We start from the raw sequence: 72089 nt of genomic DNA, 5'->3' as shown, positions 1-72089 counted from the left end.
ATGTAGTTCACTCACGTTTACTGAATACGTTCTGTCATTTACAGTGCCACGTAGTTCACTCACGTTTACTGGACAAGTTCTGTCAGTCACAGTGCCACGTAGTTCAATCGCGTTTACTGGACAAGTTCTGTCAGTCACAGTGTGATGTAGTTCACTCACGTTTACTGGACAAGTTCTGTCAGTCACAGTGCCACGTAGTTCACTCACGTTTAGTGGACAAGTTCTGTCAGTCACAGTGTGATGTAGTTCACTCACGTTTACTGATGAAGTTCTGTCAGTCACAGTGCCTTGTAGTTCAGTCACGTTTACTGAACAAGTTCTGTCAGTCACAGTGTGATGTAGTTCACTCACGTTTACTGGACAAGTTCTGTCAGTCACAGTGTGATGTAGTTCAGTCACGTTTACTGAACAAGTTCTGTCAGTCACAGTGTGATGTAGTTCACTCACGTTTACTGGACAAGTTCTGTCAGTCACAGTGCCACGTAGTTCACTCACGTTTACTGGACAAGTTCTGTCAGTCACAGCGCCACGTAGTTCAGTCACGTTTACTTAACAAGTTCTGTCAGTCACAGTGCCACGTAGTTCACTCACGTTTACTGGACAAGTTCTGTCAGTCACAGTGCCACGTAGTTCACTCACGTTTACTGGACAAGTTCTGTCAGTCACAGTGCCACGTAGTTCACTCACGTTTACTGGACAAGTTCTGTCAGTCACAGTGTGATGTAGTTCAGTCACGTTTACTGGACAAGTTCTGTCAGTCACAGTGTGGTGTAGTTCACTCACGTTTACTGGACAAGTTCTGTCAGTCACAGTGTGATGTAGTTCACTCACGTTTACTGAACACGTTCTGTCAGTCACAGTGCCACGTAGTTCACTCACGTTTACTGGACAAGTTCTGTCAGTCACAGTGTGATGTAGTTCACTCACGTTTACTGAATACGTTCTGTCATTTACAGTGCCACGTAGTTCACTCACGTTTACTGGACAAGTTCTGTCAGTCACAGTGCCACGTAGTTCAATCGCGTTTACTGGACAAGTTCTGTCAGTCACAGTGTGATGTAGTTCACTCACGTTTACTGGACAAGTTCTGTCAGTCACAGTGCCACGTAGTTCACTCACGTTTAGTGGACAAGTTCTGTCAGTCACAGTGTGATGTAGTTCACTCACGTTTACTGATGAAGTTCTGTCAGTCACAGTGCCTTGTAGTTCAGTCACGTTTACTGAACAAGTTCTGTCAGTCACAGTGCCACGTAGTTCACTCACGTTTACTGAACAAGTTCTGTCAGTCACAGTGCCACGTAGTTCACTCACGTTTACTGAACAAGTTCTGTCAGTCACAGTGTGATGTAGTTCACTCACGTTTACTGGACAAGTTCTGTCAGTCACAGTGCCACGTGGTTCACTCACGTTTACTGGACAAGTTCTGTCAGTCACAGTGCCACATAGTTCAGTCACGTTTACTGGACAAGTTCTGTCAGTCACAGCGCCACGTAGTTCAGTCACGTTTACTTAACAAGTTCTGTCAGTCACAGTGTGATGTAGTTCACTCACGTTTACTGAACAAGTTCTGTCAGTCACAGTGTGATGTAGTTCACTCATGTTTACTGGACAAGTTCTGTCAGTCACAGTGCCACGTAGTTCACTCACGTTTACTGAACAAGTTCTGTCAGTCACAGTGCCACGTAGTTCAGTCACGTTTACTGGATAAGTTCTGTCAGTCACAGTGTGATGTAGTTCAGTCACGTTTACTAAACAAGTTCTGTCAGTCACAGTGCCACGTAGCTCAATCACGTTTACTGGACAAGTTCTGTCAGTCACAGTGCCACGTAGTTCACTGACGTTTACTGAACAAGTTCTGTCAGTCACAGTGCCACGTAGTTCAATCACGTTTACTGAACAAGTTCTGTCAGTCACAGTGTGATGTAGTTCAGTCACGTTTACTAGACAAGTTCTGTCAGTCACAGTGCCACGTAGTTCAGTCACGTTTACTGAACAATTTCTGTCAGTCACAGTGTGATGTAGTTCACTCACATTTACTGGACAAGTTCTGTCAGTCACAATGCCACGTGGTTCACTCACGTTTACTGGACAAGTTCTTTCAGTCACAGTGTGATGTAGTTCACTCACGCTTACTGGACAAGTTCTGTCAGTCACAGTGCCACGTAGTTCAATCACGTTTACTGGACAAGTTCTGTCAGTCACAGTGTGATGTAGTTCACTCACATTTACTGAACAAGTTCTGTCAGTCACAGTGTGATGTAGTTCAGTCACGTTTACTGAACAAGTTCTGTCAGTCACAGTGTGATGTAGTTCAGTCACGTTTACTGGACAAGTTCTGTCAGTCACAGTGCCACGTAGTTCACTCACGTTTACTGGACAAGTTCTGTCAGTCACAGTGCCACGTAGTTCACTCACGTTTACTGGACAAGTTCTGTCAGTCACAGCGCCACGTAGTTCAGTCACGTTTACTTAACAAGTTCTGTCAGTCACAGTGCCACGTAGTTCACTCACGTTTACTGGACAAGTTCTGTCAGTCACAGTGCCACGTAGTTCACTCACGTTTACTGGACAAGTTCTGTCAGTCACAGTGCCACGTAGTTCACTCACGTTTACTGGACAAGTTCTGTCAGTCACAGTGTGATGTAGTTCAGTCACGTTTACTGGACAAGTTCTGTCAGTCACAGTGTGGTGTAGTTCACTCACGTTTACTGGACAAGTTCTGTCAGTCACAGTGTGATGTAGTTCACTCACGTTTACTGAACACGTTCTGTCAGTCACAGTGCCACGTAGTTCACTCACGTTTACTGGACAAGTTCTGTCAGTCACAGTGTGATGTAGTTCACTCACGTTTACTGAATACGTTCTGTCATTTACAGTGCCACGTAGTTCACTCACGTTTACTGGACAAGTTCTGTCAGTCACAGTGCCACGTAGTTCAATCGCGTTTACTGGACAAGTTCTGTCAGTCACAGTGTGATGTAGTTCACTCACGTTTACTGGACAAGTTCTGTCAGTCACAGTGCCACGTAGTTCACTCACGTTTAGTGGACAAGTTCTGTCAGTCACAGTGTGATGTAGTTCACTCACGTTTACTGATGAAGTTCTGTCAGTCACAGTGCCTTGTAGTTCAGTCACGTTTACTGAACAAGTTCTGTCAGTCACAGTGCCACGTAGTTCACTCACGTTTACTGAACAAGTTCTGTCAGTCACAGTGCCACGTAGTTCACTCACGTTTACTGAACAAGTTCTGTCAGTCACAGTGTGATGTAGTTCACTCACGTTTACTGGACAAGTTCTGTCAGTCACAGTGTGATGTAGTTCAGTCACGTTTACTGAACAAGTTCTGTCAGTCACAGTGTGATGTAGTTCAGTCACGTTTACTGGACAAGTTCTGTCAGTCACAGTGCCACGTAGTTCACTCACGTTTACTGGACAAGTTCTGTCAGTCACAGTGCCACGTAGTTCACTCACGTTTACTGGACAAGTTCTGTCAGTCACAGCGCCACGTAGTTCAGTCACGTTTACTTAACAAGTTCTGTCAGTCACAGTGCCACGTAGTTCACTCACGTTTACTGGACAAGTTCTGTCAGTCACAGTGCCACGTAGTTCACTCACGTTTACTGGACAAGTTCTGTCAGTCACAGTGCCACGTAGTTCACTCACGTTTACTGGACAAGTTCTGTCAGTCACAGTGTGATGTAGTTCAGTCACGTTTACTGGACAAGTTCTGTCAGTCACAGTGTGGTGTAGTTCACTCACGTTTACTGGACAAGTTCTGTCAGTCACAGTGTGATGTAGTTCACTCACGTTTACTGAACACGTTCTGTCAGTCACAGTGCCACGTAGTTCACTCACGTTTACTGGACAAGTTCTGTCAGTCACAGTGTGATGTAGTTCACTCACGTTTACTGAATACGTTCTGTCATTTACAGTGCCACGTAGTTCACTCATGTTTACTGGACAAGTTCTGTCAGTCACAGTGCCACGTAGTTCAATCGCGTTTACTGGACAAGTTCTGTCAGTCACAGTGTGATGTAGTTCACTCACGTTTACTGGACAAGTTCTGTCAGTCACAGTGCCACGTAGTTCACTCACGTTTAGTGGACAAGTTCTGTCAGTCACAGTGTGATGTAGTTCACTCACGTTTACTGATGAAGTTCTGTCAGTCACAGTGCCTTGTAGTTCAGTCACGTTTACTGAACAAGTTCTGTCAGTCACAGTGCCACGTAGTTCACTCACGTTTACTGAACAAGTTCTGTCAGTCACAGTGCCACGTAGTTCACGCACGTTTACTGAACAAGTTCTGTCAGTCACAGTGTGATGTAGTTCACTCACGTTTACTGGACAAGTTCTGTCAGTCACAGTGCCACGTGGTTCACTCACGTTTACTGGACAAGTTCTGTCAGTCACAGTGCCACATAGTTCAGTCACGTTTACTGGACAAGTTCTGTCAGTCACAGCGCCACGTAGTTCAGTCACGTTTACTTAACAAGTTCTGTCAGTCACAGTGTGATGTAGTTCACTCACGTTTACTGAACAAGTTCTGTCAGTCACAGTGTGATGTAGTTCACTCACGTTTACTGGACAAGTTCTGTCAGTCACAGTGTGATGTAGTTCACTCACGTTTACTGAACAACTTCTGTCAATCACAGTGTGATGTAGTTCACTCACGTTTACTGGACAAGTTCTGTCAGTCACAGTGTGATGTAGTTCACTCATGTTTACTGGACAAGTTCTGTCAGTCACAGTGCCACGTAGTTCACTCACGTTTACTGAACAAGTTCTGTCAGTCACAGTGCCACGTAGTTCAGTCACGTTTACTGGATAAGTTCTGTCAGTCACAGTGTGATGTAGTTCAGTCACGTTTACTAAACAAGTTCTGTCAGTCACAGTGCCACGTAGCTCAATCACGTTTACTGGACAAGTTCTGTCAGTCACAGTGCCACGTAGTTCACTGACGTTTACTGAACAAGTTCTGTCAGTCACAGTGCCACGTAGTTCAATCACGTTTACTGAACAAGTTCTGTCAGTCACAGTGTGATGTAGTTCAGTCACGTTTACTAGACAAGTTCTGTCAGTCACAGTGCCACGTAGTTCAGTCACGTTTACTGAACAATTTCTGTCAGTCACAGTGTGATGTAGTTCACTCACATTTACTGGACAAGTTCTGTCAGTCACAATGCCACGTGGTTCACTCACGTTTACTGGACAAGTTCTTTCAGTCACAGTGTGATGTAGTTCACTCACGCTTACTGGACAAGTTCTGTCAGTCACAGTGCCACGTAGTTCAATCACGTTTACTGGACAAGTTCTGTCAGTCACAGTGTGATGTAGTTCACTCACATTTATTGAACAAGTTCTGTCAGTCACAGTGTGATGTAGTTCAGTCACGTTTACTGAACAAGTTCTGTCAGTCACAGTGTGATGTAGTTCAGTCACGTTTACTGGACAAGTTCTGTCAGTCACAGTGCCACGTAGTTCACTCACGTTTACTGGACAAGTTCTGTCAGTCACAGTGCCACGTAGTTCACTCACGTTTACTGGACAAGTTCTGTCAGTCACAGCGCCACGTAGTTCAGTCACGTTTACTTAACAAGTTCTGTCAGTCACAGTGCCACGTAGTTCACTCACGTTTACTGGACAAGTTCTGTCAGTCACAGTGCCACGTAGTTCACTCACGTTTACTGGACAAGTTCTGTCAGTCACAGTGCCACGTAGTTCACTCACGTTTACTGGACAAGTTCTGTCAGTCACAGTGTGATGTAGTTCAGTCACGTTTACTGGACAAGTTCTGTCAGTCACAGTGTGGTGTAGTTCACTCACGTTTACTGGACAAGTTCTGTCAGTCACAGTGTGATGTAGTTCACTCACGTTTACTGAACACGTTCTGTCAGTCACAGTGCCACGTAGTTCACTCATGTTTACTGGACAAGTTCTGTCAGTCACAGTGTGATGTAGTTCACTCACGTTTACTGAATACGTTCTGTCATTTACAGTGCCACGTAGTTCACTCACGTTTACTGGACAAGTTCTGTCAGTCACAGTGCCACGTAGTTCAATCGCGTTTACTGGACAAGTTCTGTCAGTCACAGTGTGATGTAGTTCACTCACGTTTACTGAATACGTTCTGTCATTTACAGTGCCACGTAGTTCACTCACGTTTACTGGACAAGTTCTGTCAGTCACAGTGCCACGTAGTTCAATCGCGTTTACTGGACAAGTTCTGTCAGTCACAGTGTGATGTAGTTCACTCACGTTTACTGATGAAGTTCTGTCAGTCACAGTGCCTTGTAGTTCAGTCACGTTTACTGAACAAGTTCTGTCAGTCACAGTGCCACGTAGTTCACTCACGTTTACTGAACAAGTTCTGTCAGTCACAGTGCCACGTAGTTCACTCACGTTTACTGAACAAGTTCTGTCAGTCACAGTGTGATGTAGTTCACTCACGTTTACTGGACAAGTTCTGTCAGTCACAGTGTGATGTAGTTCAGTCACGTTTACTGAACAAGTTCTGTCAGTCACAGTGTGATGTAGTTCAGTCACGTTTACTGGACAAGTTCTGTCAGTCACAGTGCCACGTAGTTCACTCACGTTTACTGGACAAGTTCTGTCAGTCACAGTGCCACGTAGTTCACTCACGTTTACTGGACAAGTTCTGTCAGTCACAGCGCCACGTAGTTCAGTCACGTTTACTTAACAAGTTCTGTCAGTCACAGTGCCACGTAGTTCACTCACGTTTACTGGACAAGTTCTGTCAGTCACAGTGCCACGTAGTTCACTCACGTTTACTGGACAAGTTCTGTCAGTCACAGTGCCACGTAGTTCACTCACGTTTACTGGACAAGTTCTGTCAGTCACAGTGTGATGTAGTTCAGTCACGTTTACTGGACAAGTTCTGTCAGTCACAGTGTGGTGTAGTTCACTCACGTTTACTGGACAAGTTCTGTCAGTCACAGTGTGATGTAGTTCACTCACGTTTACTGAACACGTTCTGTCAGTCACAGTGCCACGTAGTTCACTCACGTTTACTGGACAAGTTCTGTCAGTCACAGTGTGATGTAGTTCACTCACGTTTACTGAATACGTTCTGTCATTTACAGTGCCACGTAGTTCACTCACGTTTACTGGACAAGTTCTGTCAGTCACAGTGCCACGTAGTTCAATCGCGTTTACTGGACAAGTTCTGTCAGTCACAGTGTGATGTAGTTCACTCACGTTTACTGGACAAGTTCTGTCAGTCACAGTGCCACGTAGTTCACTCACGTTTAGTGGACAAGTTCTGTCAGTCACAGTGTGATGTAGTTCACTCACGTTTACTGATGAAGTTCTGTCAGTCACAGTGCCTTGTAGTTCAGTCACGTTTACTGAACAAGTTCTGTCAGTCACAGTGCCACGTAGTTCACTCACGTTTACTGAACAAGTTCTGTCAGTCACAGTGCCACGTAGTTCACGCACGTTTACTGAACAAGTTCTGTCAGTCACAGTGTGATGTAGTTCACTCACGTTTACTGGACAAGTTCTGTCAGTCACAGTGCCACGTGGTTCACTCACGTTTACTGGACAAGTTCTGTCAGTCACAGTGCCACATAGTTCAGTCACGTTTACTGGACAAGTTCTGTCAGTCACAGCGCCACGTAGTTCAGTCACGTTTACTTAACAAGTTCTGTCAGTCACAGTGTGATGTAGTTCACTCACGTTTACTGAACAAGTTCTGTCAGTCACAGTGTGATGTAGTTCACTCACGTTTACTGGACAAGTTCTGTCAGTCACAGTGTGATGTAGTTCACTCACGTTTACTGAACAACTTCTGTCAATCACAGTGTGATGTAGTTCACTCACGTTTACTGGACAAGTTCTGTCAGTCACAGTGTGATGTAGTTCACTCATGTTTACTGGACAAGTTCTGTCAGTCACAGTGCCACGTAGTTCACTCACGTTTACTGAACAAGTTCTGTCAGTCACAGTGCCACGTAGTTCAGTCACGTTTACTGGATAAGTTCTGTCAGTCACAGTGTGATGTAGTTCAGTCACGTTTACTAAACAAGTTCTGTCAGTCACAGTGCCACGTAGCTCAATCACGTTTACTGGACAAGTTCTGTCAGTCACAGTGCCACGTAGTTCACTGACGTTTACTGAACAAGTTCTGTCAGTCACAGTGCCACGTAGTTCAATCACGTTTACTGAACAAGTTCTGTCAGTCACAGTGTGATGTAGTTCAGTCACGTTTACTAGACAAGTTCTGTCAGTCACAGTGCCACGTAGTTCAGTCACGTTTACTGAACAATTTCTGTCAGTCACAGTGTGATGTAGTTCACTCACATTTACTGGACAAGTTCTGTCAGTCACAATGCCACGTGGTTCACTCACGTTTACTGGACAAGTTCTTTCAGTCACAGTGTGATGTAGTTCACTCACGCTTACTGGACAAGTTCTGTCAGTCACAGTGCCACGTAGTTCAATCACGTTTACTGGACAAGTTCTGTCAGTCACAGTGTGATGTAGTTCACTCACATTTACTGAACAAGTTCTGTCAGTCACAGTGTGATGTAGTTCAGTCACGTTTACTGAACAAGTTCTGTCAGTCACAGTGTGATGTAGTTCAGTCACGTTTACTGGACAAGTTCTGTCAGTCACAGTGCCACGTAGTTCACTCACGTTTACTGGACAAGTTCTGTCAGTCACAGTGCCACGTAGTTCACTCACGTTTACTGGACAAGTTCTGTCAGTCACAGCGCCACGTAGTTCAGTCACGTTTACTTAACAAGTTCTGTCAGTCACAGTGCCACGTAGTTCACTCACGTTTACTGGACAAGTTCTGTCAGTCACAGTGCCACGTAGTTCACTCACGTTTACTGGACAAGTTCTGTCAGTCACAGTGCCACGTAGTTCACTCACGTTTACTGGACAAGTTCTGTCAGTCACAGTGTGATGTAGTTCAGTCACGTTTACTGGACAAGTTCTGTCAGTCACAGTGTGGTGTAGTTCACTCACGTTTACTGGACAAGTTCTGTCAGTCACAGTGTGATGTAGTTCACTCACGTTTACTGAACACGTTCTGTCAGTCACAGTGCCACGTAGTTCACTCATGTTTACTGGACAAGTTCTGTCAGTCACAGTGTGATGTAGTTCACTCACGTTTACTGAATACGTTCTGTCATTTACAGTGCCACGTAGTTCACTCACGTTTACTGGACAAGTTCTGTCAGTCACAGTGCCACGTAGTTCAATCGCGTTTACTGGACAAGTTCTGTCAGTCACAGTGTGATGTAGTTCACTCACGTTTACTGGACAAGTTCTGTCAGTCACAGTGCCACGTAGTTCACTCACGTTTAGTGGACAAGTTCTGTCAGTCACAGTGTGATGTAGTTCAGTCACGTTTACTGAACACGTTCTGTCAGTCACAGTGCCACGTAGTTCACTCAATTTTACTGGACAAGTTCTGTCAATCACAGTGTGATGTAGTTCACTCACGTTTACTGAACACATTCTGTCAGTCACAGCGCACTGAACAGATACTTCTTTACTGTACGCTATCACAATTTACGGTTCCTGTCTTCCAATGGGTCGCAAGCGAAAATACGCCAATGAGGATGACAGAATAAACTACATACATATTCTAGAATACCCGATGTGTTAGAATCGGGCCACCATCTAGTATTTTTATTTAGCTATCTATATATAGTGTGTGTTAAGTATAGGGTGCAATATTCTATGTATATTATATTACATCATATACATAACACAAGATTTCACAAAATACATTAATCTACAAATTATACTCACTATGTGGAATACTTTTCATTTGTGGGGCATCAGGAGAGCAGTGGATGTTTGGCCGCAGTTTTGGCAGCCAGTAGTACCTCACCCCATTCTCTGGTGTAGATGGCCAAGAAGACAGGACAGAAAGCACAGAATGAGTGGGAAGGCGTCCCAGGCACCTGCCTGCTGAAGCTCAGTGTGGAGCAGCAAGGTGAGTTAATCTTTTCCTGCTGCTCCCAACTCTGATGTCTGGCGGCCGGCACCCTGTACAACTGCACTGGTCGCTCATAGGTAAGGCAGCCACGTATCTGATTACCGAATGAAGGTCCGCTTGTAAGGTGCCAGAGAAGGTAGTTGGGAGCGAGCTATTGCTCCATGTCACCCTGGCACTTTACAGGAAAAGATGGGTCCTGGATAGTTGTTGATGATGTGACGGACTTGTGCCCGTGCAGAACGCCTGTGGCTGATAGTATTGGCCAGCCAGGAACGTAGGTGTTACAGTTCAATAAAGAAGACTTCTGTTCTAACGCACAGTCTTTAATAAATGGTGACTTGATAAGGGTTATGCACAAGGGGTAGCAGATACAAAATGTTTTGGCCTTTTCCTTCACAGTGCACAGAACATTTTTACAAACATGGTTTCCATCCACTGTAGTCTACTTCAGGGCCAGTGAAACACTCTGGTTCTCCCTACTACGTCACAGCCTAGCTTGTTGCCACAGGCCTGATCAGCAAGTCTCTCTACCTACTCATCAGCTATGCGTCCTATTTCTTCCACTACTGGTGCCCTGGATCAACTGCTCGAGACCACCCACTAGTCCCACGAACACAGTCCCGTTTAAGTTACCTTCAGCGTTTAGCAAGTGTTGGGTTTCTCGTGACTTGTCGTCCTGTCCACGGACCCCTTTAAGGTGGAAGGCCACTCTGTCTCTTCAGTCAGTGCCAGGTTGCGATACTCTCTTGTTCCGTATCCTTTGCTGTAGTTCACTTCAGCTTGAACTTGTCCCTATCTGTCTATCTACAGGAAGCAGTCACGTGTCCTAACACTAAGCCCACCCCACTATGGGCTAGTCCCGAACATTAACACTTACGTACCCTAACGTTACTATCTATCTACAGTCATTATCTGTGCTACCTATCATGTGCCCTAAGCTCTAACCTATGTCTTACATAACACTGTACACTACTAACACTAAGCATTATCTTGTCACAATACACAAAGTATACCAAAAGGACATTATTCACATTACACAATACAACATGATTGGTGTCTTTATGGGAATGTGACAGTCATTGTCCACCACTTTTTCACATTATAATGTTTATTTTTTTTATCTGATTACCTACTGCAGACACAACATTTGGTAAAGTATTTAGTGGATTTCATTCTCTTTTTTATTATCACTTGCAAATTAATGCTGTTTTGTGGTTTCACTGACTAATCAGCCTTTTTATCCATTTGTAAGGTATTGCTGCCATCTAGTGTTCAAATAATATATTGCATCTCCTATTCTCTCTGGACTTGAAAAGGCCTAATTTAAACAAACTTGTATACTTAACCTGATATGAGCCCACAGTTCAACAATTATAACATAAATTCAATGAAAGTTAGTGTACTGAAATCCTAAAAACTCATTTAAAGATTAAATTAAAGTGGGATCTTATTGGTTGATTAATAATAACATGGGGACAAATTCATTCATACTTCACAATCCAAGAGAACAATGAAACGTGCAAGGAAACCTAAAGGAGCACAATCCTCGTCATCATTGATATAGGAAGATTCATCACCCTCAGATGTCTCCCATCTAAATATGGCTAAAGCCCCTGTCTCACATAGCGAGATCGCTAGCGAGATCGCTGCTGTGTCACGGTTTTGGTGACGCAACAGCGACCTCACCAGCGATGTCGCTATGTGTGACACTTTGCAGCGATCAGGCCCCTGCTGTGAGGTTGCTGATCGCTGTAAAGTGTCCTGGACCATTTTTTGGTCGTTGCCCTCCTGCTGGTCAGCACACATCGCTGTGTGTGACCAGCGATCAGGCTGGTAACAATAATAAACATCGGGTTACTAGGGGCACACGCACACCTAGTAACCCGCTGTTTATCATGGTTACGAGCCTGCTAAAGTGAGCAGTAACCTCCCGCTCACCGTAGCAGAGTGGTAACCATGATAAACAACGGGTTACTAGGTGCACGTGTGCCCCTAGTAACCCGATGTTTATCATGGTTACCAGCCTGCTCCTGCTTCAGCAGGCTGGTAACCAGGAGCAGGACATAGTGGAAAGATTCTTTCCACGATGTCGCTGCTCCTCTGATCGTTGGTGAGCCTGCCTGTTTGAAAGCTCACCAGCGACCACATAGCGACGCAGCAACAATCCCTGACAGGTCGTATCGTTGTCGGGATCGTTGCAGCGTCGCTAAGTGTGACCGGGCCTATTAGGATAATACAGAGGATAGAGAACAGCAGCTTCGTTAGTCAACAGAAAAGTTAGACAATCTTGAAAACCGCAGCCAAAGAAGCAATCTACACTTAATTGGGTTTCTAGCATCAATAATAGATTTACAGGAATTTACCTTAACTTGGCACCAAATGCTCTGCAGCTTCCTCACTCTTTATCCAGTGAAAGAGCCCATCGTCCAGCGCCAGACAAGCAAAACTCCACAGAATGGGCAAGAACAGTTATTATCAAACTACTCAGCTACCAAGATAAAACAGAAATTCTTACAGAAAAGACTCTCATCTATAATACCATGGACACAACCTTTTTATCTTTCAGAATTTTTCTGAAAATGTATTTGCAAAACATAAAGCCTTCTCCCCAATCTGCAAAGATCTCTTAGATAAAAACACGTGCTTAAAACTCGTCTACCCTGGAAAATGTAGTGAATGGCATCCCTCTGAATTAATTATTGGAGGAAACCTAAATAATAGTCATGATCCTTTCATGGATAGACCTAATCCTTAACCAGATTAGAGGGTTCCTCAACTTTTTTAGAATGTAGGTTAAGCGAAACCGCTGTCCTTCAATCATTCTTTCAGGTCTTCTCTCCTAATATGACAACCTAAAAAAGTTGCAATTTTTTCACATACCGGTGGCGAGTGCCACTTCCTTCCATTTTCATCCTCTTGTTTTATATTGTGCATATTTTCTTCAAGCTGTGCACTGCCAAATCTGGTCAACTGTTTATTGTTATAAAATGCTTTTATTGTAGGGGATGGCACATTACAATTATTTATGGAGTATTTAAATGGCAACCAAGTTAACATGAAGTTTACCAGCCATATGGGAACCAATTCTACTGAGTTTCTAGATGTATAAGTTGAGATTTTTGAAGGTGCCATTCACACAAAAGGTTGTCATAAACCTACAGCCACTAATTCTCTGATGGGATGCGATAGCTATCATCCATTTCATATTAAAAATTCTTTACATTACAGCCAATTTTTATGATTGCACCATATTAATTACCGATGTTACTTTTTTTACAAGCAGATGAATTTAAAAACTAGGCTGATAGAATGTGGTTATCCATGGGATATCATTAATAAAGGTTTCCAAAATGCATACAGTCAAGATAGCAATTGGTTAATTCAATATTGTAAAAAAAAAGGAAAGAGAAAAGATTTGTGCTATCCTTCCAACATAATCCTATGAGCAATATTATTAAATCCACGATTAAAAAGAACGGGTATATGATCAAAGGTGACCCTATGCCGTCAGATATTGCTAGTAAATAATCTATTATCTTTAGAAGGAGTAGAAATTTAAAATACACTTTAATCAAAGAAAGAATGGTAGAAAAAAATAAAATAGACGGCTAAGTAAAAGTGCACCGAAAGGGAGCTATGTGTGTGAACACTGTAATTACTGCAAATATATGCATGGTGGTAAACAAATTAAATTGGGCAATTATGTTTACAAAATGAATCACTTGTTAACTTCCCAAAGTAAGATTTTAGTCTGTGCAATTATCTATGATTGTGGAAGATTTCATATAGGAAAAACTATCCGTCCTAGGCATAGGCGCATTAGTGAACATTTATGTTCGCTGTCCTAAGGAAAAGGTTTCCTTGACTGATTGCTCCCATGAGACAGGAACACCATAGTGATCCTAATTGTATGCAATTTCTGGGGCTTCATTCTGCTCCAGAATCTAATGAGGGTGGAGATCGACATACAGTGAAGGAAATAATTATATGATCCCTTGCTGTTTTTGTAAGTTTGCCCACTGACAAAGACATGAACAGTCTATAATTTTAAGGGTAGATTAATTTTAACATTGAGAGATAGAATATCAAAAAAAAAAATCAAGAAAATCACATTGTATGAATTAGATACATTTACTTCACCACCTGTAAACTAGACCCAATCGCGTCCCACCTCATCCCATACCTTACCACTATCTTCATCCCAACCCTAACCCACCTTTTCAACCTGTCACTAACAACTGGCATCTTCCCCTCATGCTTCAAACATGCCTCAATCACACCCATCCTCAAAAATCCCTCCCTTGACCCTTTCACTCTGGCCAGCTTTCGCCCCATATCACTTCTTCCCTATGCCTCAAAACTACTGGAACAACACATCCATTCTTAACTGTCTTCCCATCTCTCCTGCTCCCTCTTCGACCGCCTACAATCTGGTTTTCAATCGCACCATTCTTCTGAAACTGCACTGACTAAAGTCACCAACGACCTACTAACTGCCAAATTAAAGCGACACTACTCTTTTCTCCTCCTGGATCTGTCATCTGCCTTCGACACAGTGGACCATTCCCTCTTACTACAGACTCTCTCATCTCTCGGCATCACAGACTTGGCCCTATCTTGGATCTCCTCATATCTAACAGACCGGACATTCAGTGTCTCCCACTCACACACCACCTCCTCATCTCGCTCCCTATCTGTCAATGTTCTCCAATGTTCAGTTTTAGGACCCCTGCTCTTCTCCATCTACACCTTAGGCCTGGGACAGCTCATAGAGTCTCATGGCTTTCAATATCACCTCTCTGCCGATGACACACAGATCTACCTCTTTTGACCCGATATCTCCTCCTTACTAACCAAAATCCCACTATGTCTGTCCGCTATCTCATCCTTCTTCTCTGTTAGATTTCTAAAACTTAACATGGATAAAACAGAATTCATCATATTTCCGCCATCTCACTCAACCGCCCCAACTGACATATCTATCAACGTCAATGGCTGTCCACTCTCCCCAGTCCCGCAAGCTCGCTGCCTTGGGGAAAACCTGGACTCTGAACTCTCCTTCAAACCACATATCCAAGGCCTTTCTACTTCCTGACAACTCCAACTTAAAAATATCTCCCGGATCCGCACATTTCTCAACCATGAATCTGGAAAAACACTAGTGCATGCCCTCATCATCTCCCGCCTCGACTACTGCAACCTCCTGCTCTGTGGCCTCCCTTCCAACACTCTCGCACCCCTCCAATCTATGCTAAACTCTGCTGCCTGACTAATCCACCTGTCCCCCCGCTATTCCCCAGCCTCTCCTCTCTGTCAATCTCTTCACTTGCTCCCCATTCCCCAGAGACTCCAGTTCAAAACCCTAACCATGGCATACAAAGCCATTCACAACCTGTCTCCTCCATATATCTTTGATCTAGTCTCCCGGTACATACCCTGACGCAACCTCCGATCCTCACAAGATCTCCTTCTCTACTCCCCTCTTATCTACTCTTCCCACAATCGCATACAAGATTTCTACCGCGCATCCCCCCTACTCTGGAATGCTCTACCCCAACATATCAGACTCTCGCCTATCGTGGAAACCTTCAAAAGGAACCTGAAGACCCACCTCTTCAGACAAGCGTAGAACCTGCAGTAACCACCGCTCCACTATACCGCTGCACGACCAGCCCTACCCTCACCCATCCCTTGTAGACTGTGAGCCCTCGCGGGAAGGGTCCTCGCTCCTCCTGTACCAGTCGCTGTCATGTTTTGTTCAAGATTATTGTTTTCGCTATGTATACCTCTTTCTCACATGTAATGCGCCATGGAATTAATGGTGCTGTAATAATAAATAATAATAATAATTTGCATTTTGCAGTGAGAAATAAGTATTTGATCCCTCTGGCAAACAACACTTAATACTTGATGGCAAAACCCTTGTTGGCAAGCACAGCAGTCAGACGTTTCTTGTAGTTGATGATGAGGGTTGCGTAAATGTCAGGAGGAATATTGGTCCACTCCTCTTTGCAGATTATCTCTAAATCATTAAGATTTTGAGGCTGTAGCTTGGCAACTCGGAGCTTCAACTCCCTCCATAAGTTTTCTATGGGATTAAGTTCTGGAGACTGGCTAGGCCACTCCATGACCTTAATGTGATTCTTTTTGAGCCACTCCTTTGTTGCCTTGGCTGTATGTGTTGGGTCATTGTCTTGCTGGAAGACCCAGCCACGATCCATTTTTAATGTCCTGGTGGAGGGAAGGAGGTTGTCACTCAAGATTTTACGGTACATGGCTCCATCCATTCTCCCATTGATGCAGTGAAGTAGTCCTGTGCCCTTAGCAGAGAAACACCCCCAAAACATAATGTTTCCACCTCCAGGCTTGACAGTGGGGACGGTGTTCTTTGGGTCATAGGCAGCATTTCTGGTTTTGTAGCCCATTCTATCTTTGTTCAGGTCTATGATCTTGTCCCTGACATCCTTACAAAGCTCTTTGGTCTTGCCCATGTTGTAGAGGTTAGAGTCTGACTGATTAATTGAGTCTGTGGCCAGGAGTCTTTTATACAGGTGACTATGTAAGACAGCTGCCTTTAATGCAGGTAACGAGTTGATTAAGAGCGTCTGAGGCTGTGTGCCCACGTAGCATTTTTCAAGCGTATATGCTGCGGAATTTCCGCAGCGTAAACGCTTGAAAAACGCATGTATATCCGCACCCCATGGTCCCCAATGGGATTCCGCAATTTCTATGCACATGCTGCGGATTTTTCCGCAGCGTTTATGCCGCGTTCAAAAATCCGCAGCATGTCATTTAATTTTGCGTTTCCGCAAGCGGAATTGCCTTTGTCCAATGCATAAAAAACGCAAGGCAATTCCGCATGTGGAAAACGCGTGATAAACGCGCGAAAAATGCGCGATAAACGCGTGCGGAATTCCGCATGCGTTTTTCCGGGAGAGGACTTGCATTTATGCAGCAGAAATTTTCTGCTTCATAAATGCAACGTGGGCACATAGCCTAACTGGTCTGTAGGAGCCAGAACTCATAATGGTTTGTAGGGGATCAAATACGTATTTCTCACTGCAAAATGCAAATAAATTTATCTAATTTATACAATGTGATTTTCTTGATTTTTTTGGGATATTCTATCTCTCAATGTTAAAATTAACCTACCCTTAAAATTATAGACTGTTCATGTCTTTGTCAGTGGGAAAAACTACAAAACAGCAAGGGATCAAATAATTATTTCCTTCACTGTAATCTGCTACTCAGAAAAGAGATCTTTTTTGTTCCGAGAACAGAAGCTTTAGGACCTATTGGTTTGAATGACTGAAATGATCTAAGGCTATGTTCACACATCATGTTTTTCATTTTCTGCAGCAAAACCTCGTCTCCTGCCAGGAGGTTCTTCAGGATTTTTGTTGCTGTTTTCTTGCTTTTTTGGAGGTGCGTTTTTGGTGTGTTTTTTCAGCAATTTTTTCACTGTCCTTTTGTCTGTTCTGCATGTACATAAAATTCAGTGAAAAAAAATCTCATTCTGGTTAATGCACAAAAAACACAGAAAAAATGCTGAAAAAAAGTTACCTGCTTTTTTGGTGCGTTTTTTCAGCGTTTTTTTCACCACCTATTACTTCCTATGAGTGAAAAAACACTGAAAAAATGCTGAAAGAAGTGACATGCTCTATTTTAAAAAAAAACATGAAAGGCACAAAATCCTGAACAAAAAAAACAACTTTATGTGTGAACTAAGAATTCTGGAATCTCATAGATTTTGCTGGTACTGCAAAAGGCAGCTGAAAATTTGCATAAAAATCTGCAGGAAAAAACGCTGAAAAAAACATGTGTGAACATAGCCTTAGTCCATTTTTACATTAATATATAGTGCCTCATATCTCTTGTTGCAGCATTTTTATATTGTTCTTATTGTTCCTTTTTACTTTTTTGTTTGTTTTTTCCTTTTGATATGTTAATAGAGATGGGATTTAAGATATAAGGAGTGTGTACATGATGAAGTAAGAGCCGGAAGAAGCCTAGTTTACGTGAAACAGCTGTTGCTCAATCATTCCTTCATGTGTCCTCTCCTCATATGACGACCTAATAAAGTTGCCATTTTTTCACATACCAATGGGGAGTGCCGCATCCCTCCATTTCATTCTCTTGTTTTATATTGTCAAAACCAAAGAAATGAGCCACACCATATGGCTATGTGCCCACGATGCAGAAATCCTCCGGATTTTTTCCTGAGCGTTTCTGCATCTCTCTGGCAGAAAAAACGCATGCGGATTTTACATGCGGATTGTACATGCGGATTGTACATGCGTTTTCCTGCCAGGGGGAAGCGGATGTGAAGCGTTCTTCACATGCATTTCCACATGCGGGTTGACAAGCGATTTTAGCATCACTTGGAAAGTGCTTGACAACTTGGTCACACTATATAAATCCATGCAAACGGCATGGATTTATTTAACCCCTTAAGCCCCGCGTGTGGTTTGCACGTTAATGACCGGGCCAATTTTTACAATTCTGACCACTGTCACTTTATGAGGTAATTACTCTGGAACGCTTCAACGGATCCCCCTGATTCTGAGATTGTTTTTTCGTGACATATTGTACTTCATGATTGTGGAAAAATTTCTTCGATATCACTTGCGTTTATTTGTGAAAAAAACGGAAATTTGGCGAAAATTTTGAAAATTTTGCGATTTTCAAAATTTGAATTTTTAAGCCCTGAAATCAGAGCGATATGTCACACAAAAGAGTTAATAAATAACATTTCCCACATGTCTACTTTACATCAGCACAATTTTGGAACCAAAATTTTTTTTTGTTAGGGAGCTATAAGGGTTAAAAGTTGACCAGCGATTTCTCATTTTTCCAACAAAATTTATAAAACCATTTTTTAGGGACCACATCACATTTGAAGTCACTTTGAGAGGTCTTTATGACAGAAAATACCCAAAAGTGACACCATTCTAAAAACTGCACCCCTCAAGGTGCTCAAAACCACATTCAAGAACTTTATTAACCCTTCAGGTGCTTCACAGGAATTTTTTGAATGTGGAAGAAAAAAATGAACATTTAACTTTTTTCACAAAAATGTTACTTTAGACCCATTTTTTTTTATTTTCACAGGGCTAACAAGAAAAAATGGACCCCAAAATTTGTTGTGCAATTTCCCCTGGGCACGCAGATACCCAATATTTGGGGAAGAAACACTGTTTGGGCGCACGGCAGGGCTCGGAAGGGAAGGAGCGCCATTTGACTTTTCGATTGTAAAATTTGCTTGAATAATTAGCGGACACCATGTTCTGTTTGGAGAGCCCCTGTGTGCCCAAACTTTGGAACTCCCCCACAAGTGACCCCATTTTGGAAACTAGACCCCCCAAGGCACCTTTCTAGATGCATAGTGAGCACTTGGAACCCCCAGGTGCTTCACAAATTGATTCGTAAAAATTAAAAAGTGAAAAAAAAAACACTTTTTCATTTTTACGAATCAATTTGTGAAGCACCTAGGGGTTCCAAGTGCTCACTATGCATCTAGATAGGTGCCTTGGGGGGTCTAGTTTCCAAAATGGGGTCACTTGTGCGGGAGCTCCAATGTTTGGGCACACAGGGACTCTCTAAATGCAACATGGTATCCGCTAACAAATTGAATGGAAAATCGGCTCAAATTGTTAGCGGACACCACATTGCATTTGGAGAGCCCCTCTGTGCCCAAACTTTGGAGCTCCCCCACAAGTGACCCCATTTTGGAAACTAGACCCCCCAAGGCACCTTTCTAGATGCATAGTGAGCACTTGGAACCCCCAGGTGCTTCAGAAATTGATTCGTAAAAATGAAAAAGTGAAAAAAAAAAACACTTTTTCATTTTTACGAATCAATTTGTGAAGCACCTAGGGGTTCCAAGTGCTCACTATGCATCTAGATAGGTGCCTTGGGGGGTCTAGTTTCCAAAATGGGGTCACTTGTGGGGGAGCTCCAAAGTTTGGGCACAGAGGGGCTCTCCAAACGCAATGTGGTGTCCGCTAACAATTTGAGCCGATTTTCCATTCAATTTGTTAGCGGATACCATGTTGCATTTAGAGAGTCCCTGTGTGCCCAAACATTGGAGCTCCCCCACAAGTGACCCCATTTTGGAAACTAGACCCCCCAAGGCACCTTTCTAGATGCATAGTGAGCACTTGGAACCCCAGGTGCTTCACAAATTGATTCATAAAAATGAAAAAGTGTTTTTTTTTTCACTTTTTCATTTTTACGAATCAATTTGTGAAGCACCTGGGGGTTCCAAGTGCTTACTATGCATCTAGATAGGTGCCTTGGGGGGTTTAGTTTCCAAAATGGGGTCACTTGTGGGGGAGCTCCAATGTTTGGGCACACAGAGGCTCTCCAAGCGCAACATGACGTCCGCTAACAATTTGAGCCGATTTTCCATTCAATTTGTTAGCGGACACCATGTCACGTTTGGAGAGCCCGTGATGTGCCTAAACAGTGGAGCCCCCCCACAAGTGTCCCCATTTTGGAAACTATACCCCTCAAGGATTTTATTAAGGTGTATAGTGAACATTTTGAACCCAGAGGTACGGCACAGAATTTGTTTACATTAGGTCATCATATTGAATAAGTTGTCATTATTCTTGAGCGCAAGTGCTCGCTACTTGAGTTTGCATCGGGTACTCAGGTATGCACCATGTACAGCGTGTGCTTGAGTGACATGCTCGAGTCCCTGCTCCGCATGTTTCACGGTTATTAGGCACCCAAAAAAAAACATGCGGGGATCGCTCGTGCATGGCAGGCAATCCCCGTAAAGTTTTTTGGCCGCGAAGCATATGGGGCAGAGACTCGAGCATGTCACTCAAATACCCACGATACTCAATGCATACCAGAGCAGCCAATGCAAACTCAAGTAGCGAGCACTTGCTCTCAACACTAGTCACCATATCGTCATCTTTTTTTCTTACTTTTGAAAAAAATCCCAACCCCAGCCCTAGCCCCAGCACAACCCTAGCCCCAGCACAACCCTAGCCCCAGCACAACCCTAGCCCCAGCACAACCCTAGCCCCAGCACAACCCTAGCCCCAGCACAACCCTAGCCCTAGCACAACCCTAGCCCTAGCACAACCCTAGCCCTAGCACAACCCTAGCCCTAGCACAACCCTAGCCCCAGCACAACCCTAGCCCCAGCACAACCCTAGCCCCAGCACAACCCTAGCCCCAAACCCAGCCCTAACCCTAGCCCAATCCTAACCCAAGAGTTTATTTTTGACGCCGTTCCTTGTGCGGTATAAGTGATTAGACGACTTTATTCTTCGGGTCAGTGTGATTACAGCAATGCCAGAATCATATGGGGTTTTTATGACTGACAGCTGTCACACACTAAAAGACGCATTTTTTATAAAATCTAGTTTTTGCATCGCCATATTTTGAGAGCTATAATGTTTCCAGATTTTGGCAGACAGTCATATGACGGCTCGTTTTTTGCGGGATGACTTGACGTTGTTATTGGTGCCATTTTCAGGCACGTGACATTTTTTGATCGCTTTCTATTCCGAGTTTTGGGAGGCAGAATAAACAAAAACCAACAATTCAGGAATTGTTTTTTTTTTTTTTTTATTATTCTGTTCCGCGTGTGGTAAAATTGATGAGGTAGCTTTATTCTTCGGGTCAGTACGTTTACAGCGGTACCACATTTGTATAATTTTTCTATGTTTTGGCGCTTATACACAATAAAAGCTATTTTATAGAAAAAAATATTTTTTAGCATCGCTTTATTCTGAGAGCTGAAACTTTTTTATTTTTCGGCTGATGGAGCTGTATGGCGGCTTGTTTTTTGTGGGACGAGATGACGTTTTCAGCGGTATCATTTTTATTTATATGCGTCTTTTTGATCGCGTGTTATTCCACTTTTTGTTTGGCGGTATGGTGATAAAGCATTGTTTTTTGCTGCGTTTTTTTTTTTTTTTTTTTTTTACCGTGTTCACTGAAGGGGTTAACTAGTGGGACAGTTTTATAGGTCAGGCTGTTCCGGACGCGGCGATACCAAATATGTGTACTTTTATTGTTTTTTTTTTATTTTTTTTATAATAATATTTATTGATGGGTACATTATATTTTTATTTTTGGTGTATTATTTTTTTTATTTTTTTATAATATTTTTGCACATTTTTTTTTTTTTTTTCCACTTTCAGACAGTTTGTACACCTTATTACTTTGTCCCACTCTGGGACTTTCACTTTTTTTTTTCTGATCGCCTGCATGGCATAGGAATGGAGCACCATCCCTATGCCATGCAGGCTGTCAGAAGTGCACAGTGTTAAGATTGCTTGGAGATGCACTGCGCATGTCCAAGCAATCTTCCTGCTCTCTGGTGACCCGGATGTTGTCATGACGACATCGGGTCGTCATGGCAACACCCGGGAAGCCTTTGCAGACTGCGCTGGAAGCCGGAAGAGGAGGTGAGTATCGCCGATCACCTCCCCTTGCGCCCCGCAATGCCGCGATCGATTTCGATCGACTTCGATCGCAGCATAGCGGGGGTTAATGTGCTGGGAGCGGTGCAGGACCGCTCCCTGCACATAGTACCGGGTGTCAGCTGTGACAATCAGCTGACACCCAGCGGCGATCGCGCCCGCACAGCCTGTGTGCGCGCGCGATCGCCATGACGTACTAATACGGGTCTGGCTCTTAAGTCCCAGGGCACAGACGCGTATTAGTACGTCAAATGTTATTAAGGGGTTAATGTGACCCCAAAGAATGTCAAAAAATAATTCTATACTTACCCTCTGATGGCCCCTGCAGTCTTGCTTCGCTCCGTCCTGGCTGCCGGCAGCTCGCGGTGGACTGAAGGACCTGCCTTCACATGACTAAATGACGTCAGCGTAGGTCCTTCAGTCCACCGCGATCTGCCGGCAAGCGAAGACAAGCACACCGGGGGCCATTAGAAGGTAAATATAATATTTATTTTTTATTTTATTCTTTTTTTTTTACAGGTTCTATGATACTCGGGTCCGGAAGAGAGTCTCCTCCTCTCCAGACCCGGGTACCATCCGCACATTGAAACGCATGGAATCCACATGTACAGATGCTGTGATGCGGATTCCATGCGTTCCAATGCAAGTTAATGGCGGCGAAAACGCAGCGCTTCCGCAAAATAATTGGTAGTGCTGCGTTTTTTTCCGCAATGATAACCCTCAGCGGAAATTTCCGCAGCATGTGCACAGCATATGCGGATTATCATTGGGGACCATGGCAGGCCTTCTACCATGCGTTTTTTAAGCATTTCTGCAGCGTTTTTGCCGCTGTGGAAACGCTTAAAAAACGCATCGTGGGCACACAGCCTTAGTTGGAATATGTGCAAAGTGTAAGAGCATGTTGCCATTTCACTGGCAAAACCAAGGGAACCCTATGGCAAGAAAATAAGTACCGTATTTTTTGGACCATAAGACGCACTTTTTTCCTCCAAAATTTTGGAGGAAAATGGGGGGTGCGTCTTATAGTCCGAATGTTGGGGGGGTGTATATATATACGGGGTGTGGGGGGAGCGGTAGCAGTGGAGGAGCGGGGCACAGGAGGCAGCAGCTACCCACTGCAGCCTACACTGTCCCCGCTGCTACAGAAAATGAATATTCACTGCTCCCCACGCCCATTGGGCATGGGGAGCACTGAATATTCATGCTCCTTAATAGTGGCACACAGCGGAGCGAAGCTCGGCTCCTGCTGCTGCTGGAATCGCGTGTGCCCGCTGTTAAAGGGCATGAATATTCAACCTCTCTCCACGCCCATGGGAGTGGAGAGGGGTGAATATTCATGCCCTTTAATGAGCGGGCACAGGAGATAGCCGGCAGCAGCAGGAGCCGCAGGCTCCGCTGTGTGCCAGCTATGAAGGAGAGTGAAGTCACTGCTCCCCACGTACACAGTCCCGGCGTGGGGAGCAGTGACTTCCGGCAGCTGATCTCTCCATGTGAGCCGCGCATGGCAGTGACGTCATGCGTGGCTCACATGGAGAAATCAGTGCAGGCAGGACGCAGCGCTGGAGGAGAGAAGAAAGGTGAGTAGGAGTGTTTATTTTCTTTTGTATGTACATCTTGATGGGGATTAGGGGGACCATGCATACCAGGACAGGGATTAGGGGTGCCATGCATACCAGGACAGGGATTAGGGGTGCCATGCATAACAGGATAAAGATGAGGGGGCCATGCATACCGGGACATGGATGAGGGGTGCCATTCATACCAGGACATGGATTAGGGGTGCCATGCATAACAAGATAAAGATGAGGAGGCCATGCATACCAGGACAGGGATTAGGGGTGCCATGCATAACAGGATAAGGATGAGGGGTGCCATGCATACCAGGACAGGGATGAGGGGTGCCATGCATATCAGGACAGGGATGCGGGGTGCCATGCATAACAGGATAAAGATGAGGGGACCATGCATACCAGGACAGGGATGAGGGGTGCCATGCATACCAGGACAGGGATTAGGGGTGCCATGCATACCAGGACAGGTATGAGGGGTGCCATGCATATCAGGACAGGGATGAGGGGTGCCATACATAACAGGATAAAGATGGGGGGCCATGCATACCTGGATAGGGATGAGGGGTGCCATGCATACCAGGATAGGGATGAGGGGTGCCATGCATACCAGGATAGGGATGAGGGGTGCCATGCATACCAGGATAGGGATGAGAGGTGCCATGCATACCAGGATAGGGATGAGGGGTGCCTTGCATACCAGGATAAGGATGAGGGGTGCCATGCATACCAGGATTGGGGATGAGGGGTGCCATGCATATCAGGATGGGGATTACTGTGCCATGCATACCAGGATTTGGGATGAGGGGTGCCATGCATACCAGGATAGGGATGATGGGTGCCATGCATACAAGGATAAGGATGAGGGAGCCATGCATACCAGGATTGGGGATGAGGGGTGCCATGCATACCAGGATGGAGGGGTGCCAGGCATACCAGGATGGGGACCATGTATTAAAGGAAGGGGGGGGCATATATACCAGGATGGGGGATATTGTCAGAATTGGGGGACATCACCCCTATACCAGTGTCAGCAGAAGACCCCCTCCCCCTTAAAAGTGCATCATGACCACATTTTTTGCTTAAATTTTTTTTAATTATTTTCCTCCTCTAAAACCTAGGTGCGTCTTATGGTCCGGTGCGTCTTATAGTCCGAAAAATACGATAAATAGCAATAGTACATGTAAATAAAACAATACAGGGTACTTAGTAAATGCTATTTTGATCAAAAAAGCATAAAAGCCATCCCCCTAACGTCAAGGTGTACCTATCGGAACGGTCTTAACCTGTCTCTAGTATTAAAACCTTACCTTGTTAAAATGATGTCAATGTGCAAAAAGGCTGTGCAGGACAGGGCCCCGACTGAGACACGCATCCATAGGAAGCTATACTGATGAAATACTAATACTATTACTACTTACTTATTTACTTGTTGTAGGGTATATGCTCATTTTTGTTTTTTTTTATTGGCTTATCAAGTCAAATCTTTTACGCAGACTACAAACCATCAACATTCATTAAAATTACATTTCAGAACAGGATTTTGTCACATTATATTTAGATCTTCCTGAACAAAAATCTTTGAGATGTTGATTCCTCTCGCACCTCTACAATTCTGAAGTCGTCAGATGTTTTTTGGAGGCACTTTGGTAGGAATATGTGGCAGAAGATCTGAGTCATCTGGATGCTATCAATTTATTGTGGGCTGCAGCAGAAATAATTACTGTCCATCACTTGTCTCTTACTCTACAGTCTTACAAGGGCAAACAAAGCTTTTAAAATCTTACGGACTACTGAGGCCAAAGAAAATGATCTACAATCTGAAAAGCTTTAGATTCTGTCCTTCATGAACAAGCTTTTCTCAGTTGGCATCACAAATAAATAAATATCTCTGCTGGTGAAATAAACTTTCTCGCTCACAAAACCCTTTAAATCTCTTATTTATTCCCAAGAAACAGGTGTAAACAGAGACAACAGGGAAATTAGTGATGTATTTCGATCCTTTTTTATAGATTTATATAGCCCTTAGCTTGATATTTTTAATGATAGTTACACGTTTCTTAGTAAAGCTAATGCCCCCAAACTAACCAAAGATCAAAGAGAAATACTGAATAAACCAATTTCTATCGAAGAGGTCAACATTGTAATTAAATATGAGATACATCTCAAGGTCCAGACAGGTTCTCAGGTGAATTCTATAAAATCTTACAGACTCTATTTTCCAAACATCTCCTAACACTTTTTATTCAAATTGAACCATGCCAGATCTTATGGGCTGCGCACTGACCAATGTTAGCCTATGTGCTAGTTCAATGATAGGTCCAACAAATTAAGAAGACCATGTGAACCTAGCCTTACAATGTTAAAAATAGATTGTACATGGATGTCACCGGTGTGCTGTCTGTGATATTTACGGATCCATAGGCTTGTATGGGAAATTTTTTATCAATGATTCTGATCAAAAGAAAATTGATCTCTGATGTTTTCGGGGGGGGGGGAGATACTCGGTTCCCCCCTCCACCACTTCCCTCCAGGACCTCTTGAGCAGCACAATAGACTATAATGGGTATGTACAGGTATATGTGAAAAACTTGGATAGCGGTATCAAGGTATAAGAATTCAAAGATGAGGAGTTAAATTCAGGTCATATTTGCCTTATTGAAATGTTGAGTTCAGGTCAGGAGTTATGGAGTCAGTGGGAGCAATGCAATCTGTATACGGACTGCGCAATATTGTCCATACAAGCAAACTCATTCAGATGTCTGTTTTTGACTTACAGTGGGGAAAATATGGGGAAAATAAGTATTTGATACACTGCCGATTTTGCAAGTTTTCCCACCTACAAAGAATGGAGAGGTCTGTAATTTTTATCGTAGCTACACTTCATCTGTGAGAGACATAATCTAAAAATAAAAACCAGAAAATCATATTGTATGATTTTTAAATAATTAAATTGCATTTTATTGCATCAAAAAAGTATTTGATCACCTACCAACCAGCAAGAATTCTGGCTCTAACAGACCTGTTAGTTTTTCTTTAAGAAGCCCTCCTACTCTGCACTCATTACCTGTACTAATTGCACCTGTTTGAACTTGTTACCTATATAAAAGACACCTGTCCACACAATCACACTCCAACCTCTCCAACATGGCCAAGATCAATGAGCTGTCAAAGGACACCAGGGACAAAATTGTAGACCTGCACAAGGCTGGGATGGGCTACAAAACAATAGGCAAACAGCTTGGTGAGAAGTCAACAATTGTTGATTAAATTATTAAAAAATGGAAGAAACACAAGATGACTGTCGATCTTCCTTGGTCTGGGGCTCCTTGCAAGATCTATGTGCTTGCCCTTTTTGTAATGTTTTTATATGTACATTTTTGTGTATGTGTTTGGTATCAATAAAGTGTTCTTTTTCATCTGTCTTTATATATCTTATATATTAACATGGATGTCTGGTGCCGGATATATCCTCTTTTCTCTTCTACCTAACACTGAAGAGAGCTGAGACCACAGTCTCAAACATTAACGTTAGTAACACACAAAGTTGTCATGGATTAAAATCCTGCAGGGCATGCATGATCCCCCTGCCCTGCTTGGTATCAACTCTACTTGCCGTGTTTGGAGGAAGAAGAAGGATGAGTACAACCCCAAGAACACCATCCCAACAGTGAAGCTTGGTGGTCGAAACCTCATACTTTGGGGGTGCTTTTCTGAAAAGGGGGCAGGACTACTGCACTGTATTGAAGGGAGGATGGATGGGGTCATGTATTGCGAGATTTTGGCCAACAACCTCTTTCCTTCAGTAACAGCATTGAAGATGGGTCGTGGCTGGGTCTTCCAGCATGACAATGACCCAAAACATACAGCCAGGGCAATTAAGGAGTGGCTCCGTGAGAAGCACTTCAAGGTCTTGGAGTGGCCTAGCCAGTCTCCAGACCTGAACCCAAAAGAAAAACTTTGGAAGAAGCTGAAACTCAATGTTGCCCAGTGGCAGCCCTGAAAAATGAAAGATCTGGAGAAGATCTGTATGGAGGAGTGGGCAAAATCCCTGCTGCAGTGTGAACAAACTTGGTCAAGAACTACAGGAAACTGTAGTCTGACCTCTGTAATTGCAAACAAAGGTTTCTGAACCAAATATTAAGTTCTGTTTTTCTATAGTATCAAATACTTATTTTCATGCAATAAAATATTAATTAATTATGAAAAAATCATACAATGTGATTTTCTAGATTTTTTTAAGATTCTGTTTCTCACAGATGTAGTGTACCTACGATAAAAATTACAGACCTCTCCATTCTTTGTAGGTGGGAAAACTTGCAAAATAAGCAGTGTATCAAATACACTGTGTGCAGAATTATTAGGCAAGTTGTATTTTAGAGGATTATTTTTATTATTGATCAACGACTATGTTCTCAGTCAACCCAAAAGATTCATAAATATCCAAGCTTAATATTTTTGGAAGTTGGAGTGTTTTTTTTTTAGATTTGGCTATCTTAGGAGGATATCTGTTTGTGCCGGTAACTATTACTGTGCAGAATTATTAGGCAACTTAATAAAAACCAAATATAATCCCATCTCACTTGTTTATTTTCACCAGGTAAACCAATATCAGTGCGCAACATTTAGAAATAAACATTTCTGACATGCAAAAACCAAAACCAAAAAAATTTGTGATTAATATAGCCACCTTTCTTTATGAATGACACTCAACAGCCTTCCATCCATAGATTCTGTCAGTTGCTTGATCTGTTTTCGATCAACATTGCGTGCAGCATCCACCACAGGCTCCCAGACACTGTTCCGAGAGGTGTACTGTTTTCCCTCCCTGTAGATCTCACATTTTATGATGGACCACAGGTTCTCTATGGGGTTCAGATCAGGTTAACAAGGGGGCCATGTCATTATTTTTTCTTCTTTTAGACCTTTACTGGCCAGCCACGCTGTCGAGTACTTGGTTGCATGTGATGGAGCATTGTCCTGCATGAAAATCATATTTTTCTTGAACGATACCGACTTCTTCCTGTACCACTGCTTGAAGAAGTTGTCTTCTAGAAACTGGCAGTAGGTCTGGGAGTTTAGCTTCACTCCATCCTCAACCCGAAAAGGTCCCACAAGTTCATCTTTGATGATACCAGCCCATACCAGTACCCCACCTCCACCTTGCTGGCGTCTGAGTCGGAGTGGAGCTCTCTGCCCTTTACTGATCCAGCCTCTGGCCCATCCATCTGGCCCATCAAGAGTCACTCTCATTTCATCAGTCCATAAAACCTTTGAAAAATCAGTCTTAAGATATTTCTTGGCCCATTCTTGACGTTTTATCTTATGTTTCTTGTTCAAAGGTGGTCGTTTTTCAGCCTTCCTTACCTTGGCCATGTCCCAGAGTAACGCACACCTTGTGCTTTTGATACTTCAGTAACGTTGCAGCTCTGAAATATGGCAAAACTGGTGGTGAATGGCATCTTCGCAGCTTCATGCTTGATTTTCCTCAATTCATGGGCAGTTATTTTGCGCCTTTTTTGGCCAACAAGCTTCTTGCGACCCTGTTGGCTATTTGCCATGAAACGCTTGATTGTTCGGGGATCACGCTTCAAAAGTTTGGACATTTCAAGACTGCTGCATCCCTCTGCACGACATCTCACAATTTTGGACTTTTCAGAGCCCGTAAAATCTCTCTTCTGACCCATTTTGCCAAAGGAAAGGAAGTTGCCTAATAGTTAAGCACACCTTATATAGGGTGTTGATGTCATTAGTCAACACCCCTCCTCATTACAGAGATGCACATCACCAGATTTACTTAATTGGTAGTTGGCTCTCAAGCCTATGCAGCTTGGAGTAGGACAACATGTATAAAAAGTATCAAAGTGATCAAAATACTCATTTGCCTAATAATTCTGCACACAGTGTACTTATTTTCCCCACTGTAAGTCAAAAACAGACGTCTGAATGAGTTTGCTTGTATGTACAATATTTCACAGTCCGTATACAGATTGCAATGCTCCCACCGACACCACATCCCCTGACCTGAACTCAACTGGCCAATAAGCAAATATGACCTGAATTTAACTCCTCGCCTCTGAGCTCCGATACCGTGACACAGCTAGTCCCCAGTGCTGTCATGTACGTAATATATCAAAAATCAATAGCACACCAATATTACCATTTCAAGCGGTTGTGTTCAGGTCAAGAGACCCACGTTCAGTCCATGGTGCTCTGAGTATTGAACTGTATGGGACCCAAAATTCTCCGATGGCTTTCCTGCCCAGGACCATCAGAACAAGATGGAGTGTGCATCAAATGAAGCACCTTCTTGGTGGATTTTTCTTTTTCTCTTGCTTTCTGTCCTGTCTATGGCTGTTGTGGACACAGTGTGTGAACGGCGTCTTGGAGCCGTTGTGTACACTCACAGTCAGTGATGTGACTCCGTCTTCTCTTTCCTTTGGACAGGTGAATTATAGAACAGATCACTGCATGATACTCTCTTGTATAAGCCTTTATTATAGTTTTAGGATAAATAATTTAACACATTTTACTTATGTGACATATCTATTTACAGACACATGTAGGAAATTAATACTTATAAAAACAGAGAATATAGCTGTTACCTGCTCAGCATAACATTGGTTATGTAGTCCATAAATGTAAAATCTAAGCTTCTTTGTTATATACTTTCATTACCTTTTGCTGTTTTTTTATTTGTTTTTTTGTCTAAATTATACCTAAAAATATTTTTTGGCAATCCAGAAACTGTTAAAACCTTTGACATGTATTCTGTCAAAAGTAGTAGCTTTATATTTAGAAATCTTAGGGTCCTGGTGCATGTAGCATAATGGTGTGACTGAGATCCCCACTGCCACAGCATGAAAACTGCAGGAAACCTGCTTGGTATTAACCAGATTTTACGCTTCATTTTTTTTAAAGAGATAGAAAACTGCACGAGAGTACCATAAATCAGCCGCATGTAAAGGTGCCCTAAGTGCGTATGGGAGAATTATTCACAATCAACTGAAACTGCAATTTAAAAAATGCAAACTACATAGTTAATGCTCAGACGTAGAGTTTCTATTAAATTCACTGTTGAGTCGGAGCCTTGTCGTACATGTATACAGAATTGCACCTTGGTTGAAATTATCTATTTTGTCACATAACAAACAGAAAACAATGGCATGAAACAGTATAGGAAAAATACACAAATTCCACTAATGTGCTCATTATATACAATGACAGAAGTTGCACACGTCTGCTTACTACTTCAAGCCATTATAGAGCTGGGCATTTTTACAAACTGTTATTTATAGGTGCCTTCTTCCAATTTTAACCTGAAGTGTGACTTTCATATTTGGGGTAAGCAATCATTACTAACTAAAAAGGGTTTATCGCTTTACAGCCTCTGATGGGTTAAAATGATAAAGTCAGATGTTACTCACCCTCTCTGGGTGATGCTTTTTCACCTCTGTTTCGGTCTCTGATGACCTCACAACTACAGCACACATCACTTCTGCAGCCAATCACCGAGCTCAACTGCTTGTGCAGTCTACATTGGCAAAGCCACTGAAATCGGTGACTGGCTGTAGCTGTGATGTGCACTTTAGTCATTATGCCACCATTGTAGCCAGTAAATAAAGACCAAGGCAGTTGCAGAAAGGTATAACGGGACACAGGAAGGGTGAGTAATGTCTGATTTTATTATATTTTCCCAGTGGGGGGCATTATAGGCCAGAACGCTAAAAGTGGAAAAACCCTCTTAAAGGGAATCTGTCACCAGGTTTTTGCTGTATAATCTGACATCAGCATGATATAGAGGCAGATACCCTGATTCCAGCAATGTATCACTTAGTTTACTGGGTGCGCAGATGATGGAATCACAGTTTTCTCTGCTGCAGATCTAGCAGCGTTCAGAAGGCGGAGCCCCATATAACCCCGCCCACACCACTGATTGGTTGCTTTTTGTGTACAATTTATATTGACAGAAAGCTGCTAATCAGTGATGGATGTGTGATTGGACCAGGAGGCACGAGGCAGCTTGTCAAAACACAGCAAAAACCTCCTGACAGATTCCCTTTAAATATAGCAGTGATAGCAAATAGCTCACTATATTTTTTAAAAAGTAAACATACAATTATCCCAGGTTAACAAATAAAGCGCTGTTAAATTCCATATGCTCATTTATTATTGTCATAAATAAAATTCTAGAAAGTAACTATATTTATATTAAAAGAACAATAAATAAATACTGATTGGCGTATTTACTGGAAAATCATGCTTTTGTTAGATCAGTTTAAGTATTAACATGCCACAAAAACCTTTCTTTTCCACCTTCGACACTGTTTGCTTTTCATAGTTAATTGAATGGTGGCTTTGCTGAGGTTTCTGATGGTTGACAATCATCTCACATACATCATTTTTTACTATGATGTTGTTTGTTATGACTAGAGTCAAATACATATTTCCCACTAATCGTGTTGACAGAGTGAACGTGCGCTCTGCCGTGCATCATTTTCGGCCATGTATGCCTACTGGAGCGGACACTCAGATGTAGTAGATGCTCCAGCTGGTGTACATGACTGAAATTGATGCATGTCAGAGCGCACGTTCACTCTGTTGGCACCATTATAGTCTATGGCCCCGTTGGCACGTACACCCAAATCCCATTTTGTGGGGGGTTCAGACATAAGCCCCGATGGAGCCACTGAACAGGTGCCAGATGTGTGAAAGTACCCTTAATCTTCTTTTGGCTCCTTATACAGTTGAGAGCTGTACAAGTCTTTATGTCTGAATTCCCTTATGGTGGTGGCTGTAGGGCACCAGAGTTTTATTGTTTAAAGAACATGGACCACTTAGGGGGCATTTTTGTTTACTTAAATGCATACACATTTTGGCTCAAAAGCATTTTTGCAACAGGTTTCCATAAAGAATGAGGGACAGTTTGGCTTCTATTGCTACCATGTATCACCATACATAGCAGGCTGCCGAATAAGTTAACTGTTAATCTATCAGGGAGCTCATCTGGCACTCTGTTTTGTATAACTCTTATCACTCTTCTCCTAAACCATCTTCGAAGCTGATTTATGACCAAATCACTTTTAACTGATCATACACCAGCTTAGACTATCGAGACAACGGTTAACCATCACGCTGTCAGACAATCTTATTGACAGATTTGCTGTTAAATTATTCTTGGTTATTGTTTTGATTCGTAGAAGCTGCAAAAGCCAAAATGTCCAGAAGTTTTAAGGAGACTCTATTGCAAAAATGGTTTAATTGACTATTAAAGAAGTACTTGAATTTGCAGGAGATTGGCTGTTTCATCCACAAAACAAAGTGCAAAAAATAATGTCATGGCAGCACTACCTGGCCTTACTAATTAATATATTGCAGACATTATGCAAATTACTGTCAGAGATTCCATGGTGCCAAGTGATCGTATTAATCTGATCCAAAAAAAGTCTTTCAGCAAAATAGTCCAGTGCTTGTCTATTCTCTCCTGGTTCTTATGAAATCTTCAGCATAAAAATATCAGCCTCTGCAGTGAAGAGACGGAGGCGGCCATGTCCAGTGCAATAAAGGTTTACATTTGGGTCAAGTCATGGGTGCGATACTGCAGATATGAGTCTGGTTTCTGCTGAGGGCGAGGTATGGAGAATTCCTTGGCTGGTTGCATGTCCTGTAAATGGGGAAAAGGACAATATTTCATACAAGGGTCTTATCTTATTATTTTCTAGTTTACGAACAAGTAGCTTGTTCCTAATTTGTACAAAGTGTGAACTATTAGTTTGGAAATGAAAATTATTCATGACTAATACAAAACTAGTGACACTCTTCTAGGAGCTGTTCCAAGTATTGTGTCTAAGTCCTTTGAGTAAATGGAGCTGCAATAGAAGACGCAGCCTGAGGACAAGAGCAGCGCTGCATTAGGAAAAATGTTCTTTCTTCTAATTCTGCCCAACTTTTATTTTGTAAATGCCTTATGTGGTTCCAAAACATGTGTAAGTAACATTTACTTGCTTATGTTACTGGTTCAATAAAAAAAAAACATGTGATAAAACAATATGATGCTTGTTAGCAAAAGTTATATGGGAACCCAATTCGGCAGCATTAATAATATAGTTGGGCACCGTCCTGAGTCATTGCTGTGTCTTATGTGATACCATTCATTAGGTACAGCATATTGTAACACCATTATTAGAAAGGGAGGCTCCAGCTATAAATTGTGGAAATCTGGGCACCAAAAATGCAAATATAATGACTTAATGACTGAATGGGCATATTATTTGGGTGTTTCACCGATGACAGGAAACGGTGTACTGTCATAAACAATTGCAATTTACACAATAACCCCACTATAAAACATGTATATTTAGATTAATTGTGATGGGAAATTCTCACCTCCGCTACACTTCATCCCAGCATAAAGTCTGATGAAAATGTAGGAGCTTTTCTGGAGAATAGATCTCTGATGAGGTTTTCTTTCAAATGTTTCTACCTTTAATCATTAAATATGAATATACCGAAGAGCTTCTGCTAGGATGCCTTGCTGCAACCCTGCATATCCCTTAGAAGACCTCAGATTTTTGTCTGATAATGGACAGGTTACAATCTATTATTAGACTGATTGTGCATCTTTACGGATCTACAGGAGAGCTCAGAGAAACCTTAAATCCCCCTCTCCCATCCGTTTATGTTAGTGGCACACCCGACAATTACAGTTTGGTATTTTAAGCTTAATGGGGTTGTCCAGGCTTGGGTTGCAAGTCTGGAGTTATTTTATGCAACTGCAGCCTTGTGAAACCTCACCGCGCGCAGTGTGTGTGCTGTCAGGATTCGCCGGGTCCGGGATGAGGCAGATGTGTGACAGCAAGTGTGCAGTTTACACACTTCCGGCCACATTCCAACTAGACATATTCAGCCTCACTCATTGCCCTTTTCTTGAGCAAGGCCGTGCACGTCTAATCAGCACTTGACTACATGTATGCAAATGGAATATTTGTGGTGGTGTGCTCGCCTGCTCCTGAACCAGAGAATCCTGACAGCGTGCATATTGAGTGACTGCAGACTGGCACCACAAGCCTGGACAACCCCTTTAAAGCACTATATGCATAGAATAGTCTGAGAAACTGGTGGCCATTGTAGATGAATGCAAAAGGAACTGAGAATCATTGGATCCACAGCAGTAGGACTAAAATGGAGGACACTTACATCTCAATGTACTCTAAGATTAAAAAAAAACCACTGTGATGCATAAACAGTATTCAATGAGTTACTAAAAGCACATAGAGGAATCTACAGGTGGCCATAACTTGTATGCAAGAGATTTGAAGCTCCGTACCCAAAAACTGAGCTCCAACCACCATAAAGATGTTTCAAACTAGGCCCAAATCTCAGTGTGCTGACCCCTTAGCACTACATGATGGATATATACGTCATGGAGCGTGTCAGGGTGTTTGGAGCAGGCTCAGGAGCTGATCCTGCTCTACACAGGGAAGATGAAGATACTATTATACATAGTCGACTTATGCATTTTATGCGGTTGTCCCACAAATAAAAGTTATTTTTAATCAATACATCTTGGAATAATAATAACTTTCACAATTGGATGTGTTTAAAGAAAATGTTCCTGTGCTGAGATAATCTTATACATGTGCCGCTGCTGTGTACTGTGTAATGGCTGTGTCTGACCGTACAGGAACATGGTCTGATCATACCACAGCTCCTGGGCAGGGGAGGAAGCAAAAGAGTATACAGACATTACAGCAGGGGATCGCAGATGATTCTTTCTTTGAAGTAAAACATTATTTAAAAACAGGCAGGGAAATGTTTTACCTCAAAGAAAGAATCAGCTGTGATCCCCTGCTGTAATGTCTGTATACTCTTTTGCTTCCTCCCCTGCCCAGGAGCTGTGGTATGATCAGAACGTGTTTCGTACATGGTCAGAGACAACCATCACACAGTACACAGCAGGGGCACATTTATAAGGTTATTTCAACACAGGAACATTTTATTTAAACACATCCAATTGTGGAAATTATTATTATTCCAAGATCTATTGATTAAAATGAACTTTCGTTCATGGGAAAACCCCTTTAATAGCAAGGATCGGTACAGAGTGCAGAAAGAAAACACAAAAATGAAAATTGGCTGCATCCTTAAAGGGATTGGCTGCATTATATTTACTTTAATAGATATATGTTGAGGACATGAATTTTAGTACATTTACTAATACATTATTACAGATTCTCCTCCTGTGGTAGTTGTTAGCACAGCTTTCCTCACAGACTGGGCTCCTGTCCATACAGGTTGGCTGATGATGGAGGAGCATGTGACCTGTCGATACAATGGCTGCTGGTGGAGGAGCATGTGACCTGTCCATACAATGGCTGCTGATGGAGGAGCATGTGACCTGTCCATACAATGGCTGCTGGTGGAGGAGCATGTGACCTGTCCATACAATGGCTGCTGGTGGAGGAGCATGTGACCTGTCCATATAATGGCTGCTGGTGGAGGAGCATGTGACCTGTCCATACAATGGCTGCTGGTTGAGGAGCATGTGACCTGTCCATACAATGGCTGCTGGTGGAGGAGCATGTGACCTGTCCATACAATGGCTGCTAGTGGAGGAGCATGTGACCTGTCCATACAATGGCTGATGATGGAGGAGCATGTGACCCGTCCATACAATGGCTGCTGATGGAGGAGCATGTGACCTGTCCATACAATGGCTGATGATGGAGGAGCATGTGACCTGTCCATACAATGGCTGCTGATGGAGGAGCATGTGACCTGTCCATACAATGGCTGCAGGTGGAGGAGCATGTGACCTGTCCATACAATGGCTGATGATGGAGGAGTATGTGACCTGTCCATACAATGGCTGCTGGTGAAGGAGCATGTGACCTGTCCATACAATGGCTGCTGGTGGAGAAGCATGTGACCTGTCCATAAATGGCTGATGATGGAGGAGCATGTGACCAGTCCATACAATGGCTGCTGATGGAGGAGCATGTGACCTGTCCATACAATGGCTGCTGGTGGAGGAGCATGTGACCTGTCCATACAATGGCTGATGATGGAGTAGCATGTGACCTGTCCATACAATGGCTGCTGGTGGAGGAGCATGTGACCTGTCCATACAATGGCTGCTGGTGGAGGAGCATGTGACCTCTCCATACAATGGCTGATGATGGAGGAGCATGTGACCCGTCCATACAATGGCTGCTGGTGGAGGAGCATGTGACCTGTCCATACAATGGCTGCTGGTGGAGGAGCATGTGACCCGTCCATACAATGGCTGATGATGGAGTAGCATGTGACCTGACCATACAATGGCTGCTGGTGGAGGAGCATGTGACCTGTCCATACAATGGCTGCTAGTGGAGGAGCATGTGACCTGTCCATACAATGGCTGCTGGTGGAGGAGCATGTGACCTGTCCATACAATGGCTGCTGGTGGAGGAGCATGTGACCTGTCCATACAATGGCTGCTGATGGAGGAGCATGTGACCTGTTCATACAATGACTGCTGGTGGAGGAGCATGTGACCTGTCCATACAATGGCTGCTGGTGGAGGAGCATGTGACCTGTCTATACAATGGCTGCTGGTGGAGGAGCATGTGACCTGTCTATACAATGGCTGCTGGTGGAGGAGCATGTGACCTGTCCATACTATGGCTGCTGGTGGAGGAGCATGTGACCTGTCCATACAATGGCTGCTGGTGGAGGAGCATGTGACCTGTCCATACAATGGCTGCTGGTGGAGGAGCATGTGACCAGACCTGTCCATTTAGCCTCCTCCAACAGAAAAGGTGCTATCCCATGTGAAGTGTTTTTCCATGTCCCCCAAGCATCTAATAAAATAAATATAAAATTACCCCTTTAAGAGATTAAGAAAACTAATCAGTACATACAAGTTTTGGACTGGTGTTTGAGGTTAGATGTTCACTTTAAACTGTAACTCAAAGTGGGTAAGAATGTTTATATTTAGTAATTCCTTAAATTCCCTGTAGATTGGTGGGGGTCTATGTACTGAGACCCCCATCAATCACTCCTAAAAAAAACCCTCTCAGTAGTGGACAGCTTAGGAAGCTGAAGCACAAAAGTATGTGCAGAGATTCAATAGAAATTCTGGCTCCTGAGCTACACACTATTGAGTGGGGTTTTGCACAATCATTGGAGGTCTCAGGATCTAGACCCCACCGATTCACAAGGAATTAAAGGACTACAAAATATATAAAAAGAATTAGTAAAGTTTAGCTAGACTGTTAGGTTCAGTTACTGTGAAGTTCTGAACATTCTGCAAGGTTCAATACTCACCCTCATTGCTAAGGTTGCATCGAACCGTGGAACAGAAGATGGTGAACTTCTTCCAGAATCCTGGGCTGTTTAAAGAAAAGAACACACTAATTGTAATGTCAGAGGCCATAATTTCTTATTAATGTTGATTTTAACAGTCTCAGTTAAAGCATACATGGCTGGTATTAACGTTCCACATATTTACCAACTTGACAATTACAACACATTCTCCAAAATGTAGTAAGTAGACACCTGGAGAACAAGAAGGCTTTTTATTTGTGCTACCACTCCCAGTTACTTAAAATGTCCTTCTAATAGGTGTGTTCTGTATGTATTTAACTATACCATACCCAGTATACATAATTATAGAATTTACTATGGGAAAAAAGGGACTTCCATATTACTTATTATTTTACTGTATTTTATTTTATCTTCCACTATGATGATAATTCTCGTACAATTTTAAAAGTTGAACTTTCCTTGTAATTCCCATGAATTCTAAGTAATTCCCATGATTTATGTTAACATTACAAAACTCATTCCAGTGGTTTAAATATTTGTATTAAATTCTTTTATCAAAAACTAGTTGCTGAAGTCGGACATGTATTTTAGTTGTGTCCAACTACTGAGCTGTGAAATCAGGCAAATGAAGGTTTGCTGCACCACATTCTAAAGTCGGCCATACAATAGAGAAGATTCGTCTCAGTACCTGCTGAATAGATGATTCTCTGATGAATGATCATAAAGCCGTCACAGCCAAACATACTAGTACATATTGGCTGTAACAGTTGATAAAACTTTACTCTTATCCACTTAAGAACAGGACAGCTGGTAGTAGTTAATTTTAATAGCTTTGGTAGTAATAGAGTATAATATAGAAATAAATAAGGTAAAAGTATTTTCTGTACAAAGCTGCTTGTATTTTTTACTTTTGGTTGGGATGTTAAACATCAGACATTTTGCTCTATGTTCCCTTTTATTTTTACTGTCATTTTTTGTCACATTTTCTGGGTAGATCCCAAAAGTGCTATTATAGTACAAAATTCTCAAAAAGTTAATGCTGGCTATGAGATCTTAACACATAGGGCATCACAGCCTGCTGTGTTTTGGACTGCACAGTCGTAGTCCGCAGAGAGCTCACAGTGATCCATGTTCACTAGCAAAGCACCTATGATGGGCAAGTGAACATCAGAACTGAAGAGTCACATTTTTTTGCGACACGACATGGAGAAGAGATGGCACCAGGGAGCACTGCGGGAGAAGACAAATTGATGGAGGTAGTGTTATGCTCTATTTCGGTAGGAATCCCTGCGTTCTGCCATTCACGTGAATGATACTTTAATACCGAACACCTAGCTAAATATTGTTAAAGGCCAAGAATATCCCAAGATGACATCCCTACATTACCTATTGGCAGTGGCCTCTTTCAGTAGGATAATGCACCCTATCACACTGCAAAAATTGTTCAATACATGTTTAAGGAACTTCAAAAAACGTTTGTTCAAAGGGAATCAGTCATTAGGATGAATCCTCCTAAGCCATCTATATGGACATGCAGGTAATAGGAAGCTGAATAACATGATACATTGATATCTGCGATCCGATGTCTTATTCCAGAGAAATCCATGTTTTTCTTATATGTAAATGAGCTGTTCAGGACTTTGGACCAGACACTGATCTGCATGAGAATTTTCCTCCAGAACTTATTTTACATGAAGGAGAGTTACCAGTGTGATGTGTAACGGCCGCTCTCTGCTCTCCTGATGTCTCTGCAGAGCTGTGTGCGATTATACCTGACACATCTGAAGGTGAAAGCTCACCTTCACCTTCCATCTCACAGGCAGACAGTGCATAATATTGTTACAATACAGCAGAGCTGTGAGAGCTGCAGTTGGAAATGTGTTTGTAAGGAGACAAAGTTCAGTTCTACTGTTCTGTGTTAGTTACATGTCTTACACTGGTAATGTCCCCTTTCATTTAAAATAAGCTCTGGAGGCAGATTCTCAGGGAGATCAGTGTCCAGCCCTAAGTCCTTCCTATGACCTACATTCTCACATAGACGGCTTAGAAGGGTTGATCCTACTGACAGATTTCCTTTAAAGAAGATGAGAAAGAGTTCAAGGTATTGACTTGGCCTCCGAATTCCCCAGATCTTGATCAAATTGAGAATCTGTGGGATGTGCTGGAAAAACAAGTCTGAATCATTAAAGTTCTGCCTTGCAACACACAGGACTTAATGGATCAGCTGCTAATGTCTTAGGAGTCAGATACCACCACACCCTCCGAGGTCTCCTGGAGTTCATGCCTCAAGGGCTCAGAGCTGTTATGCCGACATGAGGGAAACCTGCACAATTGTAGGCAGGTGGCTTAAATATTATGACTGCTTGGTTTATACATTTAATAAAAATCATTGTAGTAAAACACAAACTGTTTATCATGGACAAAAGAAATGTATTTATAATTTGTGAACATGTCACTTTGTGACTGTCACTGTATAAAACAGGATATTGTGTGGGGATTTATCTTAAGTACCCCATGTATCTTAAGTACCTTCTTTTGCTAACGGTGTCTTTTCTTTGGCCAAATTGAACTATACCCACTGAAAGTTCTGATACTCAACGTGTATGACAAGTTTCTTCGAAGCAGCAACACAATAGAACAAAAGACATTTACATCTATATTCCTAGTTGCATCAGGCATTGGGTATTTGGGTGCATGACTCAAACCAAACCAGAGACAATAGCTATTTATACCACATACCTCATAGACGGACGCACCCCTGCCCTCCTAATGTTACGCCTGCCCTTTTAAATATATATTTGTAATAAACAAGCTCTGTAGCCATGCATTTTGAAATTAGGCATGAGTCATGAAAATCAATAGCAATGACATCAAAACTTAGTTTATACATCACCGAGTTTGAAGTATTTTCCCACTCAACATTCTTCTGCTAATAGCATTAGTTATTTCCAGCTGGTACCAACTATACTGCCCTACCTTTACCAAACACACACTCCTCCATTTTTTAGGGTAAGTTCCCACAGTGCAAAAACAAGTACGTATTCACTTGAGGAAAATTGGCTCCATTTTACAATGCCAGCAAAGTGTATGAGATTTTAAGAAATCTCATGCTCATGCTGCGAAACATATCCATAGTGTAAACTGACAGGAGCTGCGGGTTTGAGACTCCAGCCAATGGTTGTGAAGGGGTTAAAACCCTCCCCAGATTGGTGGGCAGCGTCATTTGTTTCTTTATTGCTGAAGGTTTTCCTCGCTTGGCATTGTGCTAACACTTCTGAATGTTCCAGACCAGCAAACTGTCAAAACTTCTGCTTTTATAGAGGTGGTCATACATGCTAATGAATAATTAAGAAATAATATTTGATTTTGCAGCACCTGGCTACTCCTAACCCACTTAATTTGTATAGAAACAGTAAGGGTTAACTTAATTTTTCACAACATTACTTCTGCATTTTGGCATAATTTTTGTTAAATAAATAATGACATGGTATAATTTTATCATGTGTATGTGTTCTTGTTCATCTGACGTTGTATTTACCTATTCTTAAGACCTTTTAAGGGCCATATATATTGCTATTAGTAAGTCTTGATATGAAAACCATTCAATTTAAAGAGGGTGTAATTAGTTTTTCTCATGACTGTATATATTAGATACTGTGTTACCATAAAATGTACTTTGTAATTTTATGAGTTACTTTGTTTTCTAACAAATATAAAGGACCTTTTATATGTGAACATATTTTTGGAGCGACCTTTCGAAGACATACAATTATTGTTACTTATAAATGTATGTTTTTTGTAATTATGATTATTTTAAGATCGTTTGTCCTTTATAATTCTCCTTTTTTTCATGGGAAGATGTACTGTTAACAAACAGTCATTTTTGGGTTGTCATCATGACAAAATGCAATTTGTCACTGATCGTGCAATCGTAGCATGTTTGCATTGCACAATGATTGGAAACTTTTACTCAATGGTGTGATATTATGCATGCCTTTCATAAAAGGTCCTTACCTACACCCATTTTAATATATTGGCTCTACAACTCAATTTTGTTACAAATAACTGGCATTTGACTTTCCTGCTCTCACATAACTCACAAAGAATAAAATGGCTTAGTGTGATCTAATATGTTCCTATGACACATAAGACAAAGGGTAGATTACATTTCAACATTGTTGTCGCTTGGTATAATCTAACTGCAGCTTTGCACCTCAGTATCAGGTAATGTAAAAAGAAAAAGAAAAGAAAAGTATTAATATACAAATCCTGGGAAAAAGCAACCATCTCCTTATGATAGAAAATAGTTGATATCTACATGTAAACTAACCTTGGGATATATCATCTTGACAGAATACTCGATTGTCCACTCCAACAGTTTGCCGTAGAAGATGTGGTTGTGACTGGTTACACGGTTTGGCACAATTTGATTGTTGTCGTGTCATTGAACAAAGCTCTGGAACCATGTACATAATGAGGAAAACCCATCCATTGGCTACTAACGCTATGGCTCTCACAGGGTCATCCCACTGAGGAGCAGTTTCTAAAGATATATTCCCTCTTAACAACATAGAAATCCAAGCTACCCAAATGCCAATTGAGAAAAACATTGTTACATAGATATGGACGCTATGTCGTTTCCAGTATTTACAAGGTCCACACATAGCTATCATTGAAATGAGAAAAGCGACAGCCATCAATGCCAAAACATAGATAAGTATAAGCACAAAGTCAAGGTTACGTGCCGGAAGATTTGCTGTTCCCGGACTGCACTGATCCATATTTCTTCCCAGATAGATTGCTACATAAAGAATAGCTATAATAATTTGTACAAGTGACAGGGAAATTACTGTGATTAGCATCACCCACCATGACATACCCAGTCCACCCCTAACCAGTCTCACTAATTTACTAGCATGAACTAAAAGGCAAGAAAAACAGATGGCAAATAGCACTCCAAAAAGAAAGAAACGCGTTGGGCAAGTCTGTAAGTTAAGTTTGATGATGAAGGCAAATGTAAGACCAAAGATTCCAAGTGTGCCTATAAGGAAGATGAACTGAATAGGAACCAAAGCCCGTTTGGCATTGTCACAAATACGTGGCACCATAATAAGAAGTGCTAGCATGAGAGCGATAGTAAACAGAACCCCTGCTGCAGCCAACGTTTCCAGTACAATGCCCCACGCATCCTGGGCACTGCACAAAAATACATAGTCGCTAGCAACATTGCAAGACATCTTGTATTAAGCCCGTGCCAGGTCTGCCAGAGTCTGTCAAGAAAAATATAAATGTTATAATTAGTAAAAACATGAAAACTTTACCGCTAATCAAAATACCTCTATTTATGCTATGTAGGATTCAGAAGTCATAAAACAAAATAACACAATGTATAACATACACATATAGAGGACATTGTCGTAGTACAGACGTTGGTATCATGTCCCCACAGGAGACAGCATGGTCAGCTCATGTGAATCATTGTAAACATGTTTAACAAAAAGCATTAAAGTCATGAATTAGATACATTTATGTCATGTGACAGTATATAAACAGAGCAGGCTCTACATTACATTCCTAAAAGGATGCAGACTACATGCAATACAAAATATTTTGCAAAACATTGACAAAATCTTTATTAGTTCCTTAACTCCTGAAGTGTGATGCAGGGTTGTCAGTGTATGGAGCACAGCATACTCTGCTGACACTGGATGTGTTGCTGACATCCTCCTGTAACAACAGTGACCAAAGTTTGCTCTAATCACTGCTGTCTAACCACTTAAACAATGCTGTCCATCACTGATAGCGGCATTTAAATAGAGCAATCGCTCATGCACCAATTTCCATGCCCCCCCCCATACAATACGATTGTGGGGTGCAGATTAGAGATGAGCGGTGTTCGACTAGAACTGTTCGCCAATCTCAAATTCGAGCTGTTTTGGGCGGTGTTCGAGTAGTTCGACGAACGCGAACGATTTGCAAACAATTCGGCTGTTCGAGGTTATGTTCAATAACTGTTCGTGCACCAAAAGCGTGTCCTGCATGTCTGGCGCTATTTAGAGCACCAATCATGCAGGGATTGTCTGCCACTCACTGTAATGGCACAGCCATGGTGGTTGTGGCATTACAGTGATTGCCCAAATGGGAACAGTGCTCACAGTGAAACATGAAAAGCCGGCAATTCAGCTGCGGCATACACCGGTACCCGACAATTTAGAACAGAAAGAATAGAGCATCACACATAGATTAGATAGATAGAAACATGTCAGTCACATATATAATAAGTACAGTGATAGTATTGATTACTGTACTTGTCGTTTAGTGTTAAAATAAAGGATTTATTAAAAAAAAAATTGGCATGGGGTTCCCCGTAATTTTAGTCTCTAGCGGAGGTTAAGCAGACGGCTGGGGCAGATGTTTGAAGCCTGGGAAGGGGGTAATACCCACGGAGCTTCCCAGGCTACTAATATCAGCCCCCAGCTGAATACCTAGCCTTTACTAGCTATTAAAATGGGGGACCCAAAAAAAAATGATGTGGGGTTCCCCCTATCTTAATAGCTAGCAAAGGCTAGGCAGACAGCTGGGGGCTGATATTAATAGCCTAGGAAGGGTGCCATGAATATTGGCCCCCTCCCAGGCTAGAAACACCAGCCGTCAGCCGCCCCAGAAATGGCGCATCCATAGGATACGCCAATTCTGGCACTTAGCCTCGCTCTTCCCACTGCCCTGTAGCGGTGGCAGTGGTGTAATAGGGTTGGGGTTGATGTCAGCTTATAATGCCAGCTGACATCAAGCCCAGGTTAGTAATGGAGAGGCGTCTATAAGACACCCCCATTACTAACCCCATAGTCAAAGTTAAAAAAAAAACACAAACACCCAGAATAAAGTCCTTTAATTGAAATAAACACACAATTCTTTAATGTTCTAAATTAAACCATACTTACCATCACGCTCATTCCAGCTGAAGCCAATGTCTTCTGCAATAAAAGTAAAATAATAAACCAACATCATCCTTACCTTACCATGGTTCCCACGACGGCTCCAGCTCTGCTACATTCACATGACAGGCTGGATCGCAGCCGAAAGCTGCCATCCAGCTTGCCATGCTGCAGACACTGAAAAGCACAGGCATGCTTGCGCTCCTCAGTGTCTGGCTGTGACGGCATAAAGATTAGCCGAGGTCATGTCCAATGAACTCAGCTCACCTCATGCACGTCACTGTCAGCGTGGGAAAATTCTCCTGCGCTTGCAGTGAGCGTGAGAGAATTCTCCTGCTGAAGCGCTGAGCGCAGGAGAATTTTCCCACGCTGTCAGTGACGTGCATGAGGTGAGCTCATGTCCAATGAACTCAGCTCACCTCATGCACGTCACTGACAGCGTGGGAGAAATCTCCTGCGCTCAGCGCTTGAGCAGGAGAATTCTCCCAGCTGGGATGGATGGCATTGAGATGACAGGCTGGATCGCCGCTGAGCGCTGCCATCCAGCATGCCATCCTTCATGGACACTTGCAGAGCGCAGGCATGCTTGTGCTACTCCTTGAAGGCCGCATGGTGCCAGTGACTTTGGCTGGCCAGGACCACATGTTGAGAAGTTCAATGAGATAGACCACCAACCAACAATAAACAGGTTTTTACTGAACAGTAACTTGGCAGGAATTATGTACAATAGATAGCGGGTGCATAACGTCACGAACGTTTCCTTTACAACATGGAGCATCTTCACACAAAGTCTCTCTACCTCTTCCAGGCTTACGTGCTTCTGTCCTCCTTCTGTCCTCCGCCTTCACCACAACCAAGCACAGTACTACAGTCCAGTAAGTGAGAGTCCTGTCCTCAATCCGTAGCTCCGCGTTCTTTTTTCCCCTAGGAGAGCTAGTTCGCCACTATGGCCGTTACATCTCTGCTTGCTGAAGGCCTTTGAACTACCTTGCCGAGCACTCTCATTGTCTCACATTTTCCTGTTTCGCCCTGGCCCTTTACCTCTCCGACTTGCATTTTCAGGGTAATGTTGCTAGGTGTCCTGCCCAGAACCTGTCTCCAGTGCATCACTCTGTCCTTCTGTCACTTTTCCTTTCTCTACTCAGGATCTCGCTGTCCACTGCCTCGGTCTTCACTCACGTCAGGGACACCCACATCATGCGGCTCTAGTGACTAGTCAGCCCTTAGGTCTGCTTCTACTGCAGGCTGGGCCCTATCTCTGTTCTTGACAGGAAACTGTATCTGTCCCTGCACTTTATCCCCTCCCACCCTGGGCTAGTCCCAACCAATAACTCTAACTGTCCCTACTGTCAGGCAGAACATAATACTATCACCAATCACATATGTCACAATTCACATTACAACAATACGCGTGTCTTCAATGAGGAATGTGGGCAGTATATCCATCTCCTTACAGATGCACCAGAAAGAAGATCATGTGCTCTTCTAGTCACCTGACCGCTGCAGCCAAACACAGGCCTCAGCGTCTTTGTGATGAATCTAAATCTGTATCCACACTGTTGATCTGAAATTGGTGGTGTTAGTAAGGAGTGACAATGATGAGGCACTAAGGCTCCGAATATGGTAAAGACAAACCTATTGATATTGTAATTATGGATATGGGAATTTAAAGGGAATCTGTCATTAGGATCAACCCTCCTAAGCCATCTTCTATATGGGCATGCAGGTTATAGAGAGCAGAATAAAATGATACCTTGATGATATCTGTTATCTAATGTCTTATTTCAGGGAAATCCATGTTTTTCTTATATGTAAATGAGCTGTTCTAGGCTATGGGCTGGACACTGATCTGCATGAGAATCTGTCTCCAAAGATTATTTTAAATGAAAGGAGTAATTTACCAGTGTGAGACACGTAGATCAAGAGAGCAGACTGTCAGTCATTACATGTCTCACACTGATAACTCCCCCTTTCATTTATAATAAGCTCTGGAGGCAGATTCTCAGGACGATCTCTGTCAGTCCCATAGATCATAATAGCTCATAAAAGAAAAACATAAATTTCTCTGGAATAAGACATCGGATCTCAGAGATCAAGATACAGTCCTGCTCACCGTTATTGGCACCCCTTCATTTTTTCATAGACAGTACAATATCTTCAGAAATAAATAGAAATGTACCAAAATAATATCATCAGCATCTTTTGATTAGTGGTCCAAAGTAATACAACAATAAAACATTGTTTTTCAACTTCCATGTTGCAATTTCAAAGAAAAAAACAGAATAAACAGCATGTGCAGCAATAGAAGCACCCCTAATTAATACTTGGTTGCACACCCTTTGGCATTGCTGACAGCCTCCAAACGTTTCTTGTAGCCAACTATAAGCTTCTTGCACTTCTCAGCTGGAATTTTCTCCCACTCTTCATTGCAAGCTCTTCAATGTTTGCAGGGTTCTTTTTCCCAAAGGCAGATTTCAGCTCACCCCAAAGATTTTCAAGATTTTCACTTTGGGTCATTGTCTTGCTGGAGGGCCCATGATCTTCGAATCAAACCAAGTTTTCTTACACTGGGTAGGACATTTCCCTCTAAAATCTCTTGATAATTTTCTGATTTCATGATTCCTGTGATACAGTCAAGACTTCCAGTACCTGATGCAGCAAAGCAACCCCACTGCATTATGGATCCTCCACCATACTTCACTGTTGGTAAGGTGTTCTTTTCCTTACAAGCTTCATTGTGCCATCTGTAAACAAAACGTTGCTTTGCATTGCTAATAAGCTCTATTTTTGTTTCATCTGTTCACAGAACATTTTCCCAGAAGGATTGTGATTTGTTAAAGTACTCTTTGGCAAAGGTCAGTAGTTCCTTTTTGTGTCTTTTCCTCAGCAATGGTTTCTTCCTTGGCCTTTTCCCATAAAGCTCTGCTTGGTTTTGTGTGTAGCGTATGGTACTTGTTGAAACCACAAGCTCAGACTGTTCCAGGTTGGCCTTAAGGTCTTTGATGTTTGATGAGATGTTTTTTCCACCATTCGCACCAACCTTCGAAGACATCTCTTGTCAATTTTCCTCTTTCTCCTACATCCAGGGAGGTACTTTATTCTTCCATGCTTGGCAAACTTCTTAATAACAGTGTGCACTGTTGAAACTGGGATACCAAGGTCTTTGGAGATGGCCTTATACCCTTTGGAAGTCTTGTGTTTCCTAACAAAGCAGTTCTGATGTTCTCAGACAACTCCTTTGTCTTCACCAAGGATCAGGGCCTACCATGTGGCTTTTTAAAATACTGAAGTCATCATTCATTGGTTATTTCATGTCACATGGGCACTGACAATCACAGGAGAATCTCTTTTGTGATTAACCACAGGCGAGTCAAAATGTGTTTTCATACTAAATTACTGTAAAGGGTGCCCGGTACCAGAGTCACAGCAAGCTTTAGGTTTTTCTATTTTTTCCTCCCATTGTTTTTGGTTTTAAATTATTGTTTATCATTTGCTCTTTTGTATTTAACACGAGTCTCTATACAAAAAAACTGTTTCACTTGATTCATTTTTTTCAGGAGATATTCAATATTATGTACTTAAACTTCATGGGTGCCAATAACAATGAGCAGGACTGTATGCTTTTATTCCATCTCCTATGGCATACATGCCCTTAAGAGGGTTGATCATACTGACAGATTCCTTTTAAACGTACAGTATATTTATTGAGCAACTTAAATATACATAGTGTTATACAGCTTGTTCATTGTTTTTGGCAGTTTAGTAAATGGGGAGGATTCACTGGCTGATTGTGACTAATCTATTGTAGTGACAGTCCTATATTATGTACTTATACACTGAGAACGCTTGTCGCTGCTACATATAAACATATACTGATAGTATTTAAGGGAACGATAACTGTTGCATAAATAGACATTTTACAAAAATGTGGTCTCTGTCAGACAAATGCTAACAGTTATGTTTGTTCATACCCTCTTTTATAACTTTTTACTTCTATAGTGGTACATGGTCCTCTATAGAGGTACATGGTCACGTATGTGGTCAAGTGGTGATGATGGGTTTAAAACACTGTCTGGAAGTAATGTGCATGTCTGAAGGACAGGGAGGCCCCACCACCTCCCCCCGAAACATAGCAGCCTGGATTGATAAAATGCTATTTCCCAAGAGTCTCCAAACTAGCAAATAGCTTTGATATCAGCTCTGGATGAAAATATGGACTTGTGACTTCTAGGGAAATATGCACCAGATTAAAATATTGTGTATGATTGAAGTATTCATAGAAAGAAGGAATTTATTCAAGTGACTGCATTGTCTGCGCTGTTTGTACAATGGATGACTAATGCTCTGAGAAAGGAGTCAGGGCAGGTGCAGCAATAAGAGGTGTCTGCTGTAACAAAGGGTCTAATGTACTATTGTCTGATCGGGTAAAGGAGGGCTCAGTTCGGTATTTTCACAACTTTCATGTCCTCATTAAGTTTTATTTAGCCTGGGCAACCCCTTCAAATAGTCAACTCCAAATCATCACAGGCAGGATTACCATGAAAGACAACGCCAGTATACAGATAACAGAGGATCACACTATTCACAATAGGTGATGTCACCTGCATCCCTAGAAAACTTCCATAGAAGTCAATGAACATCTCCAGATTATTGCCGATTATGGTCCCTGATGCTGTTACAGCAGCTCAACCAAGAAACCGTGTTCAGAAAATAAAATAAAAATAAGTCTACAATCAGAAAGTGAAAAATGTTTAGAAAAAAAAAAATGCTTCATGACCTGGTTTTAGTTATATATCATAAGTGAGAGGATGGGGACCAGTTTGGTGCTTAACGACACAGCCGAGTTTTTGTTTTAATTTTTTTCTTTTCTTTGATTTTGAAGGTCATTGTTATCTTATATAATCTTTAAAATCATTTGTTTTAAAGACCCTAAACATTTATTTTGACAGAGCTACATGAGGGCGAGATTTTTGCTGAGACTTGCAATAGTTTATAGAGAAGTGGAGTTAATAAAATACATAAATATTACCATTTTTTTATGTGTTTTCCATGTAGGATAAATATTGTGGTTATTTAATTGTGTGCATCGGTGAATGTGGTGTTACCTACTATATCAGTGAGCTAGCTGTACACTGTTAGGCCTCATTCACACATCCATGTTCAAACATGTGCGTGAAAAAAGTCACCGTCTCCGTGTGTTTTGCACAAATGCAAGAGCCAGGAAGAAAGACAGACATGTGAATAGCACCATAGATTATAATGGGTACATATTGTATCCATGAAAAAAACGGATACCACACATATGTGCAACATGGACATGTGAATAGCACCATAGATTATAATGGGTACATATTGTATCCATGAAAAAAACGGATACCACACATACATGCAACACGGACATGTGAATGAGGTCTTACACTTATTGTTCATCAACACCAATCAGGGAGAAGGAAGTTGGTACAATGGCTGAAACTCAGTGAGTGTAAGTAGAACTATATGTGAAAATATGTCCATGTAGGATAGGATGGTGAGGGGTTGAGGGCCAACAGGCACACAGAGTGGGAAGAGGGTGGTATATGTATGTGTATATATATTTTCTGTAAATATACATACTTTATATATCACATAGAAGAAACTATCTTTACAGTACAAAGCTTGTTATATGTGACAAGTAAGATATTTGTATAGTGTACATATTATATACACATATACTTATTTATAAATATGTATATGTAAATCTAGCAAGCCGTCAGTCAGTGCGATGGCGCGATTACGGTGGCCCACCCCTAAGACTTCTGTCAGGGGGAATATAGTTCATTTCCTCCCAGCAGCAGATGTCTAAGTGCAGGCGCCCAGCAGGTTCAGAACGCTACTAACCCGCAGATTAACCCCATATCTGCAGGTTAATAGCATTTTTTCATGTGGCAGGTTCCCTTTAATAACAGTATTATGCAGCCACAGTATAATACTGTGGTAATAATATTTAGTCACTGTAATTATTCTTCTTTGGTTTTAGGGCTAATCTATGCATATAGATTCCAGATTGTGGGACATCATAGGGTGCCCTGAATTTCCCAATACAGCATGAGTCCATCCACCAAAAAGTCCAGGGGGCATGCGAGTATATTTGTGGTGCTCGCACCCTGGGATGGCGTCCTGTTTACATCAGTAGTAAGAAGACCGGTACTCACATTTCTGATGCTTTTTTTCAAAGTATAGTTCATAAAAGTATCATGCAGATCATCATATACGTTGTGTTTCGGCTCACACTGAATCTTTCACAAACATGTTGTTTGAAAAAGGCTCAGTGTGAGCGGAAATGTGTCTCATATTACATCTACCCTCACTGGGTTTTTTTAAACACCACTGTAGATTTTTTATGCAGCTATTTGAACCAAAACCAAAATTTAATCCACGAAGAAGGAGAAGCAGATGTCCTTGCTTCATATTCTGCAGCCCTTAAATCCCCTTCTGGCTTTGGCTTGGGCCCATAAAGAAGGCAGCCTCTTTCCACATTTATGGTAAATTTACACAGGCCGACTTCTGCCCATTATGAGCACCCATCAACAATATAACCTAGTCAATTGATGGTCCCGAAAAGTAGGAAGAATGGGAAGCATTTAAGGAAACCAGGATGGATGAACACAGAACTTAAACACATGCTAAAAAGAAAGAAAGAAATGTTTATTAAATGGAAAGAGGGAGGCATATCTAAAGAAGATTATAATGCAGTCTGCAGATCCTGCAGGGCACGTATCAGGTTAGCTAAAGCTGACAATGAATTAAGGCTTGCAAGAGATGTCAAAAGCAATAAAAAAGGATTTTGGGGGTATGTCAAAAGTAAAAGGAAAGTCAAAGATGCTATAGGATTTTTACAGGATGAAAATGGAGAAATGGTAAGAGAGGATGTTGAGAAGGCCGAACTTTTTAATTCCTATTTTGCATCTGTTTTCTCTCAGAAAGAAAATGTAACATCAACTGATCTTCACTGTCCTTTTAAAGGAATAGAGGAATCCAAGTTATCTGTAAACAGAAAGATTGTGAGGGAATATTTAGCTAACATAAATGAGGTCAAGTCTCCAGGTCCAGATGAATTACACCCCAGAGTACTGAAGGAGATCGTAGAAGAAATTTTAGAACCACTCTCCATAATCTTTGAAAATTCTTGGAGAACAGGAGAAGTCCCAGAAGACTGGAGAAGAGCAAATGTTGTTCCTATCTTCAAAAAGGGGAAGAAGGTGGACCCAGGGAACTATAGGCCGGTGAGTCTGACTTCTATACCAGGAAAGATCTTTGAACAAATTATTAAACAACATGTATGTAAGTACATGGATAAGAATGAAGTGATTAACCAGAGTCAGCATGGGTTTGTAACTAACAAGTCATGTCAGACTAACTTAATTTCCTTCTATGACAGAATCACTGACTGGGTGGATCAGGGAAATGCTGTAGATATAGTATATCTTGACTTCAGCAAAGCATTTGACAAAGTATCTCACACCATCCTTATTGAAAAAATGACCAAGTATGCAATGGACCAGGCAACTGTTAGGTGGATTCATAACTGGCTTAGTGATCGGACTCAAAGGGTGGTTGTAAATGGCTTCACATCCAGCTGGATGAATGTCTCAAGTGGGGTACCACAGGGCTCCGTCCTGGGACCTGTATTGTTCAACATCTTTATCAATGATTTAGATGAAGGAATTGAGGGTAAACTGATTAAATTTGCTGATGACACAAAGCTAGGAGGGATAGCTAATACTAGAGAAGAGAGAGAGAGGATTCAAAAAGACCTAAATAAACTGGAGCAGTGGGCAGCAACCAACAGAATGGTTTTTAACAGGGAAAAATGCAAAGTACTACATCTGGGCAATAAAAATGAAAAAAGCATATACAGAATGGGAGGAATAGAGCTAAGCAACAGTACATGTGAAAAAGACTTAGGTATACTAATAGATCATAGACTGAACATGAGTCAACAGTGTGATGCAGCAGCAAAAAAGGCAAATACAATTCTGGGATGTATTAACAGAAGCATACAGTCTAGATCACGTGAAGTCATTATCGGTCTTTACTCCTCTTTGGTCAGACCTCATCTGGAATACTGTGTACAGTTTTGGGCACCACATTTTAAAAAAGACATAGACAAACTGGAGCAAGTTCAGAGAAGAGCGACCAGAATGGTGACTGGTCTGCAAACCATGTCCTATGAGAAACGGTTGCAGGATTTGGGAATGTTTAGCTTGCAAAAAAGAAGACTGAGAGGAGACTTAATAGCTGTCTACAAATATGTCAAGGGCTGTCACATTGTAGAAGGATCATCTTTATTCTCATTTGCACAAGGAAAGACTAGAAGCAATGGGATGAAACTAAATGGGAGGAGACACAGATTAGATATTAGAAAAAACTTTTTGACAGTTAGGGTGATTAATGAGTGGAACAGGCTGCCACGAGAGGTGGTGAGTTCCCCTTCAATGGACGTCTTCAAACAGAGGCTGGACAGACATCTGTCTGAGATGATCTAGTGAATCCTGCTTTGAGCAGGGGGTTGGACCAGATGACCCAGGAGGTCCCTTCCAACTCTACCATTCTATGATTCTATGATTCTATGATTCTATGGTCATTGAAGGCTTTTTCTTATGGCCTGGTGCAAATTGTATGGGGATGAACCATTGTTAGTGCATTCATTTAGCTCCTATACAGTTTGTATATTATCAGCAACACATCTTCTGTTTACAAGTGAAGATGTCGCCGGCAACTAAGGTCTGTAAGCCAACATAAGATATGCATCAGCCGACAAACAAGCTGCAGTGCGATTGGTCAACAGAGAACAAACTTTTATTACAGGCCTAATGTGATAATAAATAGATAGAAATGAGACAGACAGACAGATAGATAGATACGATACAGATAGATATATAGATAGATAAATAGATCGATAGATAGATGGATAATAGATATATGGATAGATAGGTAGATGGTTGATAGATAGATAGATTGATAGTTACGATACAGATAGATATATAGATAGATAAATAGATGGATAGATAGATAGATGGATAATAGATATATGGATAGATATATGGATAGAAAGATAGATAGATGGTTAATAGATAGATAGATAATAGATATATGGATAGATAGATTGATAGATATATAGATATATATATATAGATAGATATATAGATAATGAATAGATAGATAGATATATAGATAAATAAATAGATGGATAGATAGATAATGGATAGATAGAGTTATGGATAGATAGATAAATAGATGGATAATAGATAGATAATAGATAGATAGACAGATAATAGATAGATAGATACGATACAGATAGATATATAGATAGATAAATAGATGGATAGATAGATAGATGGATAATAGATAGATGGATAGATATATGAATAGATAGATAGATATAGATAGATAGATAATAGATATATGGATACATATATGGATAGATAGACAGATAGATGGTTAATAGATAGATAATAGATATATGGATGATAGATAGATGATAGATAGATAGATAGATTGATAGATATATAGATAGATAAATAGATGGATAGATAGATAATGGATAGATAGAGTTATGGATAGATAGATAGATAGATAAATAGATGGATAATAGATAGATAATAGATAGATATGGATAGATAATAGATAGATAATAGAAAGATAGATAATAGATAGATAGATAGATAGTTTGATAGATACTATTTTTGTATTCTATCACTCCAATGAAATATAAGTGAAACAATCTGACAGTGGTATTTACAGTAAGTGGCACAATCCAGATGAGGCGCCTGTTGAAGTTCCCATTGGCCACAATGTGATTGCAGCACGCCAGAGGGTTGACATAGTGAATGTGGGCCTACTGAAGGCCTCTGCTGCTGCCATCTTTGAACTCCTTTGAAGACCAGCCTGGCTTCATAGGACATAGTCAATTTCACTATAACTGCACTGTAGTATATAGTACATGTGATCAATTTAAAATATTTGAAAATAATTTTTATTCAACCTCCTCCCCTTTTCCCAAAATCAAAGTGAAAGCTTAAAAAAAATTGCTTATTTTGTATTGTCGTGTCTGTAAAAGTCCAATCTATAAAATATAAAATGATTTAGCCTGTACAATAAATTTCATAATGCAAAAAAAGAACCAAAACACCAGAATTGCCATTTTCAGTTATCACAACTCCCAATATGTGCAATAAAAAGCAATAAAAATATCATATGTACCGCAAAATGAAACCAATGAAAACAAAAGGCTGTCACTCAAAAATAAGCCCTTACATGCAAATATAAAAAAAATAACAAAATGAAAATAGAAAAAATTTAACGAAGTAAAATTAAAAAAAATTGCAATTACTCAGAAAATGGCAACACTTTCCAGTTTTTGTCTTTTTTTAACAAAGTTTAATATCATGTAATTTGTACTGACCTGAAGAATCATGTTGCCATGTAATTCTTTGCACGCACTAAATGGTATAAAAAAAACCCCAAAATTGTGGATTTCAGTTTTATTACCATTTCGCCATGGTTGGGATTTTTTTTCTGGTTTCCAGTACATAATATGGATAAGGGAAAACTACACATTGTCCCACAAAACTCAAGCCCTCTTATGGCGAAGTAGGTTTTCCATCTACATGGCCCTATATCTGACCTGTGATTGATGTACAGCGCCTATTTTCTGAGCAGACAATATCAATTTACTTGTAATTTTCCCAGTATAGAAGAATCTGTCATCCTCACAGTTGGATTTCCATGGATCAATGTCACGCTATCTACAACACCCAGAATCTTTTTGTAGACGCTGTGAATACTTATTTGACCACATAAGCAAATTTCATAGTGAATCACTGTGATCACTTTAGATGACTGCCGAATACATATAAAGTAGTGACCATATATTAATGGCAAAACGTGTCCAAAAACTGATCAACTTGTCAGGGCATATTGTGAAAATCTGTGTCCTGTAATAAAAATTTGATATACAACCATACATAAGGTTTTCCACATACATTGCAATTTCCCATAGACCTTGGAAATCAAAGGACAGTGGCACACAAGGTATACAGAGATATAGGTAATGTGCCTTTATAGGCTTTATGCCGAACTGTATTGACCTCAGTCTCCACCTCTGGTACCCAAGGCTTCTCCTAGGTAATACCTGTATTTCAACAGCAAACTTTCCAAAAGAAATTGATCACTAAATCAACCTTTACTGATATATCCCTCAAGAGGAAAGTGATCTCCTTGCAATTATAGTGTGGGCAGACAAAAATAATACGAAGGGCAGAAAAATAAGAATAAACAGATTTGTATAGCACTAATAGTTACTTATTATACTTCTACAAGTTCACTAGAATGATGGCATTTTATACACATGGAAATTTGTAAAACATGCTAAAATATTATTGGAAGTAGGAAACATTCTAGATATTTCACTTTTTCTCTTAATTGTTCCTATAAAATGTTTTGGACTTCACTTTCTACAAACAGCAGTCCATCACTTTAGGAAATGCCGTACGCTACGTACTGTAATATCGGTTACTATTTATTCGTGGACTATTCTATGCTTCGTCCTACAAATTATTAAATGTACAATTTTATAGGACCTCATACACTATTAAACTTGTAACCTTGTGAGCCCCAGCATTGGAGCTAATTGTGACTATTTTGGATTTTTCGCCAGAATCTCCCAATCAATAAATAGTGAAGTGAAAGATTTCTCTGCTTCCCTGTTGTGATGTCTGATACATAACATTTTATAAAGCATTTGATCAGACGGGACACGGGCACCGCAGAAAGATTAATATTGATAAGAAAACTAGATAATGAATGAACAGTCAGATATAAACTCCTCTGACACATAGTGTAGTTATACCTGATATTATCAATCTAACCTGTGCCCTGCGCTAACTGCTCATCTAATCCAGGGATGTTGGCACATACCTCGCTAGCGCTCCACTCCGGCGTTCTGCTTACCTACTGGCTTCTAGCAATCTATAAACCCACAAGGAGTTTCTGTCACAAAAGTGGGTGTGTTAGAAAGAAAAGCAAGGAAGAGACACACCTGGACCTGTCTGACAGCTCCATACAATATTGGGAAAGAAGTATGCACAGCAAGGATCAGAATCAAGGATTACAACCAACATCACGTTTATGTTTTCATGTCACAACATGGACAATAAAATAAGAAAACCCAATATAATTTATGGTTTATTGTTTTGTAAATGTTCTGGCAAAATGCCCTTCAGCTGCAATACCACAGACAACCTGTGGCCAGATGTGGCATAGTTTGGTAAGAAGACATCCATATTTTTATAATAGACAAAAGGTCGGTAGATCAACCTCCAATTTACTGTATGTTGTAAGGAAGAGAATGGGTGCTGATTCCAATGGAGCCGGCCACATTACTCCTTACTTCGTCAGAAAATTAATATTGTACAAGGGAATAGCACACCAAGAATAGGCACAAAACTAATGTTTCTTTGAATGCTTTTAATTTTCTACCCTCATATTCAAAAAAAGTTATTACACTGCAAAGAGAAGAATAGCAGCGCTTCCGGTAATATCCCCTGGGTTCAACATGCAGAGGATACAGAGATATGTAGATATGAAGAAAATTAAAAAATACAAACATTCAAATCACTTCTCTTTTGCCCCAATAAAACAATTAAAAAAAACATATTTAGTATCTCTACGTTCGTAAAAGTCCCATCTATCAAAATCTAAAAGAAATTAATCTGATCAGTAAACAGCGTGAGGAGAAAAAAATCAAAACACCAGAATTATGTTTTTTTTGCCGCCACACCATTGTAATAAAATGCAGTAAGAGGCAATCAAAACATCGAACCTACCCCAAAATGGCATCAGTAAAAATGTCGGCTCATGGAGCAGAAAACAAGCCTTCACCATCTCTCCATATTCTGAAAAAAAATTCTTGTTACGCCGTTTACCGATCAGGTTCATTTATTTTATGTTTTGATAGATGGGACTTCTACGAACACAGAGATACCAAATATGTCTTTTTAAATTGTTTTATTTTTAATGGGGGGTGATTTGAACGTTGGTATTTTTTAAATTTTTTTCATATTTTGTACTTGTTAGTCCCCTTAGCGGACTTGAAGATGTGATCATCTAATCACTAGTACTATATATAGCAATGCTTTAGCACTGCAATGTATAGCTAAAATCATGATCTCCAATGAACGCCAGCTAAACACTGGCTTTCACAGCAGTACTGTAATGACAGGGTGTGGGGTGTTCAGGTTCATGGGTGCATTGCCTACCTCAGTTTTGTATTTCCTCCATGCGTTTTTAAGGACGGAATATAAGCTACGTTTTATACCAACTATCTCTGGTGCCTTGGAGTCTTAGGAACCTCTGCGTATCCACACTATACACCCCACCTTACCCAGTGATCCCGTTAAGAAGAAGGAAATTATTCAATCATTCCTTCAGCAATGTAAACTCCCTACCTTTCCACTGAAGCCATAGCTTCCCTTAATAAAGACTAACCGAAAGAAAATTTTGGAGGTGCTCACCTCCCTTGCCAATGAAAAATCTCCTGGCCCGGATGGACTGACCTATCTTTACTACAAAATTATTTTGACTGTACATTTAGCTACTTTTTTAATGAATTTCTCTTAGTTTCACCAATTCCACCTACTATGCTTTATTCTGATATCACTCTCATTCCAAAGCCAAGAAATTACCCATTTGACTGTGGAAATGATAGGTCTGTAGCCCTTTTTCATGCAGGTTTTAAAATATTCACCAAATTATTGGCCATACACCTATCTAATCTATGTGGCTTCCCCATTTGATCCATAATGATCAGGTAGGCTTCATATAATGCAGACAAGGAGGTGACAACACGAGAAAGGTAATAGACCTTATAGAAGTGGTAAAAAAAACAGAGAGCTCAACACTTTCACATAGTTTAGATGCTGAAAAAGTACTCAATCGCCTTGGTGGTCATTTATGTTCAAAACTTTGACCCAATTTGGTACCTCTGGAGCTTTTCCTAATATGGAGCTTTTGCTAATATTCTAAAGGCCCTTTACTCCAAGCCTTCAGCTACTGTCAAATTGCCACATGCAATGTCCCAACCCTTTAAAATTCGTAATGGCATAGTATAGAACCTCTGGCCACAGCTACCTGCCTAAACCCAAATAGCCATGGAATAATGGTAAGGGACAAAGAATTCAAAGGATCTCTGTTTGCAGAAGACACGATACTGACGTTAACACAATTACATATTATCCTTTCTAACTTACATGCACTCTTGAGACAATTTGGCCATTTATCAGGTTACGAAATGAATAATGGTAAAGCGTAAGCCCTTCCTCTCAATGTTTCTATTACATCTTTAAAACCATTGAAGGACTCCTCCCTGACTTATTTGGGAATCTAGTTGACCTCCACTTACAATCACTGTGCCAACAAAATTACCCTCTCTTGATCAACTGTGAGGGGTGCAGGGTGGTAGTAGTGGTGAAAGACTGCTGTAGATGTGCATTCTCACCCTGACTGTCCACAAATAAAACATAATGTCTGGTTTGTCCTGTGCTTTGCATGTCGTGTAAAACACTTACAGTTTTCTGCTGCTTCTCTATCTTCTTTAGGAATCCAGAAGTTAAAGGCAAGCAACCACTTTCACGCTCAGTTTCTTTTTTATAAAAAACAACTTTACTTAGCTTCTTTTGTTCAGTTCTGGTCACAGATACAGTCTCTTTGAACATCACAGTTACAGTTTTCATCCTCTCTTCTGTCCATTCTTGTCCTATCCTCAGAGTTAGTTTCCCCGGTACCGCAGCTTTCCAGAACACAGTCCTACTCTTCTCAGGTATGTCCTTGTCTGTGCTCCCCTCCTTGGGAGTAGTAAAGGCTGGCTCCATCAGCCCTTCTACAGGCCTAGACCTCGGATGTTTAGGGAATTTTCCTCAGAGTTATCCACTTTATCGTTCCCCAAGCTGCCTAACTCTTTTTCCATCATCCATCTGTATCTCTATTGACCTTCAGCCCCCAGGGCCCTGAACTTTTCCTCAGTCTTCCTCCAGCACATTACCACTAACTACTACATCTCCGACAGAACTGATTCCTGACAGGAATAACCGTTGCTCCCCACTGGCCCAACCTCCTCTCCCTTTTAACTGGATCAATCACCAGCCGTCTCCGGTGATTGCTGGGCAAACTCCCTTCACCAATGAACTGCCGTATTTACCCACTAATAACGTACACTGAACTTCCTATACTCTAAACTATGTCCTAAATCCCATACACTATTAGGCCCACCTCTGCCTATCAGCCCTATTGTTTCTAACTATCACTAACCAAACACTAAGCAATGTCCTATACTTTCCCTATATACCATATATAAATAACATTATACATTTCATTAGAGATCCATAAACAACAAAAACTGTTTAGTAAGGGAGAGGCACATGGCAGCCTCTGTCACACCCTGACACAACAAACTCAAATGGCTACTTAATAAACTTAATAAGGCTGTGTGCCCACGATGCATTTTTTAAGCGTTTCCGCAACGGCAATTCCGCTGCAGAAACGCTTAAAAAACGCTTGGTAGAAGGTCTGCCATGTTCCCCAATGATAATCCGCTGTGCACATGCTGCGGAAATTTCCGCTGCGGATTATCATTGCAGAAAAAAACGCAGCACTACCAATTATTTTGCGTAAGCGCTGCGTTTTCGCCTCCATTGACTTGCATTGGAATGCATGGAATCCGCATCACTTCATCTGCAGATGCGCATTACATGCGTTTCAATGTGCGGATGGTACCCAGGTTTGGAGAAGAGGAGACTCTCCTCCAGACCCGGGTACCATAGAACCTGTAAAAAAAATAATAAAATAAAAGATAAATATTATACTTATCTTCTGATGGCCTCCGGTGTGCTTGTCTCTGCTTGCCGGCAGCTCACGGTAGACTAAAGGACCTGCCCTGACGTCATTTAGTCTTGTGACGGGTCACGCGACCGCTGCCTTCAGCAGGTCCTTTCAGTGTACCGCGAGCTGCCGGCAAGCCGAAAAGCATCGAATAAAGACTCCGGGGGCCATCAGAAGGTAAGTATGATATTTATTTTTTATTTGTTAACATTCTTTCGGTCACAGTATATAAATCCATGCCGGTTGCATGGATTTATATAGTGTGACCAAGTTGACAAGCATTTTCCAAGTGATGCTAAAATCGCTTGGAAAGCGCTTGTCAACCCGCATGTGGAAATGCAAGTTAAGAACGCTTCACATCCGCATGTCCCTGGCAGGAAAACGCATGTACAATCCGCATGTACAACCCGCATGTACAATCCGCATGCGGTTTTTCTGCCAGGAGATGCAGAAATGCGCAGGAAAAAGTCCGGAGCATTTCCGCATTGTGGGCACATAGCCTAAATGAAACTGCCATTATCTTTTTTTGGGAGAATCTCAGCGGTTGACTATACTGCCTAAACTTCTATACTTATTTGAAACTCTGCATATTAATGTTCCTTATAAGAAGCTGAAAGATATTTAGTCATCTATTGTCCAATTGATCTGGGCCCACAAAAGGCACAGAATTAAAAATCTAATTATGATAACAGGTAAAACGAGAGGAGGATTGGGTGTACCGGAGATTATTAAATATCATTTGGCAACTCATCTGCGTTGTATTCCAGCATAGTCAGCTCCAGGTGGATGGAAATGGGGAAATAGCGGTGTTGCCCAATTCATCCAAACTCATACCTCTGGGCTACTATCTCCAATAAGCTAGGCACCTCCATGTTGGGACCAATCTCTTTTACTAAGAAAATATGGCAGGCCTCTTCGTAAAAATTCTCATTAATGTCTGAACGCTCTTCTATTCAACCCTTCACTGCCCGAGAGTTTGAATGGCAGCTTGACTAAACCATGGTTCAACAAGCAACATTTTTGCTTTGAAGACATAGTTGACACCCACTCTAGGGCCTTACTTCCTTTTAAAACGTTACTATCTCGTTTTAATTTCCCCTTACAATATCATTTTCAGTTCTTACAAATTAGACACTACGTGTACTCGCTTTTCTCCTCTGTTACAGTTTGTCATCTAACCCACTTTGAAAGACTATATAGGGTAGGAATCTCCACCAAGGGTCTTATATAAGAAATGTATTAATCCTTTCCCCGTGACCACCTGAAACATCCATATATGAGTAAATGTGAAAATTTCCTGGGGGAATCTTTATCACCTACTGGCTGGCAAGGGATATGGAGAAGGGCAGCCAAGATTTTTATAGGGAAAATAAATTTAAATTACCGGTACTTATGTTTTGGTATTACACCCCTTCCTTATTGCATAAACTTAACCCTGCCATTTCCGATCAGTGTTGGAGGTGGTGTGGTAATGATGGTGGAGATTTATCCCACTTGTTTCGGTAATGTACAAGTATTCAAAGCTTTGGTGAAAATATTAAAACTGTTATCTTGAGAGTTATGGATCCTCCTCTTATCCCCAAAATTTTACCTACTCAATATCCCACCATTCCCAGATTAGCCGTGAATCTCAACAACTTATACTTCATATTACCACAGCAGCAAGATGTTTAATAGCCTGCGAGTGGAGGTTGGTACAGCCTCCACCAAACAGTGAGTTACAGTCCCGTATACAAGATATACGGAGCATAAATAATACACTGAAATGTTTTAAGGTGGTTTGGAGTCTTTGGGACATTTATTGGGTATAAAGAGAATATTAATTGATATACACATAAAGGACAGTTCTCAGAGACTGTATTGAACTAGATAAGTTTTCGCCTTCCTCCTCCCCTTCTGTGTCAATCTCTTGTCTTTATATTTTTCCATTTTCAGTTTTATGATGTGGACACTTCAGTGTTGGATCCACTCCCTGCCGATTGTAGTTCTTAAGGAGTTACAGTTATATGAAAAAGTTTGGGCACCCCTATTAATCTTAAGCTTAATATTTTATAAAAATTGGTGTTTTTGCAACAGCTATTTCAGTTTGATATATGTAATAACTGTTAGACACAGTAATGTTTCTGGCTTGAAATGAGGTTTATTGTACTAACAGAAAATGTGCAATCTGCATTCAAACAAAATTTGACAGGTGCATAAGTACGGGCACCTCACCAGAAAAGTGACATTAATATTTAGTAGATCCTCCTTTTGCAAAAATAACAGCCTCTAGTCGCTTCCTGTAGCTTTTAATAATTTCCTGGATCCTGGATGAAGGTATTTTTGACCATTCCTCTTTACAAAACAATTCCAGTTCAGTTAAGTTTGATGGTCGCCGAGCATGGACAGCCCTCTTCAAATGATCCCACAGATGTTCAATGATATTCAGGTCTGGGGACTGGGATGGCCATTCCAGAACATTGTAATTGTTCCTCTGCATGAATGCCTGAGTAGATTTGGAGCGGTGTTTTGGATCATTGTCTTGCTGAAAGATCCATCCCCTGAGTAACTTCAACTTTGTCACTGATTCTTGAACATTATTGTCAAGAATCTGCTGATACTGAGTGGAATCCATGCGTCCCTCAACTTTAACAAGATTCCCGGTGCCGGCATTGGCCACACAGCCCCAAAGCATGATGGTACCTCCACCAAATTTTACTGTGGGTAGCAAGTGTTTTTCTTGGAATGCTGTGTTTTTTTGCCGCCATGCATAACACCTTTTTGTATGACCAAACAACTCAATCTTGGTTTCATTAGTCCACAGGACCTTCTTCCAAAAAGAAATTGGCTTCTCCAAATGTGCTTTTGCATACCTCAGCCGACTCTGTTTGTGGCGTGCTTCCAGAAACGGCTTCTTTCGCATCACTCTCCCATACAGCTTCTCCTTGTGCAAAGTGCATTGTATAGTTGACCGATGCACAGTGACACTATCTGCAGCAAGTTGATGCTGCAGCTCTCTGGAGGTGGTCTGAGGATTGTCCTTGACTGATCTCACCATTCTTCTTCTCTGCCTTTCTGAAGTTTTTCTTGGCCTGCCACTTCTGGCCTTAACAAGAACTGTCCCTGTGTTCTTCCATTTCCTTACTATGTTCCTCACAGTGGAAACTGACAGGTTAAATCGCTGAGACAGCTTTTTGTATCCTTCCCCTGATCAACTATGTTGAATAATCTTTGTTTTCAGATCATTTGACAGTTGTTTTGAGGAGCCCATGATGCCAATCTTCAGAGGAGATTCAAACAGGAGAACAACTTGCAAGTGGCCACTTTAAGTAGCTTTTCTCATGATTGCATACACCTGGCTATGAAGTTCAAAGCTCAATGAGGTTACAAAACCCAAAAAAGTGCTTTAGTAAGTCAGTAAAAAGTAGGTAGGAGTATTTAAAACAAGAAAATGATAAGGGTGCGCATACTTATGCACCTGTCAAATTTTGTTTGAATGCAGATTGCACATTTTCTGTTAGTACAATAAACCTCATTTCAAGCCAGAAACATTACTGTGTCTAACACTTATTACATATATCAAACTGAAATAGCTGTTGCAAAAACACCAATTTTTATAAAACATTAAGCTTAAGATTAATAGGGGTGCCTAAACTTTTTCATATAACTGTATTGTTACACATTGAATGATACTACCATATGTTCTATTTCTGTATTTTGTATCTTTGTAATGAAAAAGTTCAATAAATATTCAGTTATTAAAAAAAAGTTGTGAAGGGGTTAATACAAGTGCAGAAATGCACATATATTTCTCTTGTGTAAGGCCTCATTAAGACATCCATTTCTTTCTGGTATGTGAAAAAACTAACCAATTTTCATCAGTGTGCCGGATCTGATTTTCATCAGTGTAAACAGTCAGTGTGACAGTTTTTACCATCAATGATTTTCTCACATGCAAAAAAATGTTTTAATGCTTCTCCTTCCCATTAGAATGAAAAAAACAGACACGGATGACACCCATGTGCTGTCCGAGATTTTCACAATCCCTTAGATTTGGGTGAGGTATTTTGATCTATGACTAAATAAAATAGACATTTCCAATTGTTTTTTTTTCTCATCATAAAAGAAACACGAACATGTTAACAGCCCCATAGCCTAAAACAAGTATATTTTCTATCCATGAAAAAATAGATAGAACACGTACAGGAAAAATGGGAGTCAGAATGAGGCTTTAAACTGTCCTCAGCGTGATTTTATTTGTGCATTTCAATGGATTCTAAAGAATTTCCTTGGCGAGTATCTAGAGGTTATTTGAGAATGATTCAAGAGAAAAGTCAATATATACATTACTATGTGAAAGAAGAGCATCAAAGGCTCATGGCATGGGTAGATTAATTTGAGATACACTTTTGAGGAAAAGGGTAACAATGCTTTGAACTTTTGACTTTCAGGCTCCATATCGCACCATCCACTACTGCTTCAAACATGAGGCTACCATCATTTTGTAGATAATCATTTTGGCTATTTCATACGTAAATTTGACTTGCCACTATTTTGCAGATGAATAGTTATGCAGATTATTTTCATGTCACTGCATTGTTATTGTTTTGCTCCCAAAAATCTAAATTTCAATTTTTATTATTTTGTTAGTATTATGTAAATCAAACTTTGGCTTTCAACACTGCCTGAATCCTTCTGTGCATGCTCTCCATCAGATTCAAACATGTCTTAAACAAAATCTGTTCCTAAGGCTATGTGCCCACGATGCAGAAATGAAGCAGAAAATTTCTGCAGCATTTCTGCATCTCCCTGGCAGAAAAAACGCATGCAGATTGACAAGCGCTTTCCAGGTGATAGCATCACTTGGAAAGTGCTTGACAACTAGGTCACACTGTATAAATCCATGCAAACAGCGTGGATTTATACAGTGTGAACCGTAAAAATAAATAAAATAAAGCTATACTCACCCCCGATGCTCCGGCGTGGCTGCAGCGCTCGTTCCTGTCTGGTTCCCGGCTGCCGGCATCTCGCGAGACAGAGCGGTGAAGGGCCTGCGGTCACATGACTGTGACGTCACCGCAGGTCCTCAAGCGATGCCGGCATTTAGAGAGAAGCCTTCGGAAAGGTGAGTATAAACTTTATTTATCATTTTATTCTTTTTTTTTACAGGTACAATGGTACCCAGGTCTGGATGAGAGTCTTCTCTCCTCCAGACTTGGGTACCATCCTCACATTGAAACGCATATAGAATCCGCTTGTCAAATGTACAGACGCGCATTCTATGCGTCTCAATGCAAGTCAATGGCGGCCATTCCGCTGCGCTTCCGCAAAATTAAATGACATGCTGCGGATTTTTGTACACAGCATAAACGCTGCGGAAAAATCCGCAGCATGTGCATAGAACATGCGGAATCCCCTTGGGGACCATGGGGTGCGGATTACCTAGCGTTTCACAAGCGTTTACGCTGCGGAAATTCCGCAGCATAATCGCTTGAAAAACGCTACGTGGGCACCCAGCCTAAGTCTCTTTTACACGTTCCCAAAGCTGGTGCATTCTGGTCGACTCACTTGGGTATGTATACAGATTTTTCTTCAACTCTACCCACAAGTGATCGATTGGGTTGAGGCTTGGGGACTATGGGGGCCAATCTAGCACCTTTACTTCATCGTTATTGAACCATTTCTTCCCCAATCTTGACGTATGCTTCTGGTCATTTTCCTGCTGGAACACTATGTCGTCCTTTTCATACCCATAGGTCTCAAGTGTAAAAAAGTAACTCATCTTGCAGGATACTCACATATAGCTCAACAATGATACCACCACAGATCCTGGTCAAGTATCCAACGCCTTTGGCTGTGAAACAACTCCATATCATCAGGATTCCTCCACCAAACTTGACATTTCCTTCAATTTCTCTATCCGTTAGCCCCTTATTCCCTTGTTTCTTCCAGACCCATTTGCACCAATCAGAGCCTAGTCTATTGACTTTTGTCTCATCGCTCCAAATTATCCATTTCCAATCTTCTACTGTTCACTTTATGTACTTTTTTTGCAAACTCGAGCTGACACTTCTTATGACGATATTAAAGTCGAGGCTTCTTCACCTTATTTCGGGCCACCATTCCAGACTTGTGTAATGTGCATCGTACGATGCTTGCATGGATGTCTGTGATCTCTCTATTACGAAGCATATGAGCCATCTCCACTGTCATGTTTGTCGCGCCAGAACTGATAGACCTTGTGATGAGCCAACTTGTTGATCCAGATATTTTGCCTGGACATTCACCTCTTGGCTTTTGAATAGATGGACGGACTTCATTTTGTATTCCTCTAACTGTCCTGGCACTCAAATGATGCAGTTTGGCAATTTTCTTTGCCAACAGACCGCTATCGATGAGCTGGATGATGACATTTCTCTTATCTTGGGAAATCTACTTCATGGCTGCTCCTCGATTCAAACCAGTGAACTTTCACTTGGGAATAAACCTAATAACTCACTGAGCTATTAGGGAATGTGAGATCAGGTTGTAATTTGTAGCATACAGGAAGAAAAAGATTTTTCCACCACCAGGAGTAAAACAGTAACAATGCAGTGACGTGACAAACATCTGCATAACTAATCATATGCAAAATAGTTGCAAGTCAAATTTTTGTATGAGATAGTCAAGATTATTGTAGTATGGTAGTCTCACGTTCAAAGCAGTAGTGGATGGTGATATATGGAGCCTGAAAGTCAAAATTTCAATACATTGTTAACATTTTGCATGTCAGTGCATAAATGAAAGCTTTCAACATTACATTTCTACATCTGTGTGAAATTTCAGGGAATTTCTTCTTATCATAGGCATTGTTGACCCACCCAGAAACATACTGTAACATTCAATTTTGTTCTCATAATACCAAATGTGATTGTTACTGAAGTTTGAGGCTTCTGTAAGTGCTGTTTGATGCCATGTAAGTAGCTGTTTGTAGCATTGGTGCAGCGATGGCTGTTTTCTGGAAATTCTATAATTTTATTTATATATTTTTGTTTAAGTATCTACATATTGCACATGCCAAAACAGCCATAGTATCTTTGAGGAGTAAAGTAATAATTGATACTTCATACACAAATTTATTGATACCTCATTTAGGGTTGTAAAGCAAGCTCAGTCAGTGATTTTTCCTGAAGCATCTTTTTTGAAATCTTATGCAATGTTTTTGCGATGGCCTCGCCACCAGCATTTTTAATGTCTTACATAACAGGGGCTGGGAAACTTTTTTTTTGCAAACGGCCATTTGGATTATTCACGGGCCATACAAAATCATCAAGTTAAAAATTAAATTGTTATATTTTGTCAGACATTTATTTCACTCACTCTAATGTGATGGCTGAAACTGCTTCTCTTTGGTGAGACTGTGATGTTAGGTGGCATTAATGATTTTCCTTCTCATATCTTTTTTCCAGGTTTGCGTTAGTCTGGAGCACAGTTGACTCTTTGTGCTATATACATGAAATAGGAGACACCGAGACTGCTGTATACATCACATAGGAAACAGTGAGGTTTCTGTATACACTGAGTCTCCTATACAAACATCACATGGGAGACACTGATATGGTTGCCTACCATACGTCTGGCTGATCTTTTAGCGGTTCGTCTGTGGATGGAAAGCTTCTCTCTGAGACCATCTTGTTTGTCACTGAGCCTGTAACTCTTCAGGTGGGAATGCTACACTCGGAGAGGATCTCCTTTTACGTGCTGTCCGGTCCCTCTCATCCCCTTTTGCTTGGTCTGCCTTGGTTACAGAGACATGGGTCTGTCCTGAATTGGAGCTCGGGGGAGGTGCTCCTTTGGGGTCAGGAATGTCATAAGTTCTGTCTGGTTCCGGTTCGTACTGCTCGACCTCTGTCTACTCCAGCTAACCTACCTGGCCTGCCGGCATCTTATTGGTTATATGCGGACGTCTTTGATAAAAAGGAGAGAGAGACACTACCACCTCATAGGCCATATGATTACCCCATTGACCTAATACCTGGTGCTTCACCTCCTCGCGGGCGAATCCACCCCTTGTCGCTGGCCGAGACCCGTGCTATGTCTGAGTATATAGAAGAGAATCTTGCTAGGGGATTTATCCAGAAATCCACCTCTCCGGCTGGAGCAGGATTCTTCTTCATCAAAAAGAAAGACGTCTTTCTTCGTCCATGTATCGACTATAGGGGCCTAAACCAGATTACCATAAAAAATAAGTACCCCCTGCCTCTCATCTCGGAACTGTTTGACCACCTAAAAGGCGCGAAGACCTTCACTAAGCTCAATCTTTGTGGGGCGTACAATCTGGTCCAGATTCACCAGGGAGACGAGTGGAAGACGGCATTCAACACTTGGGATGGTCACTACGAGTACCACGTTATGCCCTTCGGTCTCTGTAATGCTCCAGCCGTCTTCCAGAAGTTAGTGAACGACATCTTCCGAGATCTCCTGTATTCCTGCGTGGTGGTGTACCTGGACGATATCTTGGTGTTCTCCCCTGATCTCACCGGAGGGATGTTCGTCAGGTACTGCTGAGGCTCCGGAAGAATCGCCTGTATGCAAAGTACGAGAAATGCCTCTTTGAGCAGACCTCCCTACCATTTTTGAGGTATATCATCTCTGAGACCGGACTGCGGATGGATCCCGAGAAGGTGTCTGCCGTCTTAAAGTGGCCCCGACCTGAGGGGTTGAAGGCTATTCAGCGGTTTCTGGGATTCGCTAACTATAAACCGCCTCTTTATTCCTCATTTCTCCTGCTGGACTGCTCCCATCTCTGCTCTCACCCATAAAGGAGCAAATCCCAGGGAATGGATTTCCGAGGTGGAAAGTGCCTTTGTCTCTCTTAAACAAGCCTTCTCCTCCGCTCCAGTCCTCCATTGTCCAGATTGCAATAAACAGTTCTTTCTGGAGGTTGATGCCACCGGGCCCGAGCAGTGCTCACCCAGAAATCCTCGTCCGGGCAAATGGTGACCTGCGACTGTTTCCACAAACTCTTTTCTCCGTCCGAGTGCAATTATTCCATAGGTAATCGAGAACTGTTGGCCATCAAATTAGCGCTGGAGGGGTGGCGCTACTTGCTTGAGGGGGCTCTGCACTCGGTGGTCATCTACACTGCCCATAAAAACCTTGCTTACTTGCAGACCACCTAAAGGCTAAATCCTCGTCAGGCCAGATGGTCTTTGTTCTTTGCTCGTTTCAGTTTCACTCTCCAATACCGCCTGGCAGACAAGAATATTAAAGCTGACACTCTATCCTGCTCTTTCCTGTCTACCGACCTAGAGGAGGAGCCTCTACACATCATTGACCCCTCCAGAATAATGACTGTTGCTCCATTTGACCTGTCTCATCTACCTTCTGGTAAGACCTTTGTAGCTGCTCAGGATTGGAATAGGGTCTTACTGTGGGGTCATTCGTCCAAAATGGCTGGTCATGCCGGCCAGAGGAAGACGCTTCTGCTCATTGACCGACATTATTGGTGGCCAACCCTGTGCAAGGATGTTGCGGATTTTGTCACGGCTTGTTCCTCCTGTGCCCGTAACAAGATACCTAGGCACCTCCCAGCTGGTCGTCTTCTTCCTCTCCCCGTGCCTTCTGCTCCTTGGCAACACATTGCTATGGACTTCATCACTGATCTTCCGGTATTAGCCGGTTCTACCGTCATATGGGTGATCGCTGACCGCTTCTCCAAGATGGCTCACTTCATTCCTTTGCCTGGTCTTCCGTCCGCACCTGTGCTGTCTAAGGACTTCAATCATCACATCTTTCATCTCCACGGCTTACCCCTCCACATTATCTCGGACAGAGGAGTTCAGTTCACTTCTCGCTTCTGGAGAGCCACGTGCAAGCTGCTGTATGTCACTTTGGACTTTTCTTCGGCCTATCATCCTCAGTCCAATGTTCAGGTGGAACTTATTAATCAGATCCTTACCAGTTTTCTTCAGCACTTTGTCAACGCTCACCATAGCGATTGGGTAGAACTTCCGCCTTGGGCCGAGTTTTCTTATAACAACCATGTGAGTGAGTCCTCAGGCTAAGTCTCCCTTTTTTGTGGTTTACGGTCGACACCCCCGAATTCCGTTTCCCATCTCTTCTTCTGTGGACAATCCTGCGGCGGAGTCTCTCGTCAGAGACTTTTCTGTGATTTGGGAAGACACTAGATCTGCACTTCTTCAGTCCTCCAAGCAGATGAAGAAGCATGCTGATAAGAGACGTCTGGATCCGCCTCTATTTCGTCCGGGAGACAAGGTCTGGCTTTCCTCCAAATATGTCTGTCTCAAGATACCATCATACAAGTTGGGCCCGCGGTTCATCGGTCCTTTCGAGATTTTGAACCAAATAAATCCAGTGGCGTACAAGCTGAAACTCCCTGCCTCCTTACGGATTCCCAATTCCTTTCAGGTGTCTCTCCTCAAGCCTGTTGTCCTTAATCCTTTCTCTGCCGATCCAGGTACCACTCCAGCTCCAGTCTCCACTGAGGACGTCTTTGAGGTAGAGAATATTTTGGCCATCAAGAGGGTAAAAGGAAAGACGTTCTTTCTTGTGGATTGGAAGGGGTTTGGTCCTGAGGAGAGGTCTTGGGAGCCCAGGGAGAACATTCATGCTCCTCGTCTTCTAGAAAAATTTCTTGCGGGCCTAAAGAAGAGGGGGCATGAATGGGGGGGGGTACTTTAGCGTTGGCGCCTCTGCCTCCTGCCGGGCAGAGACGCCGATCCCCTCACTGCCGCAGCCGCGGTCCCGGTCTGGCGTCCTCCGGCTCCCCTCCTGCGTCTGCCTGGGGCGCGCGCACTGCGTGCAGTTCCCTAGGCACTGTACTTAGGGCGCACGTGCGTGCACTCCCTCCCTCTTAAAGGGGCCGCGCGCCGTCCTAAACAGTCCTCGGCCAAATGGCCGGAGGACAGCCCTTATATCTACTTGCTAGAGATGGGGTGCACCTTACGAAGACTGGAAAACATGT

At 41.8% G+C, this 72089-nt stretch overlaps 1 protein-coding gene across 1 annotated transcript; it reads right to left on the bottom strand.

Moving 5' to 3' along the window:
* Positions 1-30464: 30464 nt before the first annotated feature.
* Positions 30465-57266, bottom strand: GPRC5D (G protein-coupled receptor class C group 5 member D). The gene is made up of 4 exons (XM_073644138.1): positions 57188-57266; positions 42625-43564; positions 38295-38359; positions 30465-33651 (listed from the first exon to the last, which is right to left on the bottom strand). Exons 2-4 carry the CDS (start codon positions 43529-43531, stop codon positions 33556-33558), a joined length of 1068 nt encoding a protein of 355 aa, XP_073500239.1. The 5' UTR covers positions 43532-43564; positions 57188-57266; the 3' UTR covers positions 30465-33555.
* Between the last annotated feature and the right edge of the window lie 14823 nt (positions 57267-72089).

Source organism: Phyllobates terribilis, unplaced genomic scaffold (genome assembly GCF_046119375.1).
Source record: "Phyllobates terribilis strain yellow unplaced genomic scaffold, ASM4611937v1 Scaffold_8__6_contigs__length_399053987, whole genome shotgun sequence".
Lineage (NCBI taxonomy): Eukaryota > Metazoa > Chordata > Amphibia > Anura > Dendrobatidae > Phyllobates > Phyllobates terribilis.
The sequence above is the reverse complement of the archived record's forward strand: the minus strand, read 5'-3'. Positions and strand labels throughout refer to the sequence as shown.

Excerpts from the sequence above, each read along its gene's own strand:
- GPRC5D (XM_073644138.1), bottom strand. The coding sequence starts at position 43,531 with ATGTCTTGCAATGTTGCTAGCGACTATGTATTTTTGTGCAGTGCCCAG. Across the intron at positions 38,360-42,624 it reads TCAAGATGATATATCCCAAG|CCCAGGATTCTGGAAGAAGT; the intron begins GTTAGTTTACAT and ends TTCTTTAAACAG. Across the intron at positions 33,652-38,294 it reads ATGCAACCTTAGCAATGAGG|GACATGCAACCAGCCAAGGA; the intron begins GTGAGTATTGAA and ends CCCCATTTACAG.